The sequence below is a fragment of the Ranitomeya imitator genome, chromosome 3 (genome assembly GCF_032444005.1).
Source record: "Ranitomeya imitator isolate aRanImi1 chromosome 3, aRanImi1.pri, whole genome shotgun sequence".
NCBI classification, from domain to species: domain Eukaryota; kingdom Metazoa; phylum Chordata; class Amphibia; order Anura; family Dendrobatidae; genus Ranitomeya; species Ranitomeya imitator.
This window is the reverse complement of record NC_091284.1, coordinates 240,263,056-240,335,144: the sequence shown is the minus strand read 5'-3', so window position 1 is coordinate 240,335,144 and position 72,089 is coordinate 240,263,056.

The window sequence follows — 72,089 nt, the reverse complement described above, 5'->3', positions numbered from 1 at the left end:
CAACAGAAGCAAGGAGGATGACAACATTGTATGAAGATGGGAGGTGCCGGACCCGGACCTGCGACGCCCATCGGAGCGCACCGGACCGTCCCCCAGGTGAGTATAATGTAACTTGTTTTTCTTATCTTTCAGGTTACATCGGGGGCTTATCTACAGAATTACATAATGCTGTAGATAAGCCCCTACTGGCGGTAGTCACAGCTTATAGCGGCAAAATGAGGTGACAGATTCCCTTTAATGTTGGGGAGATTAAATTATAATAGCAAAAAGTAAAAAGTGGAAGAAAATAATAAATACATCTTTAGTAAAATAAACATGTTAATATGGACAAAAACAGTTGTTTATTTGTACACTTTAAACTTTATAAACATTTCTTTCTTTTCAATGAAGCATCTGTAAAGTAAAAATCAAGCAAGGTTTGATGTCACACTTATCTCAGGGGTTGAAGGAGTGACAACCAGCACAGGTGGTGTCAGCCTGAAGCTAGAGTTTTGTAATGGAAAATTGTGTATATTTAGAAGTTGCAGTATCAGCTGCTAAGAGAAAGTAGATGATTCCTATAATTGGGTCCTGCTGATAGTTTCCATTGTGCTACTGAGGATTTAAGAATGAGTATAAAAAGTGTAATTTCAGTTAACAGGGCCCTCTCTGTTACACACAATGTTGTTCACACTTCATGAGGCCGCATGTCAAATATTAGTGACAAAAGAATATCCTCCAATTATTACTCCCTGCAGATGGAACTCCCCGACACTCCAGTAAAGTGTGTAATTCTTTCCTTAATTAAAACTGGCTCCCTACAAAGCATAGGGATAGCTGACACTTTAGACTTTTCTAATTACATTTTTAGACTTTCCAAGCTCACATTTACATCGTCATGTAAATTGGAATGCTTGCAATTTCATCATTAATGTAGCAGCAGATGTAGACTCCTTTGTATCTTGGCTTAAATATTAATGTGCATATGAAATAAGTTCTTGAATATGCAATTCTGTAAAATATATATTTTGTTATATTGAGTATAGCATCTTATTTTTTAGATTTACAATATATATCCTTTATTAAATATTATATGCATTTTTCATGTAGGACGCTTGCAGAATTATTCCAACCATGTTCTATTGTTTTCCATTGTAATTAAAATATAATTATACAGTAAAAACAAGATTACAAGAAAATGGGGTGGAGTCCATAAATTAAAACTTCATGTACAGGGTATTTCTAGATGCACAGATCCTGAATGGTGCTACTTAAAAGAGGAATATGTGAGGGTTTTTGAGCCACATTTTTACAATAAAGTCATACGTTTTTATGCACAATAAACTTGTGACTTCTTGCTATTTCACATTTAACTTGTCCTAACTTAAAGCCTTTGGGCTCCAATGCGAAAGCTCCAATTGGACCCTCCTATCATTGATCTTTAATAGAGTTAGTCTTCTAATATGGGCAAATGTGAACACTCTCGCCCAGGGCGCCAAGACTCGGGTGGGACTGTAACTCCTCCGTCCACTAACTTAGGCCCCTGTTTATATCCCTCTTGACACTCTGGAAAAGTAGATAGGCACAGTTAGCTTTGTAAATGAGCGGTAAGCCAGATTTCCTAATTAAAAAAAACAAAAATGTCACTATTTTTCTTCAGAAGAGTTGGAGTACAAAGAGGATGGAGTGTTTTACTCCCACAATAAAATTATTGGAGCATATTGTTCATAACTCTCTAATTAATGTTTACCATTTTATTCTTACCTTCCCCCACTACCTACTCTGAATCTGAATATATATTTTTCTTTACTATATTATCACTGGTTTGGAATAGGAATCTTTTTGGGTACAATATTTGTAGTTAACCTGTAGCAAAGTTCATGATAGCATATCTTATGCTACTTATTTTGTGGTTGAGATTCTGTTTCTAATTAGGTTTACATGATGAAATGTATATCTATGTGGGTTTACACTATTACCCTCATATATTTTGCTGTTGAAGTAAGTATCTGTGATGTTTATTAATTTCATCATGGATTAAGGAGTTTGTATTCTAAATTCTTTGATTTAGTTTTTTTCAGTAATTGCACATACAGCATATTGTACATAGTTCCAGTCAGATACTATATATCATGTCCGGTATTATTAATATCTTCATAATTATTATGTGTGTGGCACCCCAGGGGTCTGGTTGCCACAGTGGCATTGCCTGGAAGCAATAACTAGATAACACTTACATCCAACACTTTTCCTGACTCCAGACCAGAAGGGGGAGCTCTAAACCCAGTTTCAAGGGAGCTTCTCTATGAGTTCTGGCCTGGGGGAGGGGTGAGTCAGTCAGTGTCTGGAACTGAGAGAGAGACAGAGTCTGAGTGAACAGAGGAGAGAGGAGAAGTGAAAGAGAACCTGGGGAGTGGAGCTGTGACCAAGCTCACCCCAGAGTACAGCGCTAGAAGTCGGACGCCACAGTCCGTGGCTGATGGCTACAATAGTCCCACCAGCTAAATGCGGAGGGCAGGGGATTGCCGGTCTCCTGGCCCTGCAGACACCCAAAGGCACAGCAGCATACTAGAGCTCAGAGACGCCATAAAGGAGCAACACCTGCAATTGGCTCACGCTGCCTGCCATAGGGGAAAGTACTAATGAACAATAAGGAACAATGGATTGAGCATAGCTTTAGGCAGCAAGGACCTCAGAGAACAGCGCAGTAAGGGGGCCTCAAAACCCATCTGGCTTAGTGAATCCTAAGTTGCTTCCAGGCTCCCAAGACCACCATTGTCAAATGTCACTAGTGCCCCGGCCAGCACTTCAAACCTTAAATAAAGGTGTGGAAACTGCCCCCTGCTGTGTCCTTGGAGTTATTAACTGCGCCATTCACCCTGCACTATATCCATCATCACCATCTTTAACAATATAAATGCCCTGGGACTAAGCTCTACCTGTGGAGAGCTGTATCAACTCTGCTGTATCACCATCAGCCCCAGTGGTCTTTTAAGAAACATCAGCCATCCTTAGCCGAGTACCACAGGTGGCATCATGAATCATATCTTATAAACTTTATTTCCCCTTTAATCATAATTTTTCATTGGACACCCAGGGCCACGGTCCGGGTCACTGCTGCCGTGGCACATCGCTTTAAGAACTGGCCCGGTACCGAGTATCCCCACGACCCTGGTGGGCGCTCCATGTGTAATATTAGACTTAGCACAATATTTTGCTTTATACTTGGCTAGCTGTCCTAAATTTTCTTATGTTGTCAAATTGCAATTTACATGTTTACAGTACACATCTACTAAAATGCATGCAACTTTTCTTTCCTCTCGTGTATGCACTAATTTTTATTTCATATCCTTTTCTTCAGGTTATTTCCTTCACCTTGTCTCTAGTCCCTGGCACCTGCATTTTGCCTCAACTTTGGTGTAAGCACACAGCCACTGTTCTTTGCTTGCTTTGCGTGCCTGTTTCCTTTGTTTGTAAGCTCACTGTTCTTAGATTACTCCAGATTACCATTTTTTTTTCTTTATCTATTCTTTCTTTTAAATAAACACTCCCGTTAAGATTTTTAATTAATTCTTATTATAAGTGTGTGTCATTATACTCACCTACAGCCACTTTTTAGGCTATCCAGCTGTTCCTGCTCCTCTTCTGAGTCTTCAGATCACATTGTGCTTTGTGTGACCTGGAATTTACATTTGCAAAATAAGCCTATAGAGCGTCAGAGAAAGGTTCCATAAGCTTACTTTGTAAAAGAGACTTCTGACTTACACAGAGAATGACCTGGAGAGTTTCAAGAGCCGTGACATCACTGAGAAATGAAGCAGAACACAAACACATTACGCCTCATGCTCATATACACAGATTTAATAAATATACATTTTTTGGGAGTGCTCTTTTTATAGCTGTTGCCAGCACTTACCAATCTATCACATGTGAGCACTGCCTACAAACCGTCTAACTCACTCTTTGCAACATGTGAGTTTAATAGGGTTTATTAAACATGATAAACAGTTAGGTCCATAAATTGGACAGTGATCATGAGTTGGACTCTGCATGCCACTGTTTTTTTAAATAAAATGCAACAACTGAGATGCAATTGTAGTGTAGACATTCAAGGGTTGAAAAAAATATCCTGTGAAATGTTTAGGAATTGCAAGCACCTTTCTACAAAGCCTCCTCATTTACCTTGTTTCCTACATCGGGCGTACATTTACGCCGATGTCGGACTCCCTCCCTTTGGTGTGGGCTCTGGTGGTGAGCCCACATCTTTCCCAGCACGTATCAGCTGTTTTCAACCTTGAAGTAATCACCAACTCACATGTCTCATGTGGCCCAATGTCTGCCAATTTCACATTTGTCGCAAATCTGCTGCATCACACAAATTCTAAAGCTGCATTATTCATACATTAACATTTCATTGCTGGATAAAAAAAAATGAATTAGACATGCAAAAAGATTGCGCCGTTGTAATATACTTCATTATAACATTACAATACTACCTAGTAGCAGTATATAGAACAATATGACATTGTCTACCATAATTTCACATTCCAATGTGATGACATTTGCGCAGCAAGGAGATGAATGTGATAAGCATGTGGTATTTTCCCATCACGGTCAAATAGAAACCCATTAACTGAAAGGACATAACAGTGCAGCACCCTAACAATGGGGTCCTCATAATGTTAAACCCCTTCATGACCATGGGATTTTTCATTTTTCCGTGTTCGTTTTTCACTCCCCTCCTTCCCAGAGCCATAACTTTTTTATTTTTCCGTCAATTTGGCCATGTGAGGGCTTATTTTTTGTGCGACGAGTTGTACTTTTGAACGACATCATTGGTTTTAGCATGTCGTGTACTAGAAAACGGGAAAAAAATTCCAAGTGCGGTGAAATTGCAAAAAAAGTGCAATCCCACACTTGTTTTTTGTTTGGCTTTTTTGCTAGGTTCACTAAATGCTAAAACTGACTTGACATTATGATTCTCCAGGTCAGTACGAGTTCGTAGACACCTAATATGACTAGGTTATTTTTTATCTAAGTGGTGAAAAAAAAATTACACACTTTGCTAAAAAAAAAAAAAAAATGGCGCCATTTTCTGATACTTGTAGCGTCTCCATTTTTCGTGATCTGGGGTCGGTTGAGGGCTTATTTTTTGCGTGCCAAGATGCCGTTTTTAATGATGGCATATCGGTGCAGATACGTTCTTTTGATCGCCCGTTATTACATTTTAATGCAATGTCGCGGCGACCAAAGAAACGTAATTCTGGTGTTTTGAATTTTTTTCCCGCTACGCTATTTAGCGATCAGGTTAATGCTTTTTTTTAATTTATAGATCGGGCGATTCTGAGCACGGTGATACCAAATATGTGTAGATTTGATATTTTTTTATTGATTTATTTTGATTGGGGCGAAAGGGGGGTGATTTAAACTTTTATATATATTTTTTTTTTTTTACATTTTTTTCAACTTTTTTTTTTTTACTTTTGCCATGCTTCAATAGCCTCCATGGGAGGCTAGAAGCAGGCACAACGCGATCGCCTCTGCTACATAGCAGCGATCTGCTGATCGCTGCTATGTAGCAGAAATGGAGGTGTGCTGTGAGCGCCGACCACAGGGTGGCGCTCACAGCCACCGGCGATCAGTAACCATAGAGGTCTCAAGGACCTCTATGGTTACAATGGAGACGCATCGCCGACCCCCGATCATGTGACGGGGGTCGGCGATGACGTCATTTCCGGCCGCCTGGCCGAAAGCGTTAGTCAAATGCCGCTGTCTGCGTTTGACAGCGGCATTTAACTAGTTAATAGGTGCGGGCAGATCGTGATTCTGCCCGCGCCTATTACGGGCACATGTCAGCTGTTCAAAACAACTGACATGTCCCGGCTTAGGTGCAGGCTCACCGCGGAGCCCTGCATCAAAGCAGGGGATCTGACCTTGGACGTACTATCCCGTCCAAGGTCAGATAGGGGTTAAAACTTTTTCAGAAGAATTAAAACTTTTTTTTCAACCCTTTTACATTTGTATTTTGGAATTTAATGAAAGGTACTACAGCCCAGAAACATGTGATAAGGAGAGAATTAGTATCTGTTCTTTTTATTTTGAGCTTTTGCTTACTGGACTGCAGTTCCATGAATTAGAAATAGTGAGGGAGGCATGTGTGCTTTTAAAGCTTCACTGACTATATACCAACAAAGATCACAGATCTAAAAGCTGCTAAAAGGTCAAGTGACTCACTTCTCCTAAGGGCTGTATAATCAATGTTGTAACTTAGTAGCTGTAAAAGATCCGTAATGCTATTTATTTACCAAATCCATAATAAACAATACCACATAGCTAGGAACAAATAAATATATTTTTTGCTGGTGGTAATGCAACATGCTCAGAATATAGGCATTATTATTAGTTTTAGCCTTCCTTAAATTAGAAGTGATAGTTTTAAAAAGTAAGTTGTCATTAATCTGTTTCTGGGATTCTAGGATGGTAACAGCACAGTCAACCATATTGGTGCAAGCTGTGCACTTGTACAAGAGCCCAACAAGTCAAATTGTAAACTATGAAAGCTATTGTATTGTAAAAGGGTGCCCCTCTATCAATTCACACTGGTTAATTATCCTCCTCCACAGGCCAGGTGGGATGTCGAAAACCCCTTCCACTGGCAATTTTGGGTTCCAAACCCCCCTGACAGGTTTCTTTTTGAAGAGTACCTATCACTAGTGTTGAGCGATACCTTCCGATATCGGAAAGTATCGGTATCGGTTTGGATCGGCCGATATTCAAAAAATATCGGATATCGCCGATACCGATACCCGATCCCAATGCAAGTCAATGGGACCAAAATATCGGAATTAAAATAAACCCTTTCTTTCCTTGTAGGTTCATTCTACATGAAGGAAAACAACTAAGAATAATGTAGGATGTATTGTGGGAGGTGGCGGAGACATTAAAGGCAATGAGGTTTAGCCCAATCAAATAGAATAGCATGTTTTTTGTTTTTTTTAAGACGTTCGGAGTGAAAAAGATATTGAGTATGTAAATTTTTTTTAATTTTGTCAGATATTGATGTTTCACTATTCCACGCCCTTCCCCTTCTTTTTTTTTCTTTTTTTTTTTTTACTTTTCCCACACTTTCATCTTCATCATCATCAGCATCTTTGACATCAACTTCTTCTTCACCTTATTCATCTTCTTCTTCATCTTCTACCTATTTTTTTTTTTATTACATTCTTCATATTCATTTTATTCAACTATTATTATTCTTCCTATTCTACATATTCTTTTTATTCCACTGTTATTATTCTTCCTATTCTACTTCTTCATCATATTCTCATTTGTGACAGGCATTCCCGTAGTTGTTATCTATAAAAGTTGGAAGATTACACCTTCCGTTCTGCCAGTCACAAAAGTTACATTTGTCCGCGTTCAGTTTGGCCTGCAGCATCAGGCTTTATCCAGGGGCACCACGAGGAGGAACGGACTCACCCCCATACACTGCTTAGTCTTCTTCTGCATATAATTTAGATAATATCTTTTGCTCTGATATTAAGTCTTATGCTTAATGTTCTTCTGCTCTTTGTTCTGCAGCCTCTTGTTCTTCTGCTTCTCGGTCTTCCATGTCGTCGTCTCCAGGGTCGTCGTCTCCAGTGTCGTCATCTCCGCCGTCGTCGTCTCAGCCGTCGTCGTCTCCGCCGTCGTCGTCGTCGTCATCGGGGTGGTCTTCCGGGTCGTCGTCATCGGGGTGGTCTTCCGGGTTGTCGACGTTAGGATCTTCAACTTGGAAATGTAGCAGAAGGTACAAGAAGGCTGAGAAAATGCCAAGAACCAGCTGATGGAACTGGAACTCGGATGGCTACCCGAAGGTTCAAGAGCCTATGGAACTACCGAGGACCAGCTGACGTTACTGGAACCCGGTTACTAAGCAGGAGGTACCCGTGCTAAAAAGCACTACCAAGGACCGCCTGACGTTGGCGGAACTCGGATACCCAGAAGGAGGCACCTAAGCCAAAGGCTCTGCCCGGAACCAGCTGACGTTACTGGAACCAGGATGGGGAGCAGAAGGTACAAGAGCAAAAGACACTGCCGAGAACCAGCTGACGGTACTGGAACCCGGATGGGTAGCCGAAGGTCCAAGAGCCAATGGAACTACCAAGGACCAGCTGACGTTACTGGAACCTGGTTACTAAGCAGGAGGTACCCGTGCCTGAAAGCACTACCAAGGACCACCTGACGTTGGTGGAACTTGGATACCCAGAAGGAGGCACCTAAGCCAAAGGCTCTGCCCGGAACCAGCTGACGGTACTGGAACCAGGATGGGGAGCAGAAGGTACAAGAGCAAAAGACACTGCCGAGAACCAGCTGACGGTGCTGGAACCAGGTGGTGGACCCGAAGGCCCACAGGAGAGGAGAGAACAGCTAGGCCGCGAGGCAGCCGCAGTTACCGAACCCCAACAGTCCTACAGGGGGAGCTGGGCCTACTGGCACTACAGAACCAGCCTTGACTACCAGTTCACGCAGCCCACATAGGAAGCTCCTAAACTGGAGGCACCCTGGAGTTGGCTAACTCGACCGCACCACGACGGGGCAAGCATAGGCGTCTCAGTGAAGTTGACACAACCCGGAAACAGCTGACGGTGCTGAAACCAGGCTTGGCACGAGGGAGTACCTGTGACAAGAACACTGCCGAGAACCAGCTGGCGGTGCTGGAACCCGGATGCGTTGACCCAGTGTGCAAGAGCCAATGGCACGACCGAGGACCAGCTGACGGTGCTGGAACCCGGTTACTAAGCTGTAGGTGCCCGCGCTTAAAAGCACTACCAAGGACCGCCTGGCGTTGGCGGAACTCGGATACCCAGGAGGAGGCACCTAAGCCAAAGGCTCGGCCCGGAACCAGCTGACGGTGCTGGAACCAGGTGGTGGACCCCAAGGCCCACAGGAGAGGAGAGAACAGCTAGGCCGCGAGGCAGCCGCAGTTACCGAACCCCAACAGTCCTACAGGGGGAGCTGGGCCTACTGGCACTACAGAACCAGCCTTGACTACCAGTTCACGCAGCCCACATAGGAAGCTCCTAAACTGGAGGCACCCTGGAGTTGGCTAACCCGACCGCACCACGACGAGGCAAGCATAGGTGTCTCAGTGAGCTTGACACAACCCGGAAACAGCTGACGGTGCTGAAACCAGGCTTGGCACGAGGGAGTACCTGTGACAAGAACACTGCCGAGAACCAGCTGGCGGTGCTGGAACCCGGATGTGTTGCCCCAGTGTGCAAGAGCCAATGGCACGACCGAGGACCAGCTGACGGTGCTGGAACCCGGTTACTAAGCTGTAGGTGCCCGCGCTTAAAAGCACTACCAAGGACCGCCTGGCGTTGGCGGAACTCGGATACCCAGGAGGAGGCACCTAAGCCAAAGGCTCGGCCCGGAACCAGCTGACGGTGCTGGAACCAGGTGGTGGACCCCAAGGCCCACAGGAGAGGAGAGAACAGCTAGGCCGCGAGGCAGCCGCAGTTACCGAACCCCAACAGTCCTACAGGGGGAGCTGGGCCTACTGGCACTACAGAACCAGCCTTGACTACCAGTTCACGCAGCCCACATAGGAAGCTCCTAAACTGGAGGCACCCTGGAGTTGGCTAACCCGACCGCACCACGACGAGGCAAGCATAGGTGTCTCAGTGAGCTTGACACAACCCGGAAACAGCTGACGGTGCTGAAACCAGGCTTGGCACGAGGGAGTACCTGTGACAAGAACACTGCCGAGAACCAGCTGGCGGTGCTGGAACCCGGATGCGTTGCCCCAGTGTGCAAGAGCCAATGGCACGACCGAGGACCAGCTGACGGTGCTGGAACCCGGTTACTAAGCTGTAGGTGCCCGCGCTTAAAAGCACTACCAAGGACCGCCTGGCGTTGGCGGAACTCGGATACCCAGGAGGAGGCACCTAAGCCAAAGGCTCGGCCCGGAACCAGCTGACGGTGCTGGAACCAGGTGGTGGACCCCAAGGCCCACAGGAGAGGAGAGAACAGCTAGGCCGCGAGGCAGCCGCAGTTACCGAACCCCAACAGTCCTACAGGGGGAGCTGGGCCTACTGGCACTACAGAACCAGCCTTGACTACCAGTTCACGCAGCCCACATAGGAAGCTCCTAAACTGGAGGCACCCTGGAGTTGGCTAACCCGACCGCACCGCGACGAGGCAAGCATAGGTGTCTCAGTGAGCTTGACACAACCCGGAAACAGCTGACGGTGCTGAAACCAGGCTTGGCACGAGGGAGTACCTGTGACAAGAACACTGCCGAGAACCAGCTGGCGGTGCTGGAACCCGGATGCGTTGCCCCAGTGTGCAAGAGCCAATGGCACGACCGAGGACCAGCTGACGGTGCTGGAACCCGGTTACTAAGCTGTAGGTGCCCGCGCTTAAAAGCACTACCAAGGACCGCCTGGCGTTGGCGGAACTCGGATACCCAGGAGGAGGCACCTAAGCCAAAGGCTCGGCCCGGAACCAGCTGACGGTGCTGGAACCAGGTGGTGGACCCCAAGGCCCACAGGAGAGGAGAGAACAGCTAGGCCGCGAGGCAGCCGCAGTTACCGAACCCCAACAGTCCTACAGGGGGAGCTGGGCCTACTGGCACTACAGAACCAGCCTTGACTACCAGTTCACGCAGCCCACATAGGAAGCTCCTAAACTGGAGGCACCCTGGAGTTGGCTAACCCGACCGCACCGCGACGAGGCAAGCATAGGTGTCTCAGTGAGCTTGACACAACCCGGAAACAGCTGACGGTGCTGAAACCAGGCTTGGCACGAGGGAGTACCTGTGACAAGAACACTGCCGAGAACCAGCTGGCGGTGCTGGAACCTGGATGCGTTGCCCCAGTGTGCAAGAGCCAATGGCACGACCGAGGACCAGCTGACGGTGCTGGAACCCGGTTACTAAGCTGTAGGTGCCCGCGCTTAAAAGCACTACCAAGGACCGCCTGGCGTTGGCGGAACTCGGATACCCAGGAGGAGGCACCTAAGCCAAAGGCTCGGCCCGGAACCAGCTGACGGTGCTGGAACCAGGTGGTGGACCTCAAGGCCCACAGGAGAGGAGAGAACAGCTAGGCCGCGAGGCAGCCGCAGTTACCGAACCCCAACAGTCCTACAGGGGGAGCTGGGCCTACTGGCACTACAGAACCAGCCTTGACTACCAGTTCACGCAGCCCACATAGGAAGCTCCTAAACTGGAGGCACCCTGGAGTTGGCTAACCCGACCGCACCGCGACGAGGCAAGCATAGGTGTCTCAGTGAGCTTGACACAACCCGGAAACAGCTGACGGTGCTGAAACCAGGCTTGGCACGAGGGAGTACCTGTGACAAGAACACTGCCGAGAACCAGCTGGCGGTGCTGGAACCCGGATGCGTTGCCCCAGTGTGCAAGAGCCAATGGCACGACCGAGGACCAGCTGACGGTGCTGGAACCCGGTTACTAAGCTGTAGGTGCCCGCGCTTAAAAGCACTACCAAGGACCGCCTGGCGTTGGCGGAACTCGGATACCCAGGAGGAGGCACCTAAGCCAAAGGCTCGGCCCGGAACCAGCTGACGGTGCTGGAACCAGGTGGTGGACCCCAAGGCCCACAGGAGAGGAGAGAACAGCTAGGCCGCGAGGCAGCCGCAGTTACCGAACCCCAACAGTCCTACAGGGGGAGCTGGGCCTACTGGCACTACAGAACCAGCCTTGACTACCAGTTCACGCAGCCCACATAGGAAGCTCCTAAACTGGAGGCACACTGGAGTTGGCTAACCCGACCGCACCACGACGAGGCAAGCATAGGTGTCTCAGTGAGCTTGACACAACCCGGAAACAGCTGACGGTGCTGAAACCAGGCTTGGCACGAGGGAGTACCTGTGACAAGAACACTGCCGAGAACCATCTGGGGGTGTGCTGGAACCCGGATGCGTTGCCCCAGTGTGCAAGAGCCAATGGCACGACCGAGGACCAGCTGACGGTGCTGGAACCCGGTTACTAAGCTGTAGGTGCCCGCGCTTAAAAGCACTACCAAGGACCGCCTGGCGTTGGCGGAACTCGGATACCCAGGAGGAGGCACCTAAGCCAAAGGCTCGGCCCGGAACCAGCTGACGGTGCTGGAACCAGGTGGTGGACCCCAAGGCCCACAGGAGAGGAGAGAACAGCTAGGCCGCGAAGCAGCCGCAGTTACCGAACCCCAACAGTCCTACAGGGGGAGCTGGGCCTACTGGCACTACAGAACCAGCCTTGACTACCAGTTCACGCAGCCCACATAGGAAGCTCCTAAACTGGAGGCACCCTGGAGTTGGCTAACCCGACCGCACCACGACGAGGCAAGCATAGGTGTCTCAGTGAGCTTGACACAACCCGGAAACAGCTGACGGTGCTGAAACCAGGCTTGGCACGAGGGAGTACCTGTGACAAGAACACTGCCGAGAACCAGCTGGCGGTGCTGGAACCCGGATGCGTTGCCCCAGTGTGCAAGAGCCAATGGCACGACCGAGGACCAGCTGACGGTGCTGGAACCCGGTTACTAAGCTGTAGGTGCCCGCGCTTAAAAGCACTACCAAGGACCGCCTGGCGTTGGCGGAACTCGGATACCCAGGAGGAGGCACCTAAGCCAAAGGCTCGGCCCGGAACCAGCTGACGGTGCTGGAACCAGGTGGTGGACCCCAAGGCCCACAGGAGAGGAGAGAACAGCTAGGCCGCGAGGCAGCCGCAGTTATCGAACCCCAACAGTCCTACAGGGGGAGCTGGGCCTACTGGCACTACAGAACCAGCCTTGACTACCAGTTCACGCAGCCCACATAGGAAGCTCCTAAACTGGAGGCACCCTGGAGTTGGCTAACCCGACCGCACCGCGACGAGGCAAGCATAGGTGTCTCAGTGAGCTTGACACAACCCGGAAACAGCTGACGGTGCTGAAACCAGGCTTGGCACGAGGGAGTACCTGTGACAAGAACACTGCCGAGAACCAGCTGGCGGTGCTGGAACCCGGATGCGTTGCCCCAGTGTGCAAGAGCCAATGGCACGACCGAGGACCAGCTGACGGTGCTGGAACCCGGTTACTAAGCTGTAGGTGCCCGCGCTTAAAAGCACTACCAAGGACCGCCTGGCGTTGGCGGAACTCGGATACCCAGGAGGAGGCACCTAAGCCAAAGGCTCGGCCCGGAACCAGCTGACGGTGCTGGAACCAGGTGGTGGACCCCAAGGCCCACAGGAGAGGAGAGAACAGCTAGGCCGCGAGGCAGCCGCAGTTACCGAACCCCAACAGTCCTACAGGGGGAGCTGGGCCTACTGGCACTACAGAACCAGCCTTGACTACCAGTTCACGCAGCCCACATAGGAAGCTCCTAAACTGGAGGCACCCTGGAGTTGGCTAACCCGACCGCACCGCGACGAGGCAAGCATAGGTGTCTCAGTGAGCTTGACACAACCCGGAAACAGCTGACGGTGCTGAAACCAGGCTTGGCACGAGGGAGTACCTGTGACAAGAACACTGCCGAGAACCAGCTGGCGGTGCTGGAACCCGGATGCGTTGCCCCAGTGTGCAAGAGCCAATGGCACGACCGAGGACCCGCTGACGGTGCTGGAACCCGGTTACTAAGCTGTAGGTGCCCGCGCTTAAAAGCACTACCAAGGACCGCCTGGCGTTGGCGGAACTCGGATACCCAGGAGGAGGCACCTAAGCCAAAGGCTCGGCCCGGAACCAGCTGACGGTGCTGGAACCAGGTGGTGGACCCCAAGGCCCACAGGAGAGGAGAGAACAGCTAGGCCGCGAGGCAGCCGCAGTTACCGAACCCCAACAGTCCTACAGGGGGAGCTGGGCCTACTGGCACTACAGAACCAGCCTTGACTACCAGTTCACGCAGCCCACATAGGAAGCTCCTAAACTGGAGGCACCCTGGAGTTGGCTAACCCGACCGCACCACGACGAGGCAAGCATAGGTGTCTCAGTGAGCTTGACACAACCCGGAAACAGCTGACGGTGCTGAAACCAGGCTTGGCACGAGGGAGTACCTGTGACAAGAACACTGCCGAGAACCAGCTGGCGGTGCTGGAACCCGAATGCGTTGCCTTGCCTATTAAAGATTGTCTTCCTAGAGCCCCAACTAGCGGTGTTGGAGCAAAGGGTAAGCAGGGGGAGATGAGTGTAGGCCGAAGCCTGCACTGGAGGCAGCTTTGTGTCTGCGTTGCGTTTGCAGGACACTTTGCCGGCTACACACTGGGGGAACAGCTGGCGTTGCTGAACCCCACTAACACAATGGCGTGTGTTTTTCTCTGTGCAGCTAGCACTTGCGGGCAAAAACTAGCGATGTTAGAGCCCGTGTTGAAGCAGGAGGAGGAGGAGAGGAGCAGAGTGTAGGCCGAAGCCTAGTTGAACCAATTTCAAAGGAAACCTTTAACCCCCCCCTCAGGTGTTACAAAGTACAAGAGACACACCTTGTGCAGTATTAATGCTGCACAAGTGAAAGGTTGCTCTATTAATTTGTCTACTTGCACACGCTGAATGAAAGACATACACAATTTACCCCATTCTACAGTCAAACTGTAGTGGATGCGTGACTTGGTTTTTTGATGAGACGCAGCACAGGTGTCCAAAATAACGCCTTGGTGCTTGGCGCAGCTTCCTGAGCGTTGTTATTTGCTGTACAGGAGTCTGCGCTCTTGTGTTATCCCTTGGCAATGCCCTGTTAGCGCTGCCCATCTTATGACATCATTTCATGTTGGCCGGTGCGGTTAACGATGGCCATAAATCCCAGACCCACAGTGTCTTTTCATAAAGCCACACTGCGGTGCTGGGATTCGTGGCCTTGAGCAGTAACTATTTTGGCCGCTCACACACGTCCTTACACCTGCTTCAGACTGGGCGGCCTCTGCTGATCCCTTCTCGCATGCCGCGGCCATGAGGCTGCACAGTCTGAAGAAGGCGGAAGGAGATGAGTTAAGACAGGCGAAGATATGCACTGCTCGTGCCCATCAATCACACCCTCGCAGTCAAAATAATTAAGACAACGAGGAGCATTTTATTCAGGCAGGGCGGACGAACAGGCGCAAGTAGCCAACCAATGATGTCAGAAGACGGGAAGCGCTACCAAGGGGGGTGCTGCGTATCATTAGAAAGGAAAGTCACACCTCAGGGACAGTGGAATGGTCTCAAAGAGACACATTTTGTACGTGTTGAGTTCCACGTGGGCAAGGAGAAAACATCAGCCACCTTGTACAAATGCAGCAGTACTGCTGTACAAGGTGGCTGTTATACATATAAACACCTGGGGGTGGGGGCCAGGCTCCCTTCAATTTCAGTTCATGTGCCTGCGTGGCGTTTGCAGGTCACGTTGCAAGCTGCACAGCAGGGGAACAGCTGGCGGTGCTGAACCCCACTGACACATTGACTGGTGGTTTTCTCTGTGCAGATTGCATGTCCGGGCAAAAACTAGCGGTGTTAGAGCCCAGGGTCAGCAGGAGGAGGAGGAGAGGAGCAAAGTGTAGGCCGAAGCCTGCACTGGTGGCAGCTTTTGGTCGGTTGTGCCAGCGTGGCTTGTGCTGGACACGATGCCGGCTACACAGCGGGGGAACAGCTGGCGGTGCTGAACCCCACTAACACATTGGCTGGTGTTTTTCTCTGTGCAGCTAGCATTTCCGGGCAAAAACTAGCGTTGTTAGAGCCCAGGGTCAGCAGGAGAAGGAGAGGAGCAGAGTGTAGGCCGAAGCCTAGTTGAACCAATTTCAAAAGTTACCTTTAACCCCCCCTCAGGTGTTACAAAGTACAAGAGCCACTCCTTCTGCAGCATTAATGCTGCACAAGTAAAAGGTTGCTCTATTAATTTTTCTACTTACACAAGCTGAATGCAACACGTAGACTATTTAGCCCATTATACTGTTAATCAGTAGTGGAGGCGTGACTTGTCTTTTTAAAGAAAAGCAGCACAGGTGTCGAAAACAACATCTTTTTGCATGGGCGCAGCTTCCTGAGCGTTGTTAGTTGCTGTACAGGAGTCTGCGCTCTTGTGATCCTTTGGCCATGCGCTGTGAGCGCTTCCTGTCTTATGACCTCATTTCATGTTGGCCGTTGCGGTTAGCGATGGACATGAATCCCAGACCCACAGTGTGTTTTTAAAAAATCACACTGCGGTGCTGGGATTCGTGCCCTGGTGCACTAAATATGTTTGCCGCTCACACATGTCCTTACACCTGCTTCAGACTGGGCGGCCTCATCTGATCCCTTATCGCCTGCCGCGGCCATGAGGACACCCAGTCTGAAGAAGGCGGAAGGAGATGAGTGAACACAGGCAAACATATGCACTGCACATGCCCATCAATCACACCCTCGCTGTCCAAAAAAATAAGACACCGAGGGCCGTTGTTTTGAGCGGGGGAGATGCACAGGCGCAGCCAGCTAACCAATGATGTCAAAAGACGGGCAGCGCTAACAAGGGTGGTGCTGCGTGTCATTACAAAGGAAAGTCACACCTCAGGGACATTGTAATGGTCTCTAATGAGACACATTTTGTACGTGTTGAGTTCCACGTGGGCAAGGAGAAAAAGTCAGCCACCTTGTACAAATGCAGCAGTACTGCTGTACAAGGTGGCTGTTATACATAGAAACACCTGGGGGGGTGGGGGGCAGGCTCCCTTCAATTTCAGTTCATGTTCCTGCGTGGCGTTTGCAGGAAACGTTGCAAGCTACACAGCAGGGGAACAGCTGGCGGTGCTGAACCCCACTAACACATTGGCTGGTGTTTTTCTCTGTGCAGCTAGCATGTCCGGGCAGAAACTGGCGTTGTTTTAGCCCAGGGTCAGCAGGAGGAGGAGAGGAGCAAAGTGTAGGCCGAAGCCTGCACTGGTGGCAGCTTTTGGTCAGTTGTGCCAGCGTGGCTTGTGCTGGACACGATGCCGACTACACAGCAGAGGAACAGCTGGCGGTGCTGAACCCCACTAACACATTGGCTGGTGTTTTTCTCTGTGCAGCTAGCATGTCCGGGCAGAAACTGGCATTGTTTGAGCCCAGGGTCAGCAGGAGGAGGAGAGGAGCAAAGTGTAGGCCGAAGCCTGCACTGGTGGCAGCTTTTGTTCTCTTGTGCCAGCGTGGCTTGTGCTGGACACGTTGCCGACTACACAGCAGGGGAACAGCTGGCGTTGCTGAACCCCACTAACACATTGGCTGGTGTTTTTCTCTGTGCAGCTAGCATTTCCGGGCAAAAACTAGCGGTGTTTGAGCCCAGGGTCAGCAGGAGGAGTAGAGGAGCAGAGTGTAGGCCGAAGCCTAGTTGAACCAATTTCAAAGGTTACCTTTAACCCCCCCCTCAGGTGTTGCAAGGTACAAGAGCCACACCTTGAACAGCATTAATGATGCACAAGTCAAAGGTTGCTCTATTTAATTTTGCTCCTTGCACACGCTGAATTAAACACGTACACTATTTAGCCCATTATACTGTCAAACAGTAGTGGAGGCGTGACTACTAGTCTTTTTAAGGAGACGCAGCACAGGTGTACAAATTTACACCTAGGTGCTGTGCGCAGATTCCTTACCGTTGTTATTTGCAGTACAGGAAACTGCGCTCTTGTGTTATCCCTTGGCAATACCCTGTTAGTGCAGGCCGTCTCATGACCTCATTTCATGTTGGCCGGTGCGGTTAACGATGGCCAAAAATCCCAGACCCACAGTGGCTTTTCCTAAAGTCACACTGCGGTGCTGGGATTCGTGGCCTTGTGCAGTAAATATGTTCGCCGCTCACACATGTCCTTACACCTGCTTCAGACTGGGCGGCCTCAGCTGATCCCTTATCGCATGCCGCGGCCATGAGGCCGCACAGTCAGAAGAAGGCGGAAGGAGGGGAGTGAAAACAGGGGAACATATGCACTGCTCGTGCCCATCAATCACACCCTCGCAGTCAAAATATATGAGACAACGGGGGGCGTTGTGTCGGGCAGGGGGGACGCACAGGCACAGCCAGCCAACCAATGATGTCAGGAGACGGGCAGCGCTAACAATGGGGGTGCTGCGTGTCATTAAAAAGGAAAGTCACACCTCAGGGACATTGTAATGGTCTGTAATGAGACACATTTTGTACTTGTTGAGTTCCACGTGTGCAAGGAGAAAAAGTCAGCCACCTTGTACAAATGCAGCAGTACTGCTGTACAAGGTGGCTGTTATACATAGAAACACCTAGGGGGGTGGGGGGCAGGCTCCCTTCAATTTCAGTTCATGTTCCTGCGTGGCGTTTGCAGGAAACGTTGTAAGCTACACAGCAGGGGAACAGCTGGCGGTGCTGAACCCCACTAACACATTGGCTGGTGTTTTTCTCTGTGCAGCTAGCATGTCCGGGCAGAAACTGGCGTTGTTTTAGCCCAGGGTCAGCAGGAGGAGGAGAGGAGCAAAGTGTAGGCCGAAGCCTGCACTGTTGGCAGCTTTTGGTCAGTTGTGCCAGCGTGGCTTGTGCTGGACACGATGCCGACTACACAGCAGAGGAACAGCTGGCGGTGCTGAACCCCACTAACACATTGGCTGGTGTTTTTCTCTGTGCAGCTAGCATGTCCGGGCAGAAACTGGCGTTGTTTGAGCCCAGGGTCAGCAGGAGGAGGAGAGGAGCAAAGTGTAGGCCGAAGCCTGCACTGGTGGCAGCTTTTGTTCTCTTGTGCCAGCGTGGCTTGTGCTGGACACGTTGCCGACTACACAGCAGGGGAACAGCTGGCGTTGCTGAACCCCACTAACACATTGGCTGGTGTTTTTCTCTGTGCAGCTAGCATTTCCGGGCAAAAACTAGCGGTGTTTGAGCCCAGGGTCAGCAGGAGGAGTAGAGGAGCAGAGTGTAGGCCGAAGCCTAGTTGAACCAATTTCAAAGGTTACCTTTAACCCCCCCCTCAGGTGTTGCAAGGTACAAGAGCCACACCTTGAACAGCATTAATGATGCACAAGTCAAAGGTTGCTCTATTTAATTTTGCTCCTTGCACACGCTGAATTAAACACGTACACTATTTAGCCCATTATACTGTCAAACAGTAGTGGAGGCGTGACTACTAGTCTTTTTAAGGAGACACAGCACAGGTGTACAAATTTACACCTAGGTGCTGTGCGCAGATTCCTTACCGTTGTTATTTGCAGTACAGGAAACTGCGCTCTTGTGTTATCCCTTGGCAATACCCTGTTAGTGCAGGCCGTCTCATGACCTCATTTCATGTTGGCCGGTGCGGTTAACGATGGCCATAAATCCCAGACCCACAGTGGCTTTTCCTAAAGTCACACTGCGGTGCTGGGATTCGTGGCCTTGTGCAGTAAATATGTTCGCCGCTCACACATGTCCTTACACCTGCTTCAGACTGGGCGGCCTCAGCTGATCCCTTATCGCATGCCGCGGCCATGAGGCCGCACAGTCAGAAGAAGGCGGAAGGAGGGGAGTGAAAACAGGGGAACATATGCACTGCTCGTGCCCATCAATCACACCCTCGCAGTCAAAATATATGAGACAACGGGGGGCGTTGTGTCGGGCAGGGGGGACGCACAGGCACAGCCAGCCAACCAATGATGTCAGGAGACGGGCAGCGCTAACAATGGGGGTGCTGCGTGTCATTAAAAAGGAAAGTCACACCTCAGGGACATTGTAATGGTCTGTAATGAGACACATTTTGTACTTGTTGAGTTCCACGTGTGCAAGGAGAAAAAGTCAGCCACCTTGTACAAATGCAGCAGTACTGCTGTACAAGGTGGCTGTTATACATAGAAACACCTGGGGGGGTGGGGGGCAGGCTCCCTTCAATTTCAGTTCATGTTCCTGCGTGGCGTTTGCAGGAAACGTTGCAAGCTACACAGCAGGGGAACAGCTGGCGGTGCTGAACCCCACTAACACATTGGCTGGTGTTTTTCTCTGTGCAGCTAGCATGTCCGGGCAGAAACTGGCGTTGTTTTAGCCCAGGGTCAGCAGGAGGAGGAGAGGAGCAAAGTGTAGGCCGAAGCCTGCACTGGTGGCAGCTTTTGGTCAGTTGTGCCAGCGTGGCTTGTGCTGGACACGATGCCGACTACACAGCAGAGGAACAGCTGGCGGTGCTGAACCCCACTAACACATTGGCTGGTGTTTTTCTCTGTGCAGCTAGCATGTCCGGGCAGAAACTGGCGTTGTTTTAGCCCAGGGTCAGCAGGAGGAGGAGAGGAGCAGAGTGTAGGCCGAAGCCTAGTTGAACCAATTTCAAAGGTTACCTTTAATCCCCCCTCAGGTGTTACAAAGTACAAGAGCCACTCCTTCTGCAGCATTAATGCTGCACAAGTAAAAGGTTGCTCTATTAATTTTTCTACTTGCACAAGCTGAATGCAACACGTAGACTATTTAGCCCATTATACTGTTAATCAGTAGTGGAGGCGTGACTTGTCTTTTTAAAGAAAAGCAGCACAGGTGTCGAAAACAACACCTTTTTGCATGGGCGCAGCTTCCTGAGCATTGTTAGTTGCTGTACAGGAGTCTGCGCTCTTGTGATCCTTTGGCCATGCGCTGTGAGCGCTTCCTGTCTTATGACCTCATTTCATGTTGGCCGTTGCGGTTAGCGATGGACATGAATCCCAGACCCACAGTGTGTTTTTAAAAAATCACACTGCGGTGCTGGGATTCGTGCCCTGGTGCACTAAATATGTTTGCCGCTCACACATGTCCTTACACCTGCTTCAGACTGGGCGGCCTCATCTGATCCCTTATCGCCTGCCGCGGCCATGAGGACACCCAGTCTGAAGAAGGCGGAAGGAGATGAGTGAACACAGGCAAACATATGCACTGCACATGCCCATCAATCACACCCTCGCTGTCCAAAAAAAAAGACACCGAGGGCCGTTGTTTCGAGCAGGGGAGATGCACAGGCGCAGCCAGCTAACCAATGATGTCAAAAGACGGGCAGCGCTAACAAGGGTGGTGCTGCGTGTCATTACAAAGGAAAGTCACACCTCAGGGACATTGTAATGGTCTCTAATGAGACACATTTTGTACGTGTTGAGTTCCACGTGGGCAAGGAGAAAAAGTCAGCCACCTTGTACAAATGCAGCAGTACTGCTGTACAAGGTGGCTGATATACATAGAAACACCTGTGGGTGGGGGGCAGGCTCCCTTCAATTTCAGTTCATGTGCCTGCGTGGCGTTTGCAGGTCACGTTGCAAGCTACACAGCAGGGGAACAGCTGGCGTTGCTGAACCCCACTGACACATTGACTGGTGTTTTTCTCTGTGCAGATTGCATGTCCGGGCAAAAACTAGCGGTGTTAGAGCCCAGGGTCAGCAGGAGGAGGAGGAGAGGAGCAAAGTGTAGGCCGAAGCCTGCACTGGTGGCAGCTTTTGGTCAGTTGTGCCAGCGTGGCTTGTGCTGGACACGATGCCGGCTACACAGCGGGGGAACAGCTGGCGGTGCTGAACCCCACTAACACATTGGCTGGTGTTTTTCTCTGTGCAGCTAGCATGTCCGGGCAAAAACTAGCGGTGTTTGAGCCCAGGGTCAGCAGGAGGAGTAGAGGAGCAGAGTGTAGGCCGAAGCGTAGTTGAACCAATTTCAAAGGTTACCTTTAACCCCCCCCTCAGGTGTTGCAAGGTACAAGAGCCACACCTTGTGCAGCATTAATGCTGCACAAGTAAAAGGTTGCTCTATTTGTTTTGCTCCTTGCACACGCTGACTAAAACACGTACACTATTTAGCCCATTATACTGTCAAACAGTTGTGGAGGCGTGACTTGTCTTTTTAACGAGACGCAGCACAGGTGTCAAAATTTGCACCTAGGTACTGGGCGCAGATTCCTGAGCGTTGTTATTTGCTGTACAGGAGTCTGCGCTATTGTGATCCCTTGGCCATGCGCTGTGAGCGCTTCCTGTCTTCTGACCTCATTTCATGTCGGCCGTTGCGGTTAGCGATGGACATGAATCCCAGACCCACAGTGTGTTTTCAAAAAATCACACTGCGTGGCTGGGATTCGTGGCCTTGTGCAGTAAATAGGTTTGCCGCTTACACATGTCCTTACACCTGCTCCAGACTGGGCGGCCTCAGCTGATCCCTTATCGCCTACCACGGCCAGGAGGCCGCACAGTCTGAAGAAGGCGGAAGGAGATGAGTTAAGACAGGTGAACATATGCACTGCTCGTGCCCATAAACCACACCCTCGCTGACAAAATAAATATGACAACGAGGGGCGTTGTTTCTAGCAGGGCGGATGCACAGGCGCAGCCAGCTAACCATGATGACAAAAGACGGGAAACGCTACCAAGGGGGGTGCTGCGTATCATTACAAAGGAAAGTCACACCTCAGGGACAGTGGAATGGTCTCAATGAGACACATTTTGTACGTGTTGAGTTCCACGTGGGCAAGGAGAAAAAGTCAGCCACCTTGTACAAATGCAGCAGTACTGCTGTACTAGGTGGCTGTTATACATAGAAACACCTGGGGGGGTGGGGCCAGGTTCCCTTTTAATTTCAGTTCCTGTGCCTGCATGGCGTTTGCAGGTCACGTTGCCGGCTACACAGCAGGGGAACAGCTGGCGTTGCTGAACCCCACTAACACATTGGCTGGTGTTTTTCTCTGTGCAGCTAGCACTTCCGGGCAAAAACTAGCGGTGTTTGAGCCCAGGGTCAGCAGGAGGAGGAGAGGAGCAGAGTGTAGGCCAAAGCCTGCACTGGTGGCAGCTTTTGTTCTGTTGTGCCAGCGTGGCTTGTGCTGGACACGTTGCCGACTACACAGCAGGGGAACAGCTGGCGGTGCTGAACCCCACTGACACATCACCTAGTGTTTTTTCTGTGTAGACAACACTTCCAGGTGGCAACTGACAGTGTTGAAACCCAGGGAATCAAAGAGGAGCAGAGTGTAGGCCGAAGCCTGCAGTGGAGCAAGTTGAAAGGGAACCTTTAACCCCCCCCAGGCATTTGTTGCTGAAAGAGCCATCTTGTACAGCAGTAATACTGCACATGGAAAATGGTGGCTCCGAAAATTATGCTCCTTGCAAACGCTGAAGTACACACTCATATAATGTGTCCCCTCACACCGTCAAACCATCCCGGAAGTGGGACTTTCCTTTGTAATGTGACACAGCACAGCCGTCATTCCAACCCCCTTGGTGCCGGGCGCCACCTCCTCAACGTTGTTTGGTTCTGTCACAGAGCCCGCGCTGTAATGTTATCCCTTGGCCATGCACAGTTAGCGGTGCCCGTCTTCTGACATCATGTAGGTGTCAGGCTGGCAGTGCCTGTGCGTCCAAGCTGCCCGAGATCCAACCTTGCAGTGTCATCTAATGTAGTCCCACTGCGGGCCAGGGATCCATGGGCATGCGCAGTGCATATCATCGCCTCTCACTCACCTCCTTCCTGCTTCTTCAGACTGTGCGGCGTCACGGCCGTGGCATGCTATTAGGGATCAGCTGACGCCGCCTAGTCTGAAGAAGCGTGAAGAAGGGGAGTGAGAGGCTAGTATATGCACTGCGCATGGCCATGGATACCAGGCCCACTGTGGGATCACATTAGACGACACTGCGAGGTGTGATTTCGGGCAGCGTGGACGCACAGGCGCAGCCAGGACGACAACAAATGATGTCAGAGGACGGGCAGCGCAAACTGTGCATGGCCAAGGGATAACATAACAGCGCAGGGTCCATGACGGAATCAAACAACGCTAAGGAGGCAGCGCACGGTGCCAAGGGGGTAGCAATGACGGCTGTGCTGCGTCACATTACAAAGGAAAGTCCCACCTCCGGGACGGTTGGACGGTGTGAGGGGACACATTACATGAGTGTGTAGTTCAGCGTTTGCAAGGAGCATAATTTCAAGAGCGACCTTTCCCTTGTGCAGTATTAGTGCTGCACATGGTGGCTCTTTCAGTAACAAACGCCTAGGGGGGGGGGGACAGGTCCCCTTACATTTTAGTTGTGCCAGCGTGGCGGTCGCATGACACGTTGCTGGATACACAGCTGGGGATCAGCTGACGTTACTGAACCCCAATAACAGAGGAGCGACTGTTGACTGTGCACACAGCACTTCCAGGCACCAACTGGCGGTGTTAGAGCCCAGGGACAGCAGGAGGAGCAGATTGGAGGTATTGCCGCACACACAGCTGGGGATCAGCTGACGTTACTGAACCCCAATAACAGAGGAGCGACTGTTGACTGTGCACACAGCACTTCCAGGCACCAACTGGCGGTGTTAGAGCCCAGGGACAGCAGGAGGAGCAGATTGGAGGTATTGCCGCACACACAGCTGGGGATCAGCTGACGTTACTGAACCCCAATAACAGAGGAGCGACTGTTGACTGTGCACACAGCACTTCCAGGCACCAACTGGCGGTGTTAGAGCCCAGGGACAGCAGGAGGAGCAGATTGGAGGTATTGCCGCACACACAGCTGGGGATCAGCTGACGTTACTGAACCCCAATAACAGAGGAGCGACTGTTGACTGTGCACACAGCACTTCCAGGCACCAACTGGCGGTGTTAGAGCCCAGGGACAGCAGGAGGAGCAGAGGAACAGAGTGTAGGCCGAAGCCTGATTGGAGCAAGTTGAAAGGAAACCTTTAACCCCCCCCCCAAGACGTTTGTAGCTGAAAGAGCCATGTTGTGCAGCACTAAGGATGCAAAAGGAAAAGGTTGCTCTTTTAATTATGCTCCTTGCAAACACCGAAGTAAACACTAAAAATGTGTCCCTTTATACCATTAAACCGTTCCGGAGGTGCGAATTTCCTTCGTAATGGGACACAGCACAGCTGTCATTCCTATCCCCTTGATGCCGTGCGCTGCCTCCTCAGCGTTGTTTTAAGCTGTCACGGAGCCTGCGCTGTTCTGTTAGCCCTTGGCCATGCCCAATTAGCGCTGCCTGTCTTCTGACATAATTTGGTGTCAGGCTGTCAGTGCCTGTGCGTCCACGCTGCTCCAGATCCCACCTCGCAGTCTCATCTAACGTAATCCCACTGCGGGCCTTGGAACCATGGGCATGCACAGTGCATAACCTCGACTCTCACTCCCCTCCTTCCCTCTTCTTCAGACTGTGCGGTGTCACGGCCGTGGCATGCTAGGGATCAGCTGACGGCGCACAGTCTAAAGAAGGCGGAGGGAAATGAGCGAGAGCCCGAGGGGAAGATATGCACTGCGCATGCCCATGGATCCCAGGCCCGCAGTGTGACTCAATCAGAAGACACTGCGAGGCGGGATCTCGGGCACCGCGGCCGCACAGGCGCAGCCAGCCTGACACCAAATTATGTCAGAAGACAGGCAGCGCAAATAGGGCATGCCCAAGGGATAACAGAACAGCGCAGGCTCCGTGACAGCTTAAAACAACGCTGAGGAGGCAGCGCATGGCACCAAGGGGGTAGGAATGACGGCTGTGCTGCGTCACATTACGAAGGAAAGTCCCAGCTCCGGGACGGTATAACGGTATCAGTGAACACATTTTATAAGTGTTAAGTTCTGCGTGTGCAAAGAGCTAAAAAAAAAGAGCTACCTTTTCCTTGTGCAGCATTACTGCTGCACAAGATGGCTCTTTCAGTAACAAACGACGGGGGGGGGGGGACAGGTTCCCTTACATTTACGTTGTTGTGCCAGCGTGGCGGTCGCAGGACACATTGCCGGCTACACAGCTGGGGATCAGCTGACGTTACTGAAACCCAATAACACTGGGTCGTATGTTTTTACTGTGCAGCCTGCACTTCTGAGCCGCAACTGGCGGTGTTGGAGCCCAGGAATAGCAGTTCAGGTGGTAGAAAGATGAACACAGCAGGAGACCTGGATGACACCCAATTACTTAATCAGGCAGAGGAGTGGCAAATTCCTGCGAGATCCAGGCCTGGTTCATTTTCAGGAAAGTAAGCCGGTCAACGTTATCGGAGGATAGTCGCATGCGACGGTCTGTTAGTACACCACCTGCGGCACTAAAGACACGTTCCGATAAGACACTAGCCGCAGGGCAAGCCAGCACCTCCAATGCATACTGGCTTAGCTCTGGCCATGTATCCAGCTTAGAGACCCAAAACTTGAACGGGGAAGAGCCGTCTGGGAGTACAGTAAGAGGGCAAGCCATGTAGTCTGTCACCATCTGACGGAACCGTTGCCTCCTGCTGACTGGAGCCGCCGGTGATGGTGTAGACATTTGGGGCGGGCACACAAAAGTGTGCCAGAGTTGTGCCATACTGGGCTTGCCTTGGGCAGAGGCACTGCTTCTGCTCCCTCTTTGGGCAGAGCCTCCCCCACTGCCTCGACGCACTGAGCTGCTTTGTAAAGCACTAGCAGCACTCCTCTCAGTTGGACAGGAGAAGATGATGGAATTCACCAGTGTGTCGTGGTACTCCCGCAATTTACGCTCCCGGGTCAACGCAGGGATGAGGTTTTGGACGTTGTCCCGGTAGCGAGGATCGAGGAGGGTGAACACCCAATAATCAGGCATGTTGAGAATGTGGTCGATGCGGCGGTCGTTTCTCAGGCACTGCAGCATGAAATCCACCATGTGCTGCAGAGTGCCAACTGGCCCAGAAACACTGTCCCCTGCTTGAGACATGATCTCTGCCCGCTCGTCATCACCCCACCCTCGCTGTACACACTGACCACTGGACAATTGTGTCGCTCCCTCCTCTGGACGGAGCTCTTCCTCCTCCATTGACTCCTCCTCATCCTCCTCACAAATTGGCCCCTGCGTACCACTTTGTGAGGAACCACGTGGCGCTGACTCTCCAGAAGCTGATGGAAAAGGTGACTCCTCATCCTCCACCTCTTCCACCACATCATCCCTTAACCCTTGCAAAGTTTGCTGAAGCAGGCAGATAAGGGGGACAGTCATGCTGACTAGTGCATCATCTGCACTTGCCATCCGCGTGGAATAATCAAAAGGACGCAAAACCTGGCAGACGTCCTTCATAGTGGCCCACTCTGTGGTTGTGAAGTCTGATCGGCGCTGACTGCGACTTCTTTGCGCCTGATGCAGCTGGTACTCCATAACTGCTTGCTGCTGCTCACACAACCGCTCCAACATATGTAACGTGGAATTCCACCGGGTAGGTAGGTCACATATGATGCGGTGTTCCGGAAGGCGGAATCGGCGCTGCAGAGCAGCAATGCGGGATCTGGCCAAGCTGGAACGCCGCAAGTGAGCACACTCTAGGCGGACCTTGTGCAGCAGGGCATCAAGATCCGGATAGTCCCTCAGAAAACTCTGCACAACCAAATTGAGCACATGTGCCAGACATGGGATGTGAGTGAGGTTGCCAAGGGCCAAAGCTGCCACCAGATTTCGGCCATTTTCACACACTACCATGCCTGGCTGGAGATTCGCTGGCAGTAACCACACATCGCTCTCCTGCTTGATGGCATTCCAGAGCTCCTGCGCTGTGTGGCTTCGATGCCCCAATGAAACTAGTTTCAAGACGGCCTGCTGACGTTTGGCCACGGCTGTGCTCATGTCGGTCATAGGTAAACGTTCACGGGTCCATGTGGGGGTGGACTGTGACGGATCCTGCAGAGAGGAATCAGAGGAACTGGTGTAAGAGGAGGAGTCGATGCGTACAGACTGGATTCCTGCAATCCTTGGAGTGGGCAGGACACGTCCTGCGCCACTCGCACGATCTGTACCTGGCTCAACAACATTAACCCAATGGGCAGTGAGGGAAACATATCGCCCCTGTCCATGCTGACTGGTCCACGCATCGGTGGTGAGGTGGACCTTGCTACTGATGGCGTTCAGTAGCGCATGTTTTATGTTTGCCTCAACATGCCTGTGCAGGGCAGGGACAGCCTGCCTGCTGAAGTAAAAGCGGCTGGGCACCTTGTACTGTGGGACTGCCAATGCCATCAAGTCACGGAAGCTGTCAGTCTCCACCAGCCTGAACGAGAGCATTTCCAGGGACAACAGTTTGGCAATGCCTGCATTCAGAGCCTGTGCTCGGGGGTGGTTGGCCGAGAATGCCCGCCTTTTCTCCCATGCCTGTACTACCGATGGCTGTAGAGTAGACTGGGAGTGTGAGGATGACTGGGAAGGTGGTGCTGTGGGTGGAATTACACAAGGTCTCTGGGAGGAAGCCAAACCAGCTGTGCGTGAGCTGGAGGAAGAGGCAACACGAGCTGAAGAGGTGGTAGCTGCCGCTGTTGGTTGGCCTACATCTTCAGTGTGTTTCTGTAACTCCACCGCGTGCCTGGTCCGCACATGTTTCCACATATTTGTGGTATTGAGGTTGCTGACATTTTTCCCTCTTTTTACTTTATGATGACACAGCTTGCATTTGACAAAACAAATGTCATCTGCAACTGTGTCAAAAAAGGACCAGGCACTGCAAGTCTTGGGAGCGCCCTTTTTGGCTTTGGAAAGAGACAGGCTCCTAACGGGTGCCAAAGTGGAGGCTACAGGCTCCGCAGTCTTCCCCCTTCCTCTCCCTCTTTGGCCCGTAAGAGGAAGCTCTTCCTCTGAGCTGCTCCCACCACCTTCCTGTTCCTCACGCCACGATGGGTCAAGGACCTCATCATCTCCACTACCCTCTGCCACCAACTGCTCCTCCTGGGTAGTCTCAGCAGCACAGTACGCACGAGAAAGCGGCACCTGAGTTTCATCATCAGATGCGTACTGCGCTGTGGTCACCGGAGGCACTGGCCCACCTGCCTCTTCAGAGTCAGAGAGAAAAAGGTGTTGGGCATCACTGCACACTGCCTCTTCTTCCATTTCTCCAATGCTGCTTGGCTGGCCCCCTGTTTCCAAGCCAAGAGATTCAGAGAACAGAAGTAGAGACGGCTCCTGTCCTGGGCTCTCTGACTGCCTGGCCAATTTGGCAGGTGGTGAAGAGACAGATGGCTGCTCTCCAGTGCTCTGTGCCTGAGAGGATGTGGCACTAACTGAAGTCGATGCTGAGGCGTTAGCTGCCATCCACCCGACAACGGCTTCAATTTGGTCTTCACGCAGCAGCGGTGCACGGCGCTCTCCGACAAAGCTGCGCATGAAGGACTGTTCCCTGCTGAAACTGAGTGACGACGAGTCACCGGCGCCCGCAGCAGGCACAGAATCACCACGTCCTCTCCCTGCTCCTCTCCCTGCTCCGCGCCCACGCCCACGTGCCTTACTCCCTGCCCTCTTCATCTTGGTTGACAGATAAAGATAAGCAGAAAAGTACTAAGGCCTTAGTGTGCTTATTCCTGTAATGCTCCTCCTAACAGGTGTAAGAAACACTAATGTTGTAAATTGTGGACTAAACTTTATTATTTTTCAAATGTGGCCTACACAAGTGTTAAGTTGTGTTTGGTGAACTTAACCTTTTTTTTGGTGCAGATCGGGCTACAGAGCTAGTTTAAATCACACGGAGACCGTGCAGACAGCCGTAAACGGCGCTGCAAGGCCAAAAAACCCTCCTCTAGGTTATCCTATATAGTGTTTTTCCACTATTTAGCTGGATACAAGTGGAAAGACACTAATAGGAATTTTTTTTTTTCAAATTTTAAACTGGCTGCACTATTTGAAAAAAAGGAAATTGTTTTTCAAGGTATGAGGCAGTAACGCACCCTGAGCTGAATCCAACCGGCTATGGCTGCACACAGACTACAGGGCGAGCTGCGCTCACACAGAGACCATGCAGACAGCCGTAAACGGCGCTGCAAGGCCCCAAAAAAACCCTCTAGGTTATCCTATGTAGTGTTTTTCCACAATTGAGCTGGAGACTGGTGGAAAGACACTAATAGGAATTTTTTTTTTTTCAAATTTTAAACAGGCTGCACTATTTGAAAAAAAGGAAAATTTTTCTCAAGGTATGAGCCAGTAACGAACCCTGAGCTGAATCCAACCGGCTATGGCTGCACACAGACTACAGGGCGAGCTGGGCTCACACGGAGACCGTGCAGACAGCCGTAAACGGCGCTGCAAGGCCAAAAAACCCTCCTCTAGGTTATCCTATATAGTGTTTTTCCACTATTTAGCTGGATACGAGTGGAAAGACACTAATAGGAATTTTTTTTTTTCAAATTTTAAACAGGCTGCACTATTTGAAAAAAAGGAAAATTTTTCTCAAGGTATGAGCCAGTAACGAACCCTGAGCTGAATCCAACCGGCTATGGCTGCACACAGACTACAGGGCGAGCTGGGCTCACACGGAGACCGTGCAGACAGCTGTAAACGGCGCTGCAAGGCCCAAAAACCCCCCTCTAGGTTATCCTATGTAGTGTTTTTCCACAATAGAGCTGGAGACTGGTGGAAAAACACTAATAGGAAATTTGAGAAAAAATGTGCAGCAGGCTGCACTAAGAGCAAAAAAGAACAACTGTGTGAGGCAGTGTGAACCCCCCCTGAGCTGAATACAACCGGGTATATGGCTGCACACAGACTACAGAGTGAGCTGCACACACACACACACAGAGACCTTGCAGAACGCTGTTAAAACAGCGCTGCAAGGCAAGAGCAAGGTGAACAGTGAAGAACACACAGCGTTTTGCTAAATTAGCCTTTGGAAAGGAAAATAAAGCAATTAGCAAGCTCAACTGGCCCTCAGTTAGAACACAGCGTCCTGTCCCTAACTGAAATCACAGCAGAGTGAGCGCAAAATGGCGGCAGCGCTTTTTTATAGTGCAGAGTGACATCATTTCAGCAGCCAATCCCAGCCTTGCCAGTACTTACATGCCCACCATGCTAAACAGGATGTGCCCACACTTTCATTCATTCCTCATTGGCTGCTGCGTTCAATTTGAATTCTGGGAACTTCCGATTCCGGTATCCGATACGCGGGAAGTATCGGAATTCAGTATCGGAATTCCGATACCGCAAATATCGGCCGATACCCGATACTTGCGGTATCGGAATGCTCAACACTACCTATCACCAAAATTGTATTTTACTTTTCAGCCTTAAGAGTTAGGAGTTGGGGGAAGAAGGAGTAAAAAATGATATACAGTGGGTACGGAATGTCTTCAGACCCCTTTACATTTTTCACTCTTTGTTTCATTGCAGCCGTTTGGTAAATTCAAAAAAGTTCTTTTTTTTCTCATTAATGTACACTCTGCAGCCCATCTTGACTGAAAAAACAGAAATGTAGTAATTTTTGCAAAATTATTAAAAAAGAAAAACTGAAATATCACATGGTCATAAGTATGTTTTTGAGCTATTACAGCCATGAGTTTCCTTGGGAGTGGTGCAACAAGTTTTTCACACCTGGATTTGGGGATCCTCTGCCATTCTTCCTTGCAGATCCTCGCCAGTTCTGTCAGGTTGGATGGTCAATGTTGGTGGACAGCCATTTTCAGGTGTCTCCAGAGATTGGGTTTAGGTCAGGGCTCTGGCTGGGCCAGTAAAGAATGATAACAGAGTAGTTCTGAAGCCACTCCTTTGTTATTTTAGCTGTGTCCTTAGGGTCATTGTCTTGTTCGAAGGTGAACCTTTGGCCAAGTCTGAGGTCCAGAGCACTCTGGAAGAGGTTTTCATCCAGGATATCTCTGTAGTTGGCCGCATTCATGTTTCCTTCAATAACAACCAGTCGTCCTGTCCCTGCAGCTGAAAAACACCCCCATAGCATGATGCAGCCGCTACAAGGTTTCACTGTTGGGATTGTAATGGGCAGGTGATGAGCAGTGCCAGGTTTTCTCCACACATACCGCTTAGAATTATCACCAAAAAGGTCAATCTTCGTCTATTCAGACCAGAGAATCTTATTTCTCATAGTCTGGGAGTCCTTCATGTGTTTTTTAGCAAACTCTATGCAGGCTTTCATATGTCTTGCTTTGAGGATATGCTTCCGTCGGGTCACTCTGCCATAAAGACCGAATAGTGGAGGGCTGCAGTGATAGTTGACTTTGTTGAACTTTCTCCCATCTTCCTACTGCATCTCTGGAGCTCAGCCTCAGTGATCTTTGGGTTCTTCATTAACTCTCTCACGAAGGCTCTTTTCCCATTCTTGCTCAGTTTGGCTGGATGGCCAGGTCTAGGAAGACTATTGGTGGTCCCAAACTTATTCCATTTAAGGATTATGGAGGCCACTGTGCTCTTAGGAACCTTGAGTACTGCAGAAATTCTTTTGTAACCTTGGTCAGATCTGTGCCTTGCCACAATTCTGTCTCTGAGCTCCTTGGCCAGTTCCTTTGACCTCATGATTAGCACTTGGTCTGACATGTACTGTGAGCTGTGAGGTCTTATATAGACAGGTGTGTGCCTTTCCAAATCAAGTCCTATCAGTTTAGTTATACACAGCTGGACTCCAATGAAGGAGTAGAACCATCTCAAGGAGAATCACAAGGAAATGGACAACATGTGACTTAAATAAGAGTGTCTGAGCAAAGGGTCAAATACTTACGACCATGTGATATTTCAGTTTTTCTTTTTTTTTAAATTTGTAAAAAATTCTACATTTCTGTTTTTTCAGTCAAGATGGGGTGCAGAGTGTACATTAATGTGAAAAAATGAACCTTTTTGAATTTACCAAATGGCTGCAGTTAACCCCTCTCTGACCTTAGACATACTATCCCGTCGAGGTGCCCTGGGCCTCTCTGACCCTCGACGGGATAGTACATCATAGCGATCGGCCACGCTCACGGGGGGAGCGCGGCCGATAGCGGCCGGGTGTCAGCTGCCTATCGCAGCTGACATCTGGCACAATGTGCCAGGAGCAGTCACGGACTGCCCCCGGCACATTAACCCCCGGCACACCACGATCAAACATGATCGCGTTGCTACGAGGGTCTCCTACCTCCTTCCTCGCTGCAGGCCCCGGATCCAAGATGGCCGCGGCATCCGGGTCCTGCAGGGAGGGAGGTGGCTTCACAGAGCCTGCTCAGAGCAGGCACTGTGAAGCCTGCACTGCTCTAAGTCAGATCGGTGATCTGACAGAGTGCTGTGCAAACTGTCAGATCACCGATCTGTGATGTCCCCCCCTGGGACAAAGTAAAAAAGTTAAAAAAAAAATTCCAAATGTGTAAAAAAAAAATAAAAAAAAAAATTCATAAAAAATGAAAAAAAAAATATTATTCCCATAAATACATTTCTTTATCTAAATAATAAAAAACAACAATAAAAGTACACATATTTAGTATCGCTGCGTCTGTAATCACCCAACCTATAAAACTGGCCCACTAGTTAACCCCTTCAGTAAACACCGTAAGAAAAAAAAAAAACGAGGCAAAAAACAACGCTTTATTATTATACAGCCGAACAAAAAGTGGAATAACACGCAATCAAAAAGACAGATATAAATAACCATGGTACCGCTGAAAACGTCATCTTGTCCCGCAAAAAACGAGCCGCCATACAGCATGATCACCAAAAAAATAAAAAAAGTTATAGTCCTCAGAATAAAGCGATGCCAAAATAATTATTTTTTCTATAAAATAGTTTTTATCGTATAAAAGCACCAAAACATAAAAAATAATATAAATGAGGTATCGCTGTAATTGTACTGACCCGAAGAATAAAACTGCTTTATCCATTTTACCAAACGCGGAACGGTATAAATGCCTCCCCCAAAAGAAATTCATGAATAGCTGGTTTTCGGTCATTCTGCCTCACAAAAATCGGAATAAAAAGCGATCAAAAAATGTCACGTGCCCGAAAATGTTACCTGTAAAAACGTCAACTCGTCCCGCAAAAAATAAAACCTCATATGACTCTGTGGACTCAAATGTGGAAAAATTATAGCTCTCAAAATGTGGTAACGCAAAAAATATTTTTTGCAATAAGAAGCGTCTTTCAGTGTGTGACGGCTGCCAATCATAAAAATCCGCTAAAAAACCCGCCATAAAAGAAAATCAAACCTCCCTTCATCACACCCTTAGTTAGGGAAAAATTTAAAATATTTATTTATTTCCATTTTCCCATTAGGGTTAGGGTTAGGGCTAGGGTTAGGGCTAGGGCTAGGGCTAGGGTTAGGGTTAGGGCTAGGGTTAGGGCTAGGGTTAGGGTTAGGGCTAGGATTAGGGCTAGGGTTAGGGCTAGGTTAGTGCTAGGGTTAAGGCTAGGGTTAGGGCTAGGGATAGGGTTAGGGATAGGGTTAGGGTTAAGGCTACAGTTAGGGTTGGGGCTAAAGTTAGGGTTAGGGTTGGGGCTAAAGTTGGGGTTAGGGTTTGGATTACATTTACGGTTGGGAATAGGGTTGGGATTAGGGTTAGGGGTGTGTCTGGGTTAGAGGTGTGGTTAGGGTTACCGTTGGGATTAGGGTTAGGGGTGTGTTTGCATTAGGGATTCAGTTATAATTGGGGGGTTTCCACTGTTTAGGCACATCAGGGGCTCTCCAAACGCGACATGGCGTCCAATCTCAATTCCAGACAATTCTGCGTTGAAAAAGTAAAACAGTGCTCCTTCCCTTCCAAGCTCTCCCGTGTGCCCAACCAAAGGGTTTACCCCAACATGTTGGGTGTCAGCGTACTCAGGACAAATTGGACAACAAATTTTGGGGTCCAATTTCTCCTGTTACCCTTGGGAAAATACAAAACTGGGGGCTAAAAAATAATTTTTGTGGGAAAAAAAAGGATTTTTTATTTTCACTGCTCTGCGTTATAAACTGTAGTGAAATACTTGGGGGTTCAAAGTTCTCACAACACATCTAGATAAGTTCCTTGAGGGGTCTAGTTTCCAATATGGGGTCACTTGTGGGGGGTTTCTACTGTTTAGGTACATTAGGGGCTCTGCAAACGCAATGTGACGCGTGCAGACCAATCCATCTAAGTCTTCATTCCAAATGATGCTCCTTCCCTTCCGAGCCCTCCCAAGCGCCCAAACGGTGGTTCCCCCCCACATATGGGGTATCAGCGTACTTAGGACAAATTGGACAACAACTTTTGGGGTCCAATTTCTCCTGTTACCCTAGGGAAATACAAAACTGGGGGCTAAAAAATAATAGTCTAATTTTTACGGCTCTGCATTATAAACTTCTGTGAAGCCCTTGGTGGGTCAAAGTGCTTACCACACATCCAGACAACTTTTGAGGTCCAATTTCTTCTCTTACCCTTCCGAAAATAAAAAATTGGGGGTGAAAAGATAATTTTTGTGAAAAAATATGATTTTTTATTTTTACGGTTCTGCATTATAAACTTATGTGAAGCACTTGGTGGTCAAAGTGCTCACCACACCTCTAGATAAGTTCATTAGGTGGTCTACTTTTCAAAATGGTGTCACTTGTGGGGGGTTTCAATATTAAGGCACATCAGTGGCTCTCCAAACGCAACATGGCGTCCCATCTCAATTCCTGTCAATTTTGCATTGAAAAGTCAAATTGCCCTCCTTCGCTTCCGAGCTCTGTCATGCACCCAAACAGTGGTTTACCCCCACATATGGGGTATCGGCGTACTCAGGACAAATAGTACAACAACTTTTGGGGTCCATTTTTTGTGAAAAAAAGTTAAATGTTCATTTTTATTTAAACATTCCAAAAATTCCTATGAAACACCTGAAGGGTTAATAAACTTCTTGAATGTGGTTTTGAGCACCTTGAGAGGTGCAGTTTTTAGAATGGTATTGGGTATTTTCTATCATATAGACCCCTCAAAATGACTTCAAACTAAAAAAAAATGGTGTTGTAAAAATCAGAAATTGCTGGTCAAATTTTAACCCTTATAACTCCCTAACAAAAAAAAATTTTGGTTACAAAATTGTGCTGATGTAAAGTAGACATGTGGGAAATGTTACTTATTAAGTATTTTGTGTGACATATCTCTGTGATTTAATTGCATAAAAATTCAAAGTTGGAAAATTGCAAAATTTTCAAGATTTTTGCCAAATTTCCATTTTTTTCACAAATAAACACAGGTATTATCAAACAAATTTTACCACTATCATGAAGTACAATATGTCACGAGAAAACAATGTCAGAATCACCAGGATCCGTAGAAGCGTTCCAGAGTTATAACCTCATAAAGGGACAGTGGTCAGAATTGTAAAAATTGGCCTGGTCATTGACGTGCAAACCACCCTTGGGGGTAAAGGGGTTAAAACAAAGAGTCAAAAATTTAAAGAGGTCTGAATACTTTCTGTACCCACTCAAACAAAAAAGTTCCAACAGCAGGCATCGAAAATCAGGCTATTGAGTGGATGTTAAAAATTTCATTTTATTTCAATGCCTTTAAAAACGTGCTGTTAAAGTAGTGAGTGATGGATTACGCGTTTAAAACAAAAGTATTCTAAATCATGATGATCAAATGAGAACAATATAGGCAAAAATTAAATTTATGTAATCAGATGACTAAAAATTGGTATGTGCGTATGTATTCACTCCTTTTGCTATGAAGCCCCTAAAAAATTATTGTGCAAACAATTTCCTTCATAAATTACATGCTGAGTGAAAGGAAATCCCCTTCCATGCAATCTAAGTGTCATATAATTTGTCAGTATATACACCTCTTTTCTGAAGGGCCACTGAGGCTGCAACACCATTAAGCAAGAGGCACAATAACAAAACAACATAATGAAGACCAAGGAGATGTCCAAACAAGTCAGGGACAAAGCTGTTGAGAAGTCCAAGTGAAGGTTGGGTTATAAAAATGTTTCACTATGACTGATGATCCCCAGAGCACCATCAAATTCATTATCATTATATAGAAAAAACACGGTACCACAACACACCTGCCAAGAGAGGGTCACCCACCAAAACTCTCAACCAGGGAAAGGAGGTCATTAATCAGCAAGGCAGCAGAGAGTCCAAAGGTAACCCTGAAGGAGCTGCAGAGTTCCCAAGCACAAAGGTAACCCTGAAGGAGCTGCAGAGTTCCCAAGCAGAGAGTGAAGTATCTGTCCATATGACCTAAGTAAGGCCGGTTTCACATTAGTGTTTTGAGGAGTTGCGTAGGGGTGCGGACTTCCTCTGTGAAGCCCTGCCCTCGGCTGCACCTCTGCTGCTAGCTTCGCCTACTTCTGCATGCAGCCTGCATGCGGCTTGCGTACCTATCTTTAACATTAGGTACGCAGGTCGTTTTGACGGTGTGGCGACCAGCGTAGGACGCAGCTGGTAGCAATTTCTTTTCTCCGCATCGTCAAAACGACGCATGCGGAAGCATCCGCATACAGCCGCATGACCTGCGTACCTAATGTTAAAGATAGGTACGCAGGCCGCATGCAGAAGTAGGCGAAGCTAGCGGCAGAGGTGCGGCCGAGGGCAGGGCTTCACGGAGGAAGTCTGCAGCCCTCCGCAGCTCCTCAAAACGCTAGTGTAAAACTAGCCTAGGCTGTACACTACATAGAGGTGGCATTTAAGGAAGATTGGGCAAAAAAAACATTTATTTACACACAAAAATTGTAAGGCTCATTTTAAACTCCCCAAATGTCTGGAGGAAAGTGCTGTAATCAGTAGGGTTGAGCGAAAAGGACCGGTCATTTTCATAAGTCGCCGACTTTTGGCAAAGTCGGGTTTCATGAAACCTGAGCCGATCCCTGTGTGGGGTCGGCCATGCGGTACGAGACCTTTGCGCCAATGTCGCGTTTCATATGACATGTTCAGCACCATTTCTCAGCCAATGAAGGAGGACGCAGAGTGTGGGCAGCGTGATGACATAGTTCTCGGTCCCCATCATCTTAGAGAAGGGCATGGCAGTGATTGGCTTGCTTTCTGCAGCATCACAGGGGCTATAAAGGGGCGTGCACGCTGACCGCCATCTACTGCTGCTGATCTGAGCATAGGGAGAGGTTGCTGCCGCTTCGTCAGAAGCAGGGATAGCGTTAGGCATGGAATATAAACCCCCAAACCGCTTGTGCTGTAGCGATTTCCACTGTCCAACACCACCTTTTCTTTGCAGGGACAGTGGAGTTTTTTTTTGGTGCATCAGCTCTGTAGCTTAGGCTGCCTTATAAGGCTCCCTGATAGCTACATTGCTGTTTGTACGCCGCTGTGCAAACCAACTGCTTTTTTCAAAGTACAAATCCTGTTGTTCCTTCCTTTCTGCACAGCTATCTTGTTTGTTTGTCCACACTTTTGTGTGCAGCAGTCCTTTTTATTGCTGCCTGCCATACTTTTCTGAGATTACTGTAGGAAGATAGTAATTGTAGTACAGTCCCTTTTTTTTCAGATGTAAATCCATCTGAAGGGGTTAAATTATTTTACAGGCAGGAGCTCTGCTATAATGCAGCTGTGCTCGTGCCTGTAAAACCCCGGGGAATGAATGGATAGTTGGTCAATGACCTGTAGTTACCTTCATTCGCGGCGATGCGCCCTCTGCTGTATGTCCTCATATTACCTCGAGCCTGGGAAAATATTCAGAAAAGTTCCCACGCTCGAGGTCATATGAGGACATCCAGCAGAGGGCGCATCACCGCGAATGAAGGTAACTACAGGTCATTGACCTACTTTCCATTCATTCCCGGGGTTTTACAGGCAAGAGCACAGCTGCATTATAGCAGAGCTCCTGCCTGTAAAATAATTTAACCCCTTCAGATGGATTTACATAGTGGGACATATCGACGGAAGGTATGAGATATTGTTGGTTTATTATTTTTAATTTGTTACAGGTTGAGGGTCTTCAGGTGGATTGAGAGTGGAATAAAATATTACAACAACCAGGGTTTATTTCATTAAAATCCTTTGCAATATTGTGTGTGTGTGTTTTTTAACCATTTCATGCTATTGGATTAATAATGGATAGGTGTCATAATTGATGCCTCTCCATTATTAATCTGGCTTAATGTCACCTTACAATAGCAAGGTGACATTAACCCTTCATTACCCCATATCCCACCGCTACACGGGAATGGGAAGAGAGTGGCCAAGTGCCAGAATAGGCGCATCTTCCAGATGTGCCATTTCTGGGGTGGCTGGGGGCAGATGTTTTTAGCCAGGGGGGGGGCAATAACCATGGACCCTCTCCAGGCTATTAATATCTGCCCTCAATCACTGTCATTACCATTCTGGAGGAGAAAATTGCGCGGGAGCCCACGCCAATTTTTTCCGCCATTTAACCCTTTAATTTATTAGCTAGACAGCCTAAATTTTGCACATACACACTACTAACATTAGTAGTGTGGAATATGCAAAAAAAAATGGGGATATGAGATGGTTTACTGTATGTAAACCATGTCTCATATCATGTCGGGTTTAAAAAGGAGATAGCAAAAGCCGGCAATTGAATTACCGGCTTTTAAGCTATCTAGCGCTGGATGAAATATTAAAATATATATATATATATATATATATATTTATATATATATATATATATATATGTGTCTCACTGACATATATATATAGAGAGAGAGAGACAGTACATATGTTTTTATGTTTTTGGGAGCACATGGATCCATTGTATGTCCGTATGTCGGTTTTGCAAGCCTGCAAGAAAATCTCGCAGTACGGATGCCATACGGATTACATACGGATGATGCCATGCGCAAAATACGCTGACACACCCTTCCTCCGGAGGAGATACGGACCACTATTTTGGGGACTTTTCTGCGTATTACGGCCGTAAATTACGGACCGTATTTTTATACGCTGAGTGTGACCGGCCTAATACTTGGTTGCACAACCTTTAGCCAAAATAACTGCGATCAACCGCCTCGGGTAACCATCAATGAGTTTCTTACAATGCTCTGCTGGAATTTTAGACCATTCTTCTTTGGCAAACTACTCCAGGTCCCTGATATTTGAAGGGTGCTTTCTCCAAACTGCCATTTTTAGATCTCTCCACAGGTGTTCTATGGGATTCAGGTCTGCACTCATTGCTGGCCACCTTAGAAGTCTCCAGTGCTTTTTCTCTCAAACCATTTTTTAGTGCTTTTGGAAGTGTGTTTTGGGTCATTGTCCTGCTGGAAGACCCATGACTAGTGTTGAGCATTCCGATACCGCAAGTATCGGGTATCGGCCGATATTTGCGGTATCGGAATTCCGATACTGAATTCCGATACTTCCCGCGTATCGGATACCGGAATCGGAAGTTCCCAGAATTCAAATTGAACGCAGCAGCCAATGAGGAATGAATGAAAGTGTGGGCACATCCTGTTTAGCATGGTGGGCATGTAAGTACTGGCAAGGCTGGGATTGGCTGCTGAAATGATGTCACTCTGCACTATAAAAAAGCGCTGCCGCCATTTTGCGCTCACTCTGCTGTGATTTCAGTTAGGGACAGGACGCTGTGTTCTAACTGAGGGCCAGTCGAGCTAGCTAATTGCTTTATTTTCCTTTCCAAAGGCTAATTTAGCAAAACGCTGTGTGTTCTTCACTGTTCACCTTGCTCTTGCCTTGCAGCGCTGTTTTAACAGCGTTCTGCAAGGTCTCTGTGTGTGTGTGTGTGTGCAGCTCACTCTGTAGTCTGTGTGCAGCCATATACCCGGTTGTATTCAGCTCAGGGGGGGTTCACACTGCCTCACACAGTTGTTCTTTTTTGCTCTTAGTGCAGCCTGCTGCACATTTTTTCTCAAATTTCCTATTAGTGTTTTTCCACCAGTCTCCAGCTCTATTGTGGAAAAACACTACATAGGATAACCTAGAGGGGGGTTTTTGGGCCTTGCAGCGCCGTTTACGGCTGTCTGCACGGTCTCCGTGTGAGCCCAGCTCGCCCTGTAGTCTGTGTGCAGCCATAGCCGGTTGGATTCAGCTCAGGGTTCGTTACTGGCTCATACCTTGAGAAAAATTTTCCTTTTTTTCAAATAGTGCAGCCTGTTTAAAATTTGAAAAAAAAAATTCCTATTAGTGTCTTTCCACTCGTATCCAGCTAAATAGTGGAAAAACACTATATAGGATAACCTAGAGGAGGGTTTTTTGGCCTTGCAGCGCCGTTTACGGCTGTCTGCACGGTCTCCGTGTGAGCCCAGCTCGCCCTGTAGTCTGTGTGCAGCCATAGCCGGTTGGATTCAGCTCAGGGTTCGTTACTGGCTCATACCTTGAGAAAAATTTTCCTTTTTTTCAAATAGTGCAGCCTGTTTAAAATTTGAAAAAAAAAAAAATTCCTATTAGTGTCTTTCCACCAGTCTCCAGCTCAATTGTGGAAAAACACTACATAGGATAACCTAGAGGTTTTTTTGGGGGCCTTGCAGCGCCGTTTACGGCTGTCTGCACGGTCTCTGTGTGAGCGCAGCTCGCCCTGTAGTCTGTGTGCAGCCATAGCCGGTTGGATTCAGCTCAGGGTGCGTTACTGCCTCATACCTTGAAAATCAATTTCCTTTTTTTCAAATAGTGCAGCCAGTTTAAAATTTGAAAAAAAAAATTCCTATTAGTGTCTTTCCACTTGTATCCAGCTAAATAGTGGAAAAACACTATATAGGATAACCTAGAGGAGGGTTTCTTGGCCTTGCAGCGCCGTTTACGGCTGTCTGCACGGTCTCCGTGTGATTTAAACTAGCTCTGTAGCCCGATCTGCACCAAAAAAAAGGTTAAGTTCACCAAACACAACTTACACTTGTGTAGGCCACATTTGAAAAATAATAAAGTTTAGTCCACAATTTACAACATTAGTGTTTCTTACACCTGTTAGGAGGAGCATTACAGGAATAAGCACACTAAGGCCTTAGTACTTTTCTGCTTATCTTTATCTGTCAACCAAGATGAAGAGGGCAGGGAGTAAGGCACGTGGGCGTGGGCGCGGAGCAGGGAGAGGAGCAGGGAGAGGACGTGGTGATTCTGTGCCTGCTGCGGGCGCCGGTGACTCGTCGTCACTCAGTTTCAGCAGGGAACAGTCCTTCATGCGCAGCTTTGTCGGAGAGCGCCGTGCACCGCTGCTGCGTGAAGACCAAATTGAAGCCGTTGTCGGGTGGATGGCAGCTAACGCCTCGGCATCGACTTCAGTTAGTGCCACATCCTCTCAGGCACAGAGCACTGGAGAGCAGCCATCTGTCTCTTCACCACCTGCCAAATTGGCCAGGCAGTCAGAGAGCCCAGGACAGGAGCCGTCTCTACTTCTGTTCTCTGAATCTCTTGGCTTGGAAACAGGGGGCCAGCCAAGCAGCATTGGAGAAATGGAAGAAGAGGCAGTGTGCAGTGATGCCCAACACCTTTTTCTCTCTGACTCTGAAGAGGCAGGTGGGCCAGTGCCTCCGGTGACCACAGCGCAGTACGCATCTGATGATGAAACTCAGGTGCCGCTTTCTCGTGCGTACTGTGCTGCTGAGACTACCCAGGAGGAGCAGTTGGTGGCAGAGGGTAGTGGAGATGATGAGGTCCTTGACCCATCGTGGCGTGAGGAACAGGAAGGTGGTGGGAGCAGCTCAGAGGAAGAGCTTCCTCTTACGGGCCAAAGAGGGAGAGGGAGGGGGAAGACTGCGGAGCCTGTAGCCTCCACTTTGGCACCCGTTAGGAGCCTGTCTCTTTCCAAAGCCAAAAAGGGCGCTCCCAAGACTTGCAGTGCCTGGTCCTTTTTTGACACAGTTGCAGATGACATTTGTTTTGTCAAATGCAAGCTGTGTCATCATAAAGTAAAAAGAGGGAAAAATGTCAGCAACCTCAATACCACAAATATGTGGAAACATGTGCGGACCAGGCACGCGGTGGAGTTACAGAAACACACTGAAGATGTAGGCCAACCAACAGCGGCAGCTACCACCTCTTCAGCTCGTGTTGCCTCTTCCTCCAGCTCACGCACAGCTGGTTTGGCTTCCTCCCAGAGACCTTGTGTAATTCCACCCACAGCACCACCTTCCCAGTCATCCTCACACTCCCAGTCTACTCTACAGCCATCGGTAGTACAGGCATGGGAGAAAAGGCGGGCATTCTCGGCCAACCACCCCCGAGCACAGGCTCTGAATGCAGGCATTGCCAAACTGTTGTCCCTGGAAATGCTCTCGTTCAGGCTGGTGGAGACTGACAGCTTCCGTGACTTGATGGCATTGGCAGTCCCACAGTACAAGGTGCCCAGCCGCTTTTACTTCAGCAGGCAGGCTGTCCCTGCCCTGCACAGGCATGTTGAGGCAAACATAAAACATGCGCTACTGAACGCCGTCCGTAGCAAGGTCCACCTCACCACCGATGCGTGGACCAGTCAGCATGGACAGGGGCGATATGTTTCCCTCACTGCCCATTGGGTTAATGTTGTTGAGCCAGGTACAGATCGTGCGAGTGGCGCAGGACGTGTCCTGCCCACTCCAAGGATTGCAGGAATCCAGTCTGTACGCATCGACTCCTCCTCTTACACCAGTTCCTCTGATTCCTCTCTGCAGGATCCGTCACAGTCCACCCCCACATGGACCCGTGAACGTTTACCTATGACCGACATGAGCACAGCCGTGGCCAAACGTCAGCAGGCCGTCTTGAAACTAGTTTCATTGGGGCATCGAAGCCACACAGCGCAGGAGCTCTGGAATGCCATAAAGCAGGAGAGCGATGTGTGGTTACTGCCAGCGAATCTCCAGCCAGGCATGGTAGTGTGTGACAATGGCCGAAATCTGGTGGCAGCTTTGGCCCTTGGCAACCTCACTCACATCCCATGTCTGGCACATGTGCTCAATTTGGTTGTGCAGAGTTTTCTGAGGGACTATCCGGATCTTGATGCCCTGCTGCACAAGGTCCGCCTAGAGTGTGCTCACTTGCGGCGTTCCAGCTTGGCCAGATCCCGCATTGCTGCTCTGCAGCGCCGATTCCGCCTTCCGGAACACCGCATCATATGTGACCTACCTACCCGGTGGAATTCCACGTTACATATGTTGGAGCGGTTGTGTGAGCAGCAGCAAGCAGTTATGGAGTACCAGCTGCATCAGGCGCAAAGAAGTCGCAGTCAGCGCCGATCAGACTTCACAACCACAGAGTGGGCCACTATGAAGGACGTCTGCCAGGTTTTGCGTCCTTTTGATTATTCCACGCGGATGGCAAGTGCAGATGATGCACTAGTCAGCATGACTGTCCCCCTTATCTGCCTGCTTCAGCAAACTTTGCAAGGGTTAAGGGATGATGTGGTGGAAGAGGTGGAGGATGAGGAGTCACCTTTTCCATCAGCTTCTGGAGAGTCAGCGCCACGTGGTTCCTCACAAAGGGGTACGCAGGGGCCAATTTGTGAGGAGGATGAGGAGGAGTCAATGGAGGAGGAAGAGCTCCGTCCAGAGGAGGGAGCGACACAATTGTCCAGTGGTCAGTGTGTACAGCGAGGGTGGGGTGATGACGAGCGGGCAGAGATCATGTCTCAAGCAGGGGACAGCGTTTCTGGGCCGGTTGGCACTCTGCAGCACATGGTGGATTTCATGCTGCAGTGCCTGAGAAACGACCGCCGCATCGACCACATTCTCAACATGCCTGATTATTGGGTGTTCACCCTCCTCGATCCTCGCTACCGGGACAACGTCCAAAACCTCATCCCTGCGTTGACCCGGGAGCGTAAATTGCGGGAGTACCACGACACACTGGTGAATTCCATCATCTTCTCCTGTCCAACTGAGAGGAGTGCTGCTAGTGCTTTACAAAGCAGCTCAGTGCGTCGAGGCAGTGGGGGAGGCTCTGCCCAAAGAGGGAGCAGAAGCAGTGCCTCTGCCCAAGGCAAGCCCAGTATGGCACAACTCTGGCACACTTTTGTGTGCCCGCCCCAAATGTCTACACCATCACCGGCGGCTCCAGTCAGCAGGAGGCAACGGTTCCGTCAGATGGTGACAGACTACATGGCTTGCCCTCTTACTGTACTCCCAGACGGCTCTTCCCCGTTCAAGTTTTGGGTCTCTAAGCTGGATACATGGCCAGAGCTAAGCCAGTATGCATTGGAGGTGCTGGCTTGCCCTGCGGCTAGTGTCTTATCGGAACGTGTCTTTAGTGCCGCAGGTGGTGTACTAACAGACCGTCGCATGCGACTATCCTCCGATAACGTTGACCGGCTTACTTTCCTGAAAATGAACCAGGCCTGGATCTCGCAGGAATTTGCCACTCCTCTGCCTGATTAAGTAATTGGGTGTCATCCAGGTCTCCTGCTGTGTTCATCTTTCTACCACCTGAACTGCTATTCCTGGGCTCCAACACCGCCAGTTGCGGCTCAGAAGTGCAGGCTGCACAGTAAAAACATACGACCCAGTGTTATTGGGTTTCAGTAACGTCAGCTGATCCCCAGCTGTGTAGCCGGCAATGTGTCCTGCGACCGCCACGCTGGCACAACAACCTAAATGTAAGGGAACCTGTCCCCCCCCCCCCCCCCCGTCGTTTGTTACTGAAAGAGCCATCTTGTGCAGCAGTAATGCTGCACAAGGAAAAGGTAGCTCTTTTTTTTTAGCTCTTTGCACACGCAGAACTTAACACTTATAAAATGTGTTCACTGATACCGTTATACCGTCCCGGAGCTGGGACTTTCCTTCGTAATGTGACGCAGCACAGCCGTCATTCCTACCCCCTTGGTGCCATGCGCTGCCTCCTCAGCGTTGTTTTAAGCTGTCACGGAGCCTGCGCTGTTCTGTTATCCCTTGGGCATGCCCTATTTGCGCTGCCTGTCTTCTGACATAATTTGGTGTCAGGCTGGCTGCGCCTGTGCGGCCGCGGTGCCCGAGATCCCGCCTCGCAGTGTCTTCTGATTGAGTCACACTGCGGGCCTGGGATCCATGGGCATGCGCAGTGCATATCTTCCCCTCGGGCTCTCGCTCATTTCCCTCCGCCTTCTTTAGACTGTGCGCCGTCAGCTGATCCCTAGCATGCCACGGCCGTGACACCGCACAGTCTGAAGAAGAGGGAAGGAGGGGAGTGAGAGTCGAGGTTATGCACTGTGCATGCCCATGGTTCCAAGGCCCGCAGTGGGATTACGTTAGATGAGACTGCGAGGTGGGATCTGGAGCAGCGTGGACGCACAGGCACTGACAGCCTGACACCAAATTATGTCAGAAGACAGGCAGCGCTAATTGGGCATGGCCAAGGGCTAACAGAACAGCGCAGGCTCCGTGGCAGCTTAAAACAACGCTGAGGAGGCAGCGCACGGCATCAAGGGGATAGGAATGACAGCTGTGCTGTGTCCCATTACGAAGGAAATTCGCACCTCCGGAACGGTTTAACGGTATAAAGGGACACATTTTTAGTGTTTACTTCGGTGTTTGCAAGGAGCATAATTAAAAGAGCAACCTTTTCCTTTTGCATCCTTAGTGCTGCACAACATGGCTCTTTCAGCTACAAACGTCTTGGGGGGGGGGTTAAAGGTTTCCTTTCAACTTGCTCCAATCAGGCTTCGGCCTACACTCTGTTCCTCTGCTCCTCCTGCTGTCCCTGGGCTCTAACACCGCCAGTTGGTGCCTGGAAGTGCTGTGTGCACAGTCAACAGTCGCTCCTCTGTTATTGGGGTTCAGTAACGTCAGCTGATCCCCAGCTGTGTGTGCGGCAATACCTCCAATCTGCTCCTCCTGCTGTCCCTGGGCTCTAACACCGCTAGTTGGTGCCTGGAAGTGCTGTGTGCACAGTCAACAGTCGCTCCTCTGTTATTGGGGTTCAGTAACGTCAGCTGATCCCCAGCTGTGTGTGCGGCAATACCTCCAATCTGCTCCTCCTGCTGTCCCTGGGCTCTAACACCGCCAGTTGGTGCCTGGAAGTGCTGTGTGCACAGTCAACAGTCGCTCCTCTGTTATTGGGGTTCAGTAACGTCAGCTGATCCCCAGCTGTGTATCCGGCAACGTGTCATGCGACCGCCACGCTGGCACAACTAAAATGTAAGGGGACCTGTCCCCCCCCCCCCCTAGGCGTTTGTTACTGAAAGAGCCACCATGTGCAGCACTAATACTGCACAAGGGAAAGGTCGCTCTTGAAATTATGCTCCTTGCAAACGCTGAACTACACACTCATGTAATGTGTCCCCTCACACCGTCCAACCGTCCCGGAGGTGGGACTTTCCTTTGTAATGTGACGCAGCACAGCCGTCATTGCTACCCCCTTGGCACCGTGCGCTGCCTCCTTAGCGTTGTTTGATTCCGTCATGGACCCTGCGCTGTTATGTTATCCCTTGGCCATGCACAGTTTGCGCTGCCCGTCCTCTGACATCATTTGTTGTCGTCCTGGCTGCGCCTGTGCGTCCACGCTGCCCGAAATCACACCTCGCAGTGTCGTCTAATGTGATCCCACAGTGGGCCTGGTATCCATGGCCATGCGCAGTGCATATACTAGCCTCTCACTCCCCTTCTTCACGCTTCTTCAGACTAGGCGGCGTCAGCTGATCCCTAATAGCATGCCACGGCCGTGACGCCGCACAGTCTGAAGAAGCAGGAAGGAGGTGAGTGAGAGGCGATGATATGCACTGCGCATGCCCATGGATCCCTGGCCCGCAGTGGGACTACATTAGATGACACTGCAAGGTTGGATCTCGGGCAGCTTGGACGCACAGGCACTGCCAGCCTGACACCTACATGATGTCAGAAGACGGGCACCGCTAACTGTGCATGGCCAAGGGATAACATTACAGTGCGGGCTCCGTGACAGAACCAAACAACGTTGAGGAGGTGGTGCCCGGCACCAAGGGGGTTGGAATGACGGCTGTGCTGTGTCACATTACAAAGGAAAGTCCCACTTCCGGGATGGTTTGACGGTGTGAGGGGACACATTATATGAGTGTGTACTTCAGCGTTTGCAAGGAGCATAATTTTCGGAGCCACCATTTTCCATGTGCAGTATTACTGCTGTACAAGATGGCTCTTTCAGCAACAAATGCCTGGGGGGGGGGGTTAAAGGTTCCCTTTCAACTTGCTCCACTGCAGGCTTCGGCCTACACTCTGCTCCTCTTTGATTCCCTGGGTTTCAACACTGTCAGTTGCCACCTGGAAGTGTTGTCTACACAGAAAAAAACACTAGGTGATGTGTCAGTGGGGTTCAGCACCGCCAGCTGTTCCCCTGCTGTGTAGTCGGCAACGTGTCCAGCACAAGCCACGCTGGCACAACAGAACAAAAGCTGCCACCAGTGCAGGCTTCGGCCTACACTCTGCTCCTCTCCTCCTCCTGCTGACCCTGGGCTCAAACACCGCTAGTTTTTGCCCGGAAGTGCTAGCTGCACAGAGAAAAACACCAGCCAATGTGTTAGTGGGGTTCAGCAACGCCAGCTGTTCCCCTGCTGTGTAGCCGGCAACGTGACCTGCAAACGCCATGCAGGCACAGGAACTGAAATTAAAAGGGAACCTGGCCCCACCCCCCCAGGTGTTTCTATGTATAACAGCCACCTAGTACAGCAGTACTGCTGCATTTGTACAAGGTGGCTGACTTTTTCTCCTTGCCCACGTGGAACTCAACACGTACAAAATGTGTCTCATTGAGACCATTCCACTGTCCCTGAGGTGTGACTTTCCTTTGTAATGATACGCAGCACCCCCCTTGGTAGCGTTTCCCGTCTTTTGTCATCATGGTTAGCTGGCTGCGCCTGTGCATCCGCCCTGCTAGAAACAACGCCCCTCGTTGTCATATTTATTTTGTCAGCGAGGGTGTGGTTTATGGGCACGAGCAGTGCATATGTTCGCCTGTCTTAACTCATCTCCTTCCGCCTTCTTCAGACTGTGCGGCCTCCTGGCCGTGGTAGGCGATAAGGGATCAGCTGATGCCGCCCAGTCTGGAGCAGGTGTAAGGACTTGTGTAAGCGGCAAACCTATTTACTGCACAAGGCCACGAATCCCAGCCACGCAGTGTGATTTTTTGAAAACACACTGTGGGTCTGGGATTCATGTCCATCGCTAACCGCAACGGCCGACATGAAATGAGGTCAGAAGACAGGAAGCGCTCACAGCGCATGGCCAAGGGATCACAATAGCGCAGACTCCTGTACAGCAAATAACAACGCTCAGGAATCTGCGCCCAGTACCTAGGTGCAAATTTTGACACCTGTGCTGCGTCTCGTTAAAAAGACAAGTCACGCCTCCACAACTGTTTGACAGTATAATGGGCTAAATAGTGTACGTGTTTTAGTCAGCGTGTGCAAGGAGCAAAACAAATAGAGCAACCTTTTACTTGTGCAGCATTAATGCTGCACAAGGTGTGGCTCTTGTACCTTGCAACACCTGAGGGGGGGGTTAAAGGTAACCTTTGAAATTGGTTCAACTAGGCTTCGGCCTACACTCTGCTCCTCTACTCCTCCTGCTGACCCTGGGCTCAAACACCGCTAGTTTTTGCCCGGAAATGCTAGCTGCACAGAGAAAAACACCAGCCAATGTGTTAGTGGGGTTCAGCACCGCCAGCTGTTCCCCTGCTGTGTAGTCGGCAACGTGTCCAGCACAAGCCACGCTGGCACAACCGACCAAAAGCTGCCACCAGTGCAGGCTTCGGCCTACACTTTGCTCCTCTCCTCCTCCTGCTGACCCTGGGCTCAAACAACGCCAGTTTCTGCCCGGACATGCTAGCTGCACAGAGAAAAACACCAGCCAATGTGTTAGTGGGGTTCAGCACCGCCTGCTGTTCCCCCGCTGTGTAGCCGGCATCGTGTCCAGCACAAGCCACGCTGGCACAACCGACCAAAAGCTGCCACCAGTGCAGGCTTCGGCCTACACTTTGCTCCTCTCCTCCTCCTCCTGCTGACCCTGGGCTCTAACACCGCTAGTTTTTGCCCGGACATGCAATCTGCACAGAGAAAAACACCAGTCAATGTGTCAGTGGGGTTCAGCAACGCCAGCTGTTCCCCTGCTGTGTAGCTTGCAACGTGACCTGCAAACGCCACGCAGGCACATGAACTGAAATTGAAGGGAGCCTGCCCCCCACCCACAGGTGTTTCTATGTATATCAGCCACCTTGTACAGCAGTACTGCTGCATTTGTACGAGGTGGCTGACTTTTTCTCCTTGCCCACGTGGAACTCAACACGTACAAAATGTGTCTCATTAGAGACCATTACAATGTCCCTGAGGTGTGACTTTCCTTTGTAATGACACGCAGCACCACCCTTGTTAGCGCTGCCCGTCTTTTGACATCATTGGTTAGCTGGCTGCGCCTGTGCATCTCCCCTGCTCGAAACAACGGCCCTCGGTGTCTTATTTTTTTGGACAGCGAGGGTGTGATTGATGGGCATGTGCAGTGCATATGTTTGCCTGTGTTCACTCATCTCCTTCCGCCTTCTTCAGACTGGGTGTCCTCATGGCCGCGGCAGGCGATAAGGGATCAGATGAGGCCGCCCAGTCTGAAGCAGGTGTAAGGACATGTGTGAGCGGCAAACATATTTAGTGCACCAGGGCACGAATCCCAGCACCGCAGTGTGATTTTTTAAAAACACACTGTGGGTCTGGGATTCATGTCCATCGCTAACCGCAACGGCCGACATGAAATGAGGTCAGAAGACAGGAAGCGCTCACAGCGCATGGCCAAGGGATCACAATAGCGCAGACTCCTGTACAGCAAATAACAACGCTCAGGAATCTGCGCCCAGTACCTAGGTGCAAATTTTGACACCTGTGCTGCGTCTCGTTAAAAAGACAAGTCACGCCTCCACAACTGTTTGACAGTATAATGGGCTAAATAGTGTACGTGTTTTAGTCAGCGTGTGCAAGGAGCAAAACAAATAGAGCAACCTTTTACTTGTGCAGCATTAATGCTGCACAAGGTGTGGCTCTTGTACCTTGCAACACCTGAGGGGGGGGTTAAAGGTAACCTTTGAAATTGGTTCAACTAGGCTTCGGCCTACACTCTGCTCCTCTCCTCCTCCTGCTGACCCTGGGCTCAAACACCGCTAGTTTTTGCCCGGAAATGCTAGCTGCACAGAGAAAAACACCAGCCAATGTGTTAGTGGGGTTCAGCACCGCCAGCTGTTCCCCTGCTGTGTAGTCGGCAACGTGTCCAGCACAAGCCACGCTGGCACAACCGACCAAAAGCTGCCACCAGTGCAGGCTTCGGCCTACACTTTGCTCCTCTCCGCCTCCTGCTGACCCTGGGCTCAAACAACGCCAGTTTCTGCCCGGACATGCTAGCTGCACAGAGAAAAACACCAGCCAATGTGTTAGTGGGGTTCAGCACCGCCTGCTGTTCCCCCGCTGTGTAGCCGGCATCGTGTCCAGCACAAGCCACGCTGGCACAACCGACCAAAAGCTGCCACCAGTGCAGGCTTCGGCCTACGCTTTGCTCCTCTCCTCCTCCTCCTGCTGACCCTGGGCTCTAACACCGCTAGTTTTTGCCCGGACATGCAATCTGCACAGAGAAAAACACCAGTCAATGTGTCAGTGGGGTTCAGCAACGCCAGCTGTTCCCCTGCTGTGTAGCTTGCAACGTGACCTGCAAACGCCACGCAGGCACATGAACTGAAATTGAAGGGAGCCTGCCCCCCACCCCCCCAGGTGTTTCTATGTATAACAGCCACCTTGTACAGCAGTACTGCTGCATTTGTACAAGGTGGCTGACTTTTTCTCCTTGCACACGTGGAACTCAACAAGTACAAAATGTGTCTCATTACAGACCATTACAATGTCCCTGAGGTGTGACTTTCCTTTTTAATGACACGCAGCACCCCCATTGTTAGCGCTGCCCGTCTCCTGACATCATTGGTTGGCTGGCTGTGCCTGTGCGTCCCCCCTGCCCGACACAACGCCCCCCGTTGTCTCATATATTTTGACTGCGAGGGTGTGATTGATGGGCACGAGCAGTGCATATGTTCCCCTGTTTTCACTCCCCTCCTTCCGCCTTCTTCTGACTGTGCGGCCTCATGGCCGCGGCATGCGATAAGGGATCAGCTGAGGCCGCCCAGTCTGAAGCAGGTGTAAGGACATGTGTGAGCGGCGAACATATTTACTGCACAAGGCCACGAATCCCAGCACCGCAGTGTGACTTTAGGAAAAGCCACTGTGGGTCTGGGATTTATGGCCATCGTTAACCGCACCGGCCAACATGAAATGAGGTCATGAGACGGCCTGCACTAACAGGGTATTGCCAAGGGATAACACAAGAGCGCAGACTCCTGTACAGCAAATAACAACGCTCAGGAATCTGCGCCCAGTACCTAGGTGCAAATTTTGACACCTGTGCTGCGTCTCGTTAAAAAGACAAGTCACGCCTCCACAACTGTTTGACAGTATAATGGGCTAAATAGTGTACGTGTTTAATTCAGCGTGTGCAAGGAGCAAAATTAAATAGAGCAACCTTTGACTTGTGCATCATTAATGCTGTTCAAGGTGTGGCTCTTGTACCTTGCAACACCTGAGGGGGGGGTTAAAGGTAACCTTTGAAATTGGTTCAACTAGGCTTCGGCCTACACTCTGCTCCTCTACTCCTCCTGCTGACCCTGGGCTCAAACACCGCTATTTTTTGCCCGGAAATGCTAGCTGCACAGAGAAAAACACCAGCCAATGTGTTAGTGGGGTTCAGCACCGCCAGCTGTTCCCCTGCTGTGTAGTCGGCAACGTGTCCAGCACAAGCCACGCTGGCACAACTGAACAAAAGCTGCCACCAGTGCAGGCTTCGGCCTACACTTTGCTCCTCTCCTCCTCCTGCTGACCCTGGGCTCAAACAACGCCAGTTTCTGCCCGGACATGCTAGCTGCACAGAGAAAAACACCAGCCAATGTGTTAGTGGGGTTCAGCACCGCCAGCTGTTCCCCCGCTGTGTAGCCGGCATCGTGTCCAGCACAAGCCACGCTGGCACAACCGACCAAAAGCTGCCACCAGTGCAGGCTTCGGCCTACGCTTTGCTCCTCTCCTCCTCCTCCTGCTGACCCTGGGCTCTAACACCGCTAGTTTTTGCCCGGACATGCAATCTGCACAGAGAAAAACACCAGTCAATGTGTCAGTGGGGTTCAGCAACGCCAGCTGTTCCCCTGCTGTGTAGCTTGCAACGTGACCTGCAAACGCCACGCAGGCACATGAACTGAAATTGAAGGGAGCCTGCCCCCCACCCCCCCAGGTGTTTCTATGTATAACAGCCACCTTGTACAGCAGTACTGCTGCATTTGTACAAGGTGGCTGACTTTTTCTCCTTGCACACGTGGAACTCAACAAGTACAAAATGTGTCTCATTACAGACCATTACAATGTCCCTGAGGTGTGACTTTCCTTTTTAATGACACGCAGCACCCCCATTGTTAGCGCTGCCCGTCTCCTGACATCATTGGTTGGCTGGCTGTGCCTGTGCGTCCCCCCTGCCCGACACAACGCCCCCCGTTGTCTCATATATTTTGACTGCGAGGGTGTGATTGATGGGCACGAGCAGTGCATATGTTCCCCTGTTTTCACTCCCCTCCTTCCGCCTTCTTCTGACTGTGCGGCCTCATGGCCGCGGCATGCGATAAGGGATCAGCTGAGGCCGCCCAGTCTGAAGCAGGTGTAAGGACATGTGTGAGCGGCGAACATATTTACTGCACAAGGCCACGAATCCCAGCACCGCAGTGTGACTTTAGGAAAAGCCACTGTGGGTCTGGGATTTATGGCCATCGTTAACCGCACCGGCCAACATGAAATGAGGTCATGAGACGGCCTGCACTAACAGGGTATTGCCAAGGGATAACACAAGAGCGCAGTTTCCTGTACTGCAAATAACAACGGTAAGGAATCTGCGCACAGCACCTAGGTGTAAATTTGTACACCTGTGCTGCGTCTCCTTAAAAAGACTAGTAGTCACGCCTCCACTACTGTTTGACAGTATAATGGGCTAAATAGTGTACGTGTTTAATTCAGCGTGTGCAAGGAGCAAAATTAAATAGAGCAACCTTTGACTTGTGCATCAATAATGCTGTTCAAGGTGTGGCTCTTGTACCTTGCAACACCTGAGGGGGGGGTTAAAGGTAACCTTTGAAATTGGTTCAACTAGGCTTTGGCCAACACTCTGCTCCTCTACTCCTCCTGCTGACCCTGGGCTCAAACACCGCTAGTTTTTGCCCGGAAATGCTAGCTGCACAGAGAAAAACACCAGCCAATGTGTTAGTGGGGTTCAGCACCGCCAGCTGTTCCCCTGCTGTGTAGTCGGCAACGTGTCCAGCACAAGCCACGCTGGCACAACAGAACAAAAGCTGCCACCAGTGCAGGCTTCGGCCTACACTTTGCTCCTCTCCTCCTCCTGCTGACCCTGGGCTCAAACAACGCCAGTTTCTGCCCGGACATGCTAGCTGCACAGAGAAAAACACCAGCCAATGTGTTAGTGGGGTTCAGCACCGCCAGCTGTTCCCCTGCTGTGCAGCTTGCAACGTGACCTGCAAACGCCACGCAGGCACATGAACTGAAATTGAAGGGAGCCTGGCCACCACCCCCAGGTGTTTCTATGTATAACAGCCACCTTGTACAGCAGTACTGCTGCATTTGTACAAGGTGGCTGACGTTTTCTCCTTGCCCACGTGGAACTCAACACGTACAAAATGTGTCTCTTTGAGACCATTCCACTGTCCCTGAGGTGTGACTTTCCTTTCTAATGATACGCAGCACCCCCCTTGGTAGCGCTTCCCGTCTTCTGACATCATTGGTTGGCTACTTGCGCCTGTTCGTCCGCCCTGCCTGAATAAAATGCTCCTCGTTGTCTTAATTATTTTGACTGCGAGGGTGTGATTGATGGGCACGAGCAGTGCATATCTTCGCCTGTCTTAACTCATCTCCTTCCGCCTTCTTCAGACTGTGCAGCCTCATGGCCGCGGCATGCGAGAAGGGATCAGCAGAGGCCGCCCAGTCTGAAGCAGGTGTAAGGACGTGTGTGAGCGGCCAAAATATTTACTGCTCAAGGCCACGAATCCCAGCACCGCAGTGTGGCTTTATGAAAAGACACTGTGGGTCTGGGATTTATGGCCATCGTTAACCGCACCGGCCAACATGAAATGAGGTCATAAGATGGGCAGCGCTAACAGGGCATTGCCAAGGGATAACACAAGAGCGCAGACTCCTGTACAGCAAATAACAACGCTCAGGAAGCTGCGCCAAGCACCAAGGCGTTATTTTGGACACCTGTGCTGCGTCTCATCAAAAAACCAAGTCACGCATCCACTACAGTTTGACTGTAGAATGGGGTAAATTGTGTATGTCTTTCATTCAGCGTGTGCAAGTAGACAAATTAATAGAGCAACCTTTCACTTGTGCAGCATTAATACTGCACAAGGTGTGTCTCTTGTACTTTGTAACACCTGAGGGGGGGGTTAAAGGTTTCCTTTGAAATTGGTTCAACTAGGCTTCGGCCTACACTCTGCTCCTCTCCTCCTCCTCCTGCTTCAACACGGGCTCTAACATCGCAAGTTTTTGCCCGCAAGTGCTAGCTGCACAGATAAAAACACACGCCATTGAGTTAGTGGGGTTCAGCAACGCCAGCTGTTCCCCCAGTGTGTAGCCGGCAAAGTGTCCTGCAAACGCAACGCAGACACAAAGCTGCCTCCAGTGCAGGCTTCGGCCTACACTCATCTCCCCCTGCTTACCCTTTGCTCCAACACCGCTAGTTGGGGCTCTAGGAAGACAATCTTTAATAGGCAAGGCAACGCATCCGGGTTCCAGCACCGCCAGCTGGTTCTCGGCAGTGTTCTTGTCACAGGTACTCCCTCGTGCCAAGCCTGGTTTCAGCACCGTCAGCTGTTTCCGGGTTGTGTCAACTTCACTGAGACGCCTATGCTTGCCCCGTCGTGGGGCGGTCGAGTTAGCCAACTCCAGGGTGCCTCCAGTTTAGGAGCTTCCTATGTGGGCTGCGTGAACTGGTAGTCAAGGCTGGTTCTGTAGTGCCAGTAGGCCCAGCTCCCCCTGTAGGACTGTTGGGGTTCGGTAACTGCGGCTGCCTCGCGGCCTAGCTGTTCTCTCCTCTCCTGTGGGCCTTGGGGTCCACCACCTGGTTCCAGCACCGTCAGCTGGTTCCGGGCCGAGCCTTTGGCTTAGGTGCCTCCTCCTGGGTATCCGAGTTCCGCCAACGCCAGGCGGTCCTTGGTAGTGCTTTTAAGCGCGGGCACCTACAGCTTAGTAACCGGGTTCCAGCACCGTCAGCTGGTCCTCGGTCGTGCCATTGGCTCTTGCACACTGGGGCAACGCATCCGGGTTCCAGCACCGCCAGCTGGTTCTCGGCAGTGTTCTTGTCACAGGTACTCCCTCGTGCCAAGCCTGGTTTCAGCACCGTCAGCTGTTTCCGGGTTGTGTCAACTTCACTGAGACGCCTATGCTTGCCCCGTCGTGGGGCGGTCGAGTTAGCCAACTCCAGGGTGCCTCCAGTTTAGGAGCTTCCTATGTGGGCTGCGTGAACTGGTAGTCAAGGCTGGTTCTGTAGTGCCAGTAGGCCCAGCTCCCCCTGTAGGACTGTTGGGGTTCGGTAACTGCGGCTGCCTCGCGGCCTAGCTGTTCTCTCCTCTCCTGTGGGCCTTGGGGTCCACCACCTGGTTCCAGCACCGTCAGCTGGTTCCGGGCCGAGCCTTTGGCTTAGGTGCCTCCTCCTGGGTATCCGAGTTCCGCCAACGCCAGGCGGTCCTTGGTAGTGCTTTTAAGCGCGGGCACCTACAGCTTAGTAACCGGGTTCCAGCACCGTCAGCTGGTCCTCGGTCGTGCCATTGGCTCTTGCACACTGGGGCAACGCATCCGGGTTCCAGCACCGCCAGCTGGTTCTCGGCAGTGTTCTTGTCACAGGTACTCCCTCGTGCCAAGCCTGGTTTCAGCACCGTCAGCTGTTTCCGGGTTGTTTCAACTTCACTGAGACGCCTATGCTTGCCCCGTCGTGGGGCGGTCGAGTTAGCCAACTCCAGGGTGCCTCCAGTTTAGGAGCTTCCTATGTGGGCTGCGTGAACTGGTAGTCAAGGCTGGTTCTGTAGTGCCAGTAGGCCCAGCTCCCCCTGTAGGACTGTTGGGGTTCGGTAACTGCGGCTGCCTCGCGGCCTAGCTGTTCTCTCCTCTCCTGTGGGCCTTGGGGTCCACCACCTGGTTCCAGCACCGTCAGCTGGTTCCGGGCCGAGCCTTTGGCTTAGGTGCCTCCTCCTGGGTATCCGAGTTCCGCCAACGCCAGGCGGTCCTTGGTAGTGCTTTTAAGCGCGGGCACCTACAGCTTAGTAACCGGGTTCCAGCACCGTCAGCTGGTCCTCGGTCGTGCCATTGGCTCTTGCACACTGGGGCAACGCATCCGGGTTCCAGCACCGCCAGCTGGTTCTCGGCAGTGTTCTTGTCACAGGTACTCCCTCGTGCCAAGCCTGGTTTCAGCACCGTCAGCTGTTTCCGGGTTGTGTCAACTTCACTGAGACGCCTATGCTTGCCCCGTCGTGGGGCGGTCGAGTTAGCCAACTCCAGGGTGCCTCCAGTTTAGGAGCTTCCTATGTGGGCTGCGTGAACTGGTAGTCAAGGCTGGTTCTGTAGTGCCAGTAGGCCCAGCTCCCCCTGTAGGACTGTTGGGGTTCGGTAACTGCGGCTGCCTCGCGGCCTAGCTGTTCTCTCCTCTCCTGTGGGCCTTGGGGTCCACCACCTGGTTCCAGCACCGTCAGCTGGTTCCGGGCCGAGCCTTTGGCTTAGGTGCCTCCTCCTGGGTATCCGAGTTCCGCCAACGCCAGGCGGTCCTTGGTAGTGCTTTTAAGCGCGGGCACCTACAGCTTAGTAACCGGGTTCCAGCACCGTCAGCTGGTCCTCGGTCGTGCCATTGGCTCTTGCACACTGGGGCAACGCATCCGGGTTCCAGCACCGCCAGCTGGTTCTCGGCAGTGTTCTTGTCACAGGTACTCCCTCGTGCCAAGCCTGGTTTCAGCACCGTCAGCTGTTTCCGGGTTGTGTCAACTTCACTGAGACGCCTATGCTTGCCCCGTCGTGGGGCGGTCGAGTTAGCCAACTCCAGGGTGCCTCCAGTTTAGGAGCTTCCTATGTGGGCTGCGTGAACTGGTAGTCAAGGCTGGTTCTGTAGTGCCAGTAGGCCCAGCTCCCCCTGTAGGACTGTTGGGGTTCGGTAACTGCGGCTGCCTCGCGGCCTAGCTGTTCTCTCCTCTCCTGTGGGCCTTGGGGTCCACCACCTGGTTCCAGCACCGTCAGCTGGTTCCGGGCCGAGCCTTTGGCTTAGGTGCCTCCTCCTGGGTATCCGAGTTCCGCCAACGCCAGGCGGTCCTTGGTAGTGCTTTTAAGCGCGGGCACCTACAGCTTAGTAACCGGGTTCCAGCACCGTCAGCTGGTCCTCGGTCGTGCCATTGGCTCTTGCACACTGGGGCAACGCATCCGGGTTCCAGCACCGCCAGCTGGTTCTCGGCAGTGTTCTTGTCACAGGTACTCCCTCGTGCCAAGCCTGGTTTCAGCACCGTCAGCTGTTTCCGGGTTGTGTCAACTTCACTGAGACGCCTATGCTTGCCCCGTCGTGGGGCGGTCGAGTTAGCCAACTCCAGGGTGCCTCCAGTTTAGGAGCTTCCTATGTGGGCTGCGTGAACTGGTAGTCAAGGCTGGTTCTGTAGTGCCAGTAGGCCCAGCTCCCCCTGTAGGACTGTTGGGGTTCGGTAACTGCGGCTGCCTCGCGGCCTAGCTGTTCTCTCCTCTCCTGTGGGCCTTGGGGTCCACCACCTGGTTCCAGCACCGTCAGCTGGTTCCGGGCCGAGCCTTTGGCTTAGGTGCCTCCTCCTGGGTATCCGAGTTCCGCCAACGCCAGGCGGTCCTTGGTAGTGCTTTTAAGCGCGGGCACCTACAGCTTAGTAACCGGGTTCCAGCACCGTCAGCTGGTCCTCGGTCGTGCCATTGGCTCTTGCACACTGGGGCAACGCATCCGGGTTCCAGCACCGCCAGCTGGTTCTCGGCAGTGTTCTTGTCACAGGTACTCCCTCGTGCCAAGCCTGGTTTCAGCACCGTCAGCTGTTTCCGGGTTGTGTCAACTTCACTGAGACGCCTATGCTTGCCCCGTCGTGGGGCGGTCGAGTTAGCCAACTCCAGGGTGCCTCCAGTTTAGGAGCTTCCTATGTGGGCTGCGTGAACTGGTAGTCAAGGCTGGTTCTGTAGTGCCAGTAGGCCCAGCTCCCCCTGTAGGACTGTTGGGGTTCGGTAACTGCGGCTGCCTCGCGGCCTAGCTGTTCTCTCCTCTCCTGTGGGCCTTAGGGTCCACCACCTGGTTCCAGCACCGTCAGCTGGTTCCGGGCCGAGCCTTTGGCTTAGGTGCCTCCTCCTGGGTATCCGAGTTCCGCCAACGCCAGGCGGTCCTTGGTAGTGCTTTTAAGCGCGGGCACCTACAGCTTAGTAACCGGGTTCCAGCACCGTCAGCTGGTCCTCGGTCGTGCCATTGGCTCTTGCACACTGGGGCAACGCATCCGGGTTCCAGCACCGCCAGCTGGTTCTCGGCAGTGTTCTTGTCACAGGTACTCCCTCGTGCCAAGCCTGGTTTCAGCACCGTCAGCTGTTTCCGGGTTGTGTCAACTTCACTGAGACGCCTATGCTTGCCCCGTCGTGGGGCGGTCGAGTTAGCCAACTCCAGGGTGCCTCCAGTTTAGGAGCTTCCTATGTGGGCTGCGTGAACTGGTAGTCAAGGCTGGTTCTGTAGTGCCAGTAGGCCCAGCTCCCCCTGTAGGACTGTTGGGGTTCGGTAACTGCGGCTGCCTCGCGGCCTAGCTGTTCTCTCCTCTCCTGTGGGCCTTGGGGTCCACCACCTGGTTCCAGCACCGTCAGCTGGTTCCGGGCCGAGCCTTTGGCTTAGGTGCCTCCTCCTGGGTATCCGAGTTCCGCCAACGCCAGGCGGTCCTTGGTAGTGCTTTTAAGCGCGGGCACCTACAGCTTAGTAACCGGGTTCCAGCACCGTCAGCTGGTCCTCGGTCGTGCCATTGGCTCTTGCACACTGGGGCAACGCATCCGGGTTCCAGCACCGCCAGCTGGTTCTCGGCAGTGTTCTTGTCACAGGTACTCCCTCGTGCCAAGCCTGGTTTCAGCACCGTCAGCTGTTTCCGGGTTGTGTCAACTTCACTGAGACGCCTATGCTTGCCCCGTCGTGGGGCGGTCGAGTTAGCCAACTCCAGGGTGCCTCCAGTTTAGGAGCTTCCTATGTGGGCTGCGTGAACTGGTAGTCAAGGCTGGTTCTGTAGTGCCAGTAGGCCCAGCTCCCCCTGTAGGACTGTTGGGGTTCGGTAACTGCGGCTGCCTCGCGGCCTAGCTGTTCTCTCCTCTCCTGTGGGCCTTGGGGTCCACCACCTGGTTCCAGCACCGTCAGCTGGTTCCGGGCCGAGCCTTTGGCTTAGGTGCCTCCTCCTGGGTATCCGAGTTCCGCCAACGCCAGGCGGTCCTTGGTAGTGCTTTTAAGCGCGGGCACCTACAGCTTAGTAACCGGGTTCCAGCACCGTCAGCTGGTCCTCGGTCGTGCCATTGGCTCTTGCACACTGGGGCAACGCATCCGGGTTCCAGCACCGCCAGCTGGTTCTCGGCAGTGTTCTTGTCACAGGTACTCCCTCGTGCCAAGCCTGGTTTCAGCACCGTCAGCTGTTTCCGGGTTGTGTCAACTTCACTGAGACGCCTATGCTTGCCCCGTCGTGGGGCGGTCGAGTTAGCCAACTCCAGGGTGCCTCCAGTTTAGGAGCTTCCTATGTGGGCTGCGTGAACTGGTAGTCAAGGCTGGTTCTGTAGTGCCAGTAGGCCCAGCTCCCCCTGCAGGACTGTTGGGGTTCGGTAACTGCGGCTGCCTCGCGGCCTAGCTGTTCTCTCCTCTCCTGTGGGCCTTGGGGTCCACCACCTGGTTCCAGCACCGTCAGCTGGTTCCGGGCCGAGCCTTTGGCTTAGGTGCCTCCTCCTGGGTATCCGAGTTCCGCCAACGCCAGGCGGTCCTTGGTAGTGCTTTTAAGCGCGGGCACCTACAGCTTAGTAACCGGGTTCCAGCACCGTCAGCTGGTCCTCGGTCGTGCCATTGGCTCTTGCACACTGGGGCAACGCATCCGGGTTCCAGCACCGCCAGCTGGTTCTCGGCAGTGTTCTTGTCACAGGTACTCCCTCGTGCCAAGCCTGGTTTCAGCACCGTCAGCTGTTTCCGGGTTGTGTCAACTTCACTGAGACGCCTATGCTTGCCCCGTCGTGGGGCGGTCGAGTTAGCCAACTCCAGGGTGCCTCCAGTTTAGGAGCTTCCTATGTGGGCTGCGTGAACTGGTAGTCAAGGCTGGTTCTGTAGTGCCAGTAGGCCCAGCTCCCCCTGTAGGACTGTTGGGGTTCGGTAACTGCGGCTGCCTCGCGGCCTAGCTGTTCTCTCCTCTCCTGTGGGCCTTGGGGTCCACCACCTGGTTCCAGCACCGTCAGCTGGTTCCGGGCCGAGCCTTTGGCTTAGGTGCCTCCTCCTGGGTATCCGAGTTCCGCCAACGCCAGGCGGTCCTTGGTAGTGCTTTTAAGCGCGGGCACCTACAGCTTAGTAACCGGGTTCCAGCACCGTCAGCTGGTCCTCGGTCGTGCCATTGGCTCTTGCACACTGGGGCAACGCATCCGGGTTCCAGCACCGCCAGCTGGTTCTCGGCAGTGTTCTTGTCACAGGTACTCCCTCGTGCCAAGCCTGGTTTCAGCACCGTCAGCTGTTTCCGGGTTGTGTCAACTTCACTGAGACGCCTATGCTTGCCCCGTCGTGGGGCGGTCGAGTTAGCCAACTCCAGGGTGCCTCCAGTTTAGGAGCTTCCTATGTGGGCTGCGTGAACTGGTAGTCAAGGCTGGTTCTGTAGTGCCAGTAGGCCCAGCTCCCCCTGTAGGACTGTTGGGGTTCGGTAACTGCGGCTGCCTCGCGGCCTAGCTGTTCTCTCCTCTCCTGTGGGCCTTGGGGTCCACCACCTGGTTCCAGCACCGTCAGCTGGTTCCGGGCCGAGCCTTTGGCTTAGGTGCCTCCTCCTGGGTATCCGAGTTCCGCCAACGCCAGGCGGTCCTTGGTAGTGCTTTTAAGCGCGGGCACCTACAGCTTAGTAACCGGGTTCCAGCACCGTCAGCTGGTCCTCGGTCGTGCCATTGGCTCTTGCACACTGGGGCAACGCATCCGGGTTCCAGCACCGCCAGCTGGTTCTCGGCAGTGTTCTTGTCACAGGTACTCCCTCGTGCCAAGCCTGGTTTCAGCACCGTCAGCTGTTTCCGGGTTGTGTCAACTTCACTGAGACGCCTATGCTTGCCCCGTCGTGGGGCGGTCGAGTTAGCCAACTCCAGGGTGCCTCCAGTTTAGGAGCTTCCTATGTGGGCTGCGTGAACTGGTAGTCAAGGCTGGTTCTGTAGTGCCAGTAGGCCCAGCTCCCCCTGTAGGACTGTTGGGGTTCGGTAACTGCGGCTGCCTCGCGGCCTAGCTGTTCTCTCCTCTCCTGTGGGCCTTCGGGTCCACCACCTGGTTCCAGCACCGTCAGCTGGTTCTCGGCAGTGTCTTTTGCTCTTGTACCTTCTGCTCCCCATCCTGGTTCCAGTACCGTCAGCTGGTTCCGGGCAGAGCCTTTGGCTTAGGTGCCTCCTTCTGGGTATCCAAGTTCCACCAATGTCAGGTGGTCCTTGGTAGTGCTTTCAGGCACGGGTACCTCCTGCTTAGTAACCGGGTTCCAGTAACGTCAGCTGGTCCTTGGTAGTTCCATTGGCTCTTGGACATTCGGCTACCCTTCCGGGTTCCAGTACCGTCAGCTGGTTCTCGGCAGTGTCTTTTGCTCTTGTACCTTCTGCTCCCCATCCTGGTTCCAGTAACGTCATCTGGTTCCGGGCAGAGCCTTTGGCTTAGGTGCCTCCTTCTGGGTATCCGAGTTCCGCCAACGTCAGGCGGTCCTTGGTAGTGCTTTTTAGCACGGGTACCTCCTGCTTAGTAACCGGGTTCCAGTAACGTCAGCTGGTCCTCGGTAGTTCCATAGGCTCTTGAACCTTCGGGTAGCCATCCGAGTTCCAGTTCCATCAGCTGGTTCTTGGCATTTTCTCAGCCTTCTTGTACCTTCTGCTACATTTCCAAGTTGAAGACCCTAACGTCGACAACCCGGAAGACCACCCCGATGACGACGACCCGGAAGACCACCCCGATGACGACGACGACGACGACGGCGGAGACGACGACGGCTGAGACGACGACGGCGGAGATGACGACACTGGAGACGAAGACCCTGGAGACGACAACATGGAAGACCGAGAAGCAGAAGAACAAGAGGCTGCAGAACAAAGAGCAGAAGAACATTAAGCATAAGACTTAATATCAGAGCAAAAGATATTATCTAAATTATATGCAGAAGAAGACTAAGCAGTGTATGGGGGTGAGTCCGTTCCTCCTCGTGGTGCCCCTGGATAAAGCCTGATGCTGCAGGCCAAACTGAACGCGGACAAATGTAACTTTTGTGACTGGCAGAACGGAAGGTGTAATCTTCCAACTTTTATAGATAACAACTACGGGAATGCCTGTCACAAATGAGAATATGATGAAGAAGTAGAATAGGAAGAATAATAACAGTGGAATAAAAAGAATATGTAGAATAGGAAGAATAATAATAGTTGAAGAAAATGAATATGAAGAATGTAATAAAAAAAAAAATAGGTAGAAGATGAAGAAGAAGATGAATAAGGTGAAGAAGTTGATGTCAAGGATGCTGATGATGATGAAGATGAAAGTGTGGGAAAAGAAAAAAAAAAAAAAGAAAAAAAAGAAGGGGAAGGGCGTGGAATAGTGAAACATCAATATCTGACAAAATAAAAAAAATTTACATACTCAATATCTTTTTCAATCCGAACTTCTTTAAAAAAAAAAAAAAAACATGCTATTCTATTTGATTGGACTAATCCTCATTGCCTTTAATGTCTCCGCCACCTCCCCCATACATCCTACATTATTCTTAGTTGTTTTCCTTCAGGTAGAATGAACCTACAAGGAAAGAAAGGGTTTATTTTAATTCCGATATTTTGGTCCCATTGACTTGCATTGGGATCGGGTATCGGTATCGGCGATATCCGATATTTTTTGAATATCGGCCGATCCAAACCGATACCGATACTTTCCGATATCGGAAGGTATCGCTCAACACTACCCATGACCTCTGAGGGAGACCCAGTTTTCTCGCACTGGGCCCTACATTATGCTGCAAGACTTGTTGGTAGTCTTCAGACTTCATAATGTCATGCACACAGTCGAGCAGTCCAGTGCCAGAGGCAGCAAAGCAAACCCAAAACATCAGGGAACCTCCGCCATGTTTGACTGTAGGGACCGTGTTCTTTTCATTGAATGCCTCTTTTTTTCCCCTGTAAACTCTAAGTTGATGCCTTTGCCCAAAAAGCTCTACTTTTGTCTCATCTGACCAGAGAACATATTTCCAAAACATTTTAGGCTTTTTCAGGTAAGTTTTGGCAAACTCCAGCCTGGCTTTTTTTATGTCTTGGGGTAAGAAGTGGGGTCTTCCTGGGTCTCCTACCATACAGTCCCTTTTCATTGAGACGCTGTTGGATAGTACGGGTTTAAAAAACTGAAAATGTAGGCCCCTTAAAAAATAGTGAAGAAAGAATGGTTGTAGATGACGAGGAAAAAGCTAACATATTAAACACCTTCTTCTCCACGGTATTCACGGTGGAAAATGAAACGCTAGGTGAAATCCCAAGAAACAATGAAAACCCTATATTAACCCCTTCATGACCCAGCCTATTTTGACCTTAAAGACCTTGCCGTTTTTTGCAATTCTGACCAGTGTCCCTTTATGAGGTAATAACTCAGGAACGCTTCAACGGATCCTAGCGGTTCTGAGATTGTTTTTTCGTGACATATTGGGCTTCATCTTAGTGGTAAATTTAGGTCAATAAATTCTGCGTTTATTTGTGATAAAAACGGAAATTTGGCGAAAATTTTGAAAATGTCGCAATTTTCACATTTTGAATTTTTATTCTGTTAAACCAGAGAGATATGTGACACAAAATAGTTAATAAATAACATTTCCCACATGTTTACTCTACATCAGCACAATTTTGGAAACAAAATTTTTTTTTGTTAGGAAGTTATAAGGGTTAAAATTTGACCAGCGATTTGTCATTTTTACAACGAAATTTACAAAACCATTTTATTAGGGACCACCTCACATTTGAAGTCAGTTTGAGGGGTCTATATGGCTGAAAATACCCAAAAGTGACACCATTCTAAAAACTGCACCCCTCAAGGTACTCAAAACCACATTCAAGAAGTATATTAACCCTTCAGGTGCTTCACAGCAGCAGAAGCAACATGGAAGGAAAAAATGAACATTTAACTTTTTAGTCACAAAAATTATCTTTTAGCAACAATTTTTTTATTTTCCCAATAATAAAAGGAGAAACTGAACCACGAAAGTTATTGTCCAATTTGTCCTGAGTACGCTGATACCTCATATGTGGGGGTAAACCACTGTTTGGGCGCACGGCAGGGCTTGGAAGGGAAGGAGCGCCATTTGACTTTTTGAATCAAAAATTGGCTCCACTCTTTAGCGGACACCATGTCATGTTTGGAGAGCCCCCGTGTGCCTAAAAATTGGAGCTCCCCCACAAGTGACCCCATTTTGGAAACTAGACGCCCCAAGGAACTTATCTAGATGCATAGTGAGCACTTTGAACCCCCTGGTGCTTCACAAATTGATCCGTAAAAATGAAAAACTACTTTTTTTTCACAAAAAAATTATTTTAGCCTCAATTTTTTCATTTTCACATGGGCAACAGGATAAAATGGATCCTAAAATGTGTTGGGCAATTTCTCCTGAGTACACCAATACCTCACATGTGGGGGTAAACCACTGTTTGGGCACATGGTAAGGCTCGGAAGGGAAGGAGCGCCATTTGACTTTTTGAATGAAAAATTATTTCCATCGTTAGCGGACACCATGTCGCGTTTGGATAGCTCCTGTGTGCCTAAACATTGGTGCTCCCCCACAAGTGACCCCATTTTGGAAACTAGACCCCCCAAGGAACTTATTTAGATGCCTAGTGAGCACTTTAAACCCTCAGGTGCTTCACAAATTGATCTGTAAAAAAAAAAAAAAGGACTTTTTTTCACAAAAAAATTCTTTTCACCTCAATTTTTTCATTTTCACATGGGCAATAGGATAAAATGGATCAGAAAATTTGTTGGGCAATTTCTCCCGAGTACGTCGATACCTCATATGTGGGGGTAAACCACTGTTTGGGCACTCGGCAGGGCTCGGAAGGGAAGGCGCGCCATTTGACTTTTTGAATGGAAAATTAGCTCCAATTGTTAGCGGACACCATGTCGCGTTTGGAGAGCCCCTGTGTGCCTAAACATTGGAGCTCCCCCACAAGTGACCCCATTTTGGAAACTAGACCCCCCAAGGAACTTATCTAGATGCATATTGAGCACTTTAAACCCCCAGGTGCTTCGCAGAAGTTTATAACGCAAAGCCATGAAAATAAAAAATAATTTTTCTTTCCTCAAAAATGATTTTTTAGCCTGGAATTTCCTATTTTGCCAAGGATAATAGGAGAAATTGGACCGCAAAAATTGTTGTCCAGTTTGTCCTGAGTACGCTGATACCCCATATGTGGGGGTAAACCACTGTTTGGGCGCACGGCAGGGCTCGGAAGGGATGGCACGCCATTTGGCTTTTTAAATGGAAAATTAGCTCCAATCATTAGCGGACACCATGTCACGTTTGGAGAGCCCCTGTGTGCCTAAACATTGGAGATCCCCCAGAAATGACACCATTTTGGAAACTAGACCACCAAAGGAACTAATCTAGATGTGTGGTGAGGACTTTGAACCCCCAAGTGCTTCACAGAAGTTTATAACGCAGAGCCTTGAAAATTAAAAAAAAAAATTATTTTCTCAAAAATGATCTTTTAGCCTGCAATTTTTTATTTTCCCAAGGGTAACAGGAGAAATTTGACCCCAAAAGTTGTTGTCCAGTTTCTCCTGAGTACGCTGATACCCCATATGTGGGGGTAAATCACTGTTTGGGCACATGCCGGGGCTCGGAAGTGAAGTAGTGACGTTTTGAAATGCAGACTTTGATGGAATGCTCTGTGGGCGTCACGTTGCGTTTGCAGAGCCTCTGATGTGGCTTAACAGTAGAAACCCCCCACAAGTGACCCCATTTTGGAAACTAGACCCTCAAGGGAACTTATCTAGATGTGTGGTGAGCACTTTGAACCCCCAAGTGCTTCATAGAAGTTTATAATGCAGAGCCGTGAAAATAATAAATACGTTTTCTTTCCTCAAAAATAATTATTTAGCCCAGAATTTTTTATTTTCCCAAGGGTTACAGAAGAAATTGGACCCCAAAAGTTGTTGTCCAGTTTCTCCTGAGTACGCTGATACCCCATATGTGGGGGTAAACCACTGTTTGGGCACATGCAGAGGCTCGGAAGTAAAGTAGTGACGTTTTGAAATGCAGACTTTGATGGAATGCTCTGTGGGCGTCACGTTGAGTTTGCAGAGCCCCTGATGTGGCTTAACAGTAGAAACCCCCCACAAGTGACCCCATTTTGGAAACTAGACCCCGAAAGGAACTTATCTAGATGTGTGGTGAGCACTTTGAACCCCCAAGCGCTTCATAGAAGTTTATAATGCAGAGCCGTGAAAATAATAAATACGTTTTCTTTCCTCAAAAATAATTATTTAGCCCAGAATTTTTTAATTTTCCCAAGGGTAACAGGAGAAATTTGACCCCAATATTTGTTGTCCAGTTTCTCCTGAGTACGGTGATACCCCATATGTGGGGGTAAACTACTGTTTGGGCACATGCCGGGGCTTGGAATTGAAGTAGTGACGTTTTGAAATGCAGACTTTGATGGAATGCTCTGCGGGCGTCACGTTGCGTTTGCAGAGCCCCTGATGTGCCTAAACAGTAGAAACCCCCCACAAGTGACCCCATTTTGGAAACTAGACCCCGAAAGGAACTTATCTAGATGTGTGGTGAGCACTTTGAACCCCCAAGTGCTTCATAGAAGTTTTATAATGCAGAGCCGTGAAAATAATAAATACGTTTTCTTTCCTCAAAAATAATTATTTAGCCCAGAATTTTTTATTTTCCCAAGGGTTACAGGAGAAATTGGACCCCGAAAGTTGTTGTCCAGTTTCTCCTGAGTACGCTGATACCCCATGAGTGGGGGTAAACCACTGTTTGGGCACACGTCGGGGCTCAGAAGGGAAGTAGTGACTTTTGAAATGCAGACTTTGATGGAATGGTCTGCGGGTGTCACGTTGCGTTTGCAGAGCCCCTGGTGTGCCTAAACAGTAGAAACCCCCACAAGTGACCCCATTTTAGAAACTAGACCCCCCAAGGAACTTATCTAGATATGTAGTGAGCACTTTGAACCCCCAAGTGCTTTACAGACGTTTACAACGCAGAGCCGTGAAAATAAAAAATCATTTTTCTTTCCTCAAAAATTATGTTTTAGCAAGCATTTTTTTAGATTCACAAGGGTAACAGGAGAAATTGGACCCCAGTAATTGTTGCGCAGTTTGTCCTGAGTATGCTGGTACCCCATATGTGGGGGTAAAGCACTGTTTGGGCACACGTCAGGTCTCGGAAGTGAGGGAGCACCATTTGACTTTTTGAATACGAGATTGGCTGGAATCAATGGTGGCGCCATGTTGCGTTTGGAGACCCCTGATGTGCCTAAACAGTGGAAACCCCTCAATTATACCTCCAACACTAACCCCAACACACCCCTAACCCTAATCCCAACTGTAGCCATAACCCTAATCACAACCCTAACCACAACCCTAATTTCAACCCTAACCCTAAGGCTATGTGCCCACGTTGCGGATTCGTGTGAGATATTTCCGCACCATTTTTGAAAAATCCGCGGGTAAAAGGCACTGCGAATTACCTGCGGATTTTCCGCGGATTTCCAGTGTTTTTTGTGCGGATTTCACCTGCGATTCCTATTGAGGAACAGGTGTAAAACGCTGCGGAATCCGCACAAAGAATTGACATGCTGCGGAAAATACAACGCAGCGTTTCCGCGCGGTATTTTCCGCACCATGGGCACAGCGGATTTGGTTTTTCATATGTTTACATGGTACTGTGAACCTGATGGAACACTGCTGCGAATCCGCAGCGGCCAATCCGCAGCCAAATCCGCACAGTGTGCACGTAGCCTAATTCTAAAGGTACAGTGGGGCAAAAAAGTATTTAGTCAGTCAGCAATAGTGCAAGTTCCACCACTTAAAAAGATGAGAGGCGTCTGTAATTTACATTATAGGTAGACCTCAACTATGGGAGACAAACTGAGAAAAAAAATCCAGAAAATCACATTGTCTGTTTTTTTAACATTTTATTTGCATATTATGGTGGAAAATAAGTATTTGGTCAGAAACAAAATTTCATCTCAATACTTTGTAATATATCCTTTGTTGGCAATGACAGAGGTCAAACGTTTTCTGTAAGTCTTCACAAGGTTGCCACACACTGTTGGTATGTTGGCCCATTCCTCCATGCAGATCTCCTCTAGAGCAGTGATGTTTTTGGCTTTTCGCTTGGCAACACGGACTTTCAACTCCCTCCAAAGGTTTTCTATAGGGTTGAGATCTGGAGACTGGCTAGGCCACTCCAGGACCTTGAAATGCTTCTTACGAAGCCACTCCTTCGTTGCCCTGGCGGTGTGCTTTGGATCATTGTCATGTTGAAAGACCCAGCCACGTTTCATCTTCAATGCCCTTGCTGATGGAAGGAGGTTTGCACTCAAAATCTCACGATACATGGCCCCATTCATTCTTTCATGTACCCGGATCAGTCGTCCTGGCCCCTTTGCAGAGAAACAGCCCCAAAGCATGATGTTTCCACCACCATGCTTTACAGTAGGTATGGTGTTTGATGGATGCAACTCAGTATTCTTTTTCCTCCAAACACGACAAGTTGTGTTTCTACCAAACAGTTCCAGTTTGGTTTCATCAGACCATAGGACATTCTCCCAAAACTCCTCTGGATCATCCAAATGCTCTCTAGCAAACTTCAGACGGGCCCGGACATGTACTGGCTTAAGCAGTGGGACACGTCTGGCACTGCAGGATCTGAGTCCATGGTGGCGTAGTGTGTTACTTATGGTAGGCCTTGTTACATTGGTCCCAGCTCTCTGCAGTTCATTCACTAGGTCCCCCCGCGTGGTTCTGGGATTTTTGCTCACCGTTCTTGTGATCATTCTGACCCCACGGGGTGGGAATTTGCGTGGAGCCCCAGATCGAGGGAGATTATCAGTGGTCTTGTATGTCTTCCATTTTCTAATTATTGCTCCCACTGTTGATGTTTTCACTCCAAGCTGGTTGGCTATTGCAGATTCAGTCTTCCCAGCCTGGTGCAGGGCTACAATTTTGTTTCTGGTGTCCTTTGACACCTCTTTGGTCTTCACCATAGTGGAGTTTGGAGTCAGACTGTTTGAGGGTGTGCACAGGTGTCTTTTTATACTGATAACAAGTTTAAACAGGTGCCATTACTACAGGTAATGAGTGGAGGAAAGAGGAGACTCTTAAAGAAGAAGTTACAGGTCTGTGAGAGCCTGAAATCTTGATTGTTTGTTTCTGGCCAAATACTTATTTTCCACCATAATATGCAAATAAAATGTTAAAAAAAACAGACAATGTGATTTTCTGGATTTTTTTTTCTCAGTTTGTCTCCCATAGTTGAGGTCTACCTATGATGTAAATTACAGACGCCTCTCATCTTTTTAAGTGGTGGAACTTGCACTATTGCTGACTGACTAAATACTTTTTTGCCCCACTGTATGTGCACACGCTGCGGAAAACGCTGCGGATCCGCAGCAGTTTCCCATGAGTTTACAGTTCAATGTAAACCTACGGGAAACAAAAATCGCTGTACACATGCTGCGGAAAAACTGCACGGAAACGCAGCGGTTTACATTCCGCAGCATGTCACTTCTTTGTGCGGATTCCGCAGCGGTTTTACAACTGCTCCAATAGAAAATCGCAGTTGTAAAACCGCAGTGAAATGCGCAGAAAAAAACGCGGTAAATCCGCCATAAATCCGCAGCGGTTTAGCACTGCGGATTTATCAAATCCGCAGCGGAAAAATCCGCAGAGGACCAGAATACGTGTGCACATACCGAAACCCTAACCCTAGCCCTAACCCTAACCCTACCCCTAACTCTAGCCCTAACCCTAACCCTACCCCTACCCCTAACCCTACCCCTACCCCTAACCCTAACCCTACCCCTAACCCTAACCCTACCCCTAACCCTATTCTAACATTAGTGGAAAAAAAATTTTCTTTATTTTTTTATTGTCCCTACCTATGGGGGTGACAAAGGGGGGGGGGTCATTTATTATTTTTTTTATTTTGATCACTGAGATATAATCTATCTCAGTGATCAAAATGCACTTTGGAACGAATCTGCCGGCCGGCAGATTCGGCGGGCGCACTGCGCATGCGCCCGCCATTTTGGAAGATGGCGGCACCCAGGGAGAAGATGGACGGGACCCCGGCTGGATCGGTAAGTATGATGGGGTGGGGGGGACCACGGGGGGGGGGATCGGAGCACGGGGGGGGAATCGGAGCGCGGGAGGGGTGGAACGGAGCACGGGGGGCGTGGAACGGAGCACGGGGGGGCTGGAATGGAGCACGGGGGGGTGGAACGGAGCACCGGGGGGGTGGATCGGAGTGCAGGGGGGGTGATTGGAGCACGGGGGGTGATTGGAGCACGGGGGGAGCGGACAAGAGCACGGGGGGGAGCGGAGCACTGGACGGAGGGGAGCCGGAGCAGTGTACCGGCCAGATCGGGGGGCTGGGGGGGCGATCGGTGGGGTGGGGTGGGGGCACATTAGTATTTCCAGCCATGGCCGATGATATTTCAGCATCGGCCATGGCTGGATTGTAATATTTCACCAGTTATAATAGGTGAAATATTACAAATCGCTCTGATTGGCAGTTTCACTTTCAACAGCCAATCAGAGCGATCGCAGCCACGAGGGGGTGAAGCCACCCCCCCTGGGCTAATCTACCACTCCCCCTGTCCCTGCAGATCGGGTGAAATGGGAGTTAACCCTTTCACCCGATCTGCAGGGACGCGATCTTTCCATGACGCCACATAGGCGTCATGGGTCGGATTGGCACCGACTTTCATGACGCCTACGTGGCGTCATGGGTCGGGAAGGGGTTAAGGGTCACCAATCTAACCCAAGAGGAGGTGCGAAACCGGCTAAATAAGATTAAAATAGATAAATCTCCGGATCCGGATGGCATACACCCACGAGTACTAAGAGAACTAAGTAATGTAATAGATAAACCATTATTTCTTATTTTTAGGGACTCTATAGCGACGGGGTCTGTTCCGCAGGACTGGCGCATAGCAAATGTGTTGCCAATATTCAAAAAGGGCTCTAAAAGTGAACCTGGAAATTATAGGCCAGTAAGTCTAACCTCTATTTTTGGTAAAATATTTGAAGGGTTTCTGAGGGATGTTATTCTGGATTATCTCAATGAGAATAACTGTTTAACTCCATATCAGCATGGGTTTATGAGAAATCGCTCCTGTCAAACCAATCTAATCAGTTTTTATGAAGAGGTAAGCTTTAGGCTGGACCACGGTGAGTCATTGGACGTGGTATATCTCGATTTTTCCAAAGCGTTTGATACCGTGCCGCACAAGAGGTTGGTACACAAAATGAGAATTCTTGGTCTGGGGGAAA